Here is a 72089-nt window from a genome sequence, read left to right as displayed (position 1 = left end):
GAGATATAGGCTTCACCATCAGTCCTGTGGAGTCAAGTTTCTTCATTGTATTGATCAGAATGATGATAGCTTTCAATGCTATTTTCCTTTACATTGTTTTGGTCAGTGTATCATTTGCTCTCTTTGTTCTGCTTACTTGACTCTAGTTCATAGATCTTAAATGCATAGATTTAAAACTAGAAGGGACCTCAAAGGGACCTCAACTCCTTCATTTTACAGACAGTGAAGTGAATTACTCAGTCACAGAAGTAGTGAATGGCAGTGCCAGTATTCAAAACCAAACCATAACTCTACGTTCAGCGTATTCATTTAAACTATCCTTTCAATATATCAAACTAGCAGAGTCATATATGTCTTCCCAAGTTTCTGTGAATTTTTCATGTTTGTTGTTTCTTATTGTGACACAAGACTGGTCACTGAGACCACTCCTTAATGAGAATTCATGGAATTCCACATTTGGACATGAACTTGGTGGGATCAACACAATGTAGAAATTTCATTTAGTCTTAAGACCATTCTCCCACTAGACCAACATGGTAAATGGGGATGGTGTGTTCGATAAGTATTGAAGAAAAATAGTCATACTTTTATTCTTGTCATATCTTTAAAGTATGAATTTTTCACTGTAAAAACTAATTCATGTTAATTAGTTAAATGGAATTGGGGCTCTAATCACTGGTGGTTAAGAGCAGAGGAAAATATACTTGGAATGAGGACTCAAGATGATAAAATTAGAGAAACCGCAACCCCTCAGGTGCATCCCTAGGACCTAAAACTCTATAGGGAGGAAGCAAGGATAGTGAGCCCCAAATCACTCCTTTGTAATGCAGCAATATTCCATTGCATCTGCCATCTCTGTGTCTTTGCAATGACTGCCCCCAGGCTTTGTATGTTCTGCCTCCTAACCTCAGGCCCGTGTTGGCCCTGATTTTCTACAAGATTCTTCAACTCCTATATTTATATATGTATATACATATACACATATTCATGTATGTACATACGCACACACATCAATATATACACAAGTGCATATACACATACATGTGTGCGTGCATATGTACACAGATATATAAATATAGGATCTGAAGAATCTTGACTCCATAGGACTGATGGTGAAACATATCTCTCTCTTCTGAGCAGAGGTGGTAGACTACAGGAAGAATGAGTCATACATTGGCAGGTATGACCAATATTTTGGTTTATTTATCTGTGTGTAAGTTGATTTATTTATATATAAGTATGTTTATTTATACATATATATGTACACACACACCTATTTTATATAGCTATTTATATGTTATATCTGCAATTAAAATGCAATCTACTTGAGCTGGAATCTAGCACAAAGTCTGACACATACTTAGTGATTAATAAATACTTATGGACTGTTGCCTAACATTCACATATCAAAATTTGATCAAGAATTCTCCAATTAAGGAGCATCCATTTTGTTTCCCAAGCTGAGCCACCACCAAAAAAAAAAAACTGTAGTGACTTTTCTGCAGTAACCTGCAAAATGGCCAAAGGAAAAAAAAGGCACTGCCTCCATTTGTCTGGGAGCAGAAAGGAGACTACAGTCAAGTTACAGAGTCACGGCACCCAGCTCCAGCATAGACAAGACCAGGCGTATCAGGTCTTGGCACCAGGTGGAAGATGTAAAGACCACAGCACAAGTGCCACTTACAGAATACTCATTAGGCTTGGCAAGGGGCCTGCCCCTCTGCTCCTGCTTTCATTGTGTCTTAGAATGCAGGAACTGAGTCACACCTGCAAATCCTATGACAAATGATATTTCATTAACTTTGAAGATTGCTGGATCATTTTCACAGGTTACAAGCCAGTCTGGCATAATAGAGTCATTTCAACAACCCATCAGGAGAAGTTGGTATAATGTCCAAAACATTTCAAGGAATAAGCACTTCTCAATTTGTTAATAAGTCCTATGTCAATTAGACATAATAGGATAAAAGCCTATCATTAGAGACCCGAGGCCATACAAAACTTCAAATGGCATTTCCCATGGCCTGCTGCTGTCTCCTGGCTTTTGCTTCTTGCTTCTAGGAAGATTTCCCCTTGTGAGCAAAGTATTCTACTGCATGTCTTACAGTCTGATTCTGTGTTGGCCAACCTTGAGGTGTTTTTATTTCATTCTTTTGGTGATTTCTCTGAATCAACACATCAAGTTGGAAGTGAGCTTTTGCAAACAGGAAAATGTCAACAGAAGCAGACATGTTCTAAGAGTGGCTGCTTTCCCCTCAGCCAATAGAAAGTGCTATTCCCCTCTCACCTTTGCCCATCCTACGCTACTTTTCCTTAGTCACAAGAATTACAAGAATTAGTCTTGTAGTAAACAAAGAGTTACCACCATGTACTGAGTACTATTTAAATATTGTTGGGAGGTGTAAAGGAAGTAGCAGACAAGCCTCGTCTGTCCTATAGCAGTGTACAAACCAAAGGGAGAGAATGCAGAAGCGGATCCTAACTCTTAGCAAAGTTGCTTGATGATCTCTGTAGGAATTAAGTGTGACCAGGTATTGTAGAGGAAGATTGCACAGAGCTGGTGAATTTTGAGGACAAAAATAGGAGGAAGTCAAGATAGAAAGAGAAAAAATGTAGGGGGCCAACAATATTGAGAATCCTCTGAATTAACTAAGGCACCTGGGAATTTGGGATTTAAGCTAAGTCAGGAAGAGATAGTTGTCTGAGGGTCTAGAGTTCTGGGGCTATAGGTAAGGCTTCTCCATAAGGCAGTAGCAAATCCAGAATGTGAAGATTCTACCTGGAGATCAAAAGCTGAAGGAATCTTCCTCACAAGATAGAGAAATCCTTATCAATCACATTCAGAACAAAACAGTAAATCTGATGGGGAACAGAAACATCCAAGAACCTCTAAGGGAGGTCACAGTTGCATTTGGAAGAAGGGGGAGCCAGCAGCATGGAGAGTGGCCATTCTCTGGCTGCCTGTAGGGATGCATGTTAGGATGGCCTCGGCTGAATGACTGCCTTCTTGCCTCCTCACAGTCAACTCCTCTGCTTTTATTAAGGGACCTAACCTGTATCTGATCAACAGCCATCACTCTGAGTCAGAGGGCACTCTCTGAATGGACTAAAGAATCATCAAATTCTTGAGTTATTAGGGAACCGAGGCAATCTAGGCTAACCCATCCTTACACAAGATGCCCTTCTACACTGTCCCTGACAAACACTCACCCAGCCTGAGAAAGCTCATTCCATTTTTTTATCACTCCAATCACAGGAACATATTTTTCTTACATCAAACTGAGATCTACCTTTGCAATTTTCACCTAGTTTTGCCTTCCACAGCTGAGCAAAATTAATTTAAACCTTCTTTCAATTATTGAAAGACTCAATGAGTGATTTTTTTTTTAAATTTATTAAGCACCTCCTATTTGCCAGGCAGTGGCTAGGTACTAGAAAGAAACCTATACAAAAGTGCATCAGTCTTTGCCCTCAAAAAACTTATAGTCTAATTAGATGCATGGTGTTCATTAGTGCTTAACATGGGGAAGAAGGGAAGGGTGAGGAGAATGCACGTGGTAGCAAGGCAAATGATAAGATACCTAGTAGGTCTGGTATCCTGGCGTATAACTAGGTGAGATGAGAACCATGATCTGGATCCACCTAGGTATAGTGGGCTAGGTAAATGTTTAGATAGATGATAGACAGATAGATAAATAGGTAGATAGATAGAGAGATAATAGATAGATAGATAGATAGATGATAGAGATAGATAGATAGTAGATGAAAGAAAGAAAGAAAAACATACATACATACAGCATTTATTAAGCTTTTACTATGTCCCAGGGACTAAACACTGGAGGTATAAATCAAGTAAGTCAAACAGTTCCTTCTCTCAAGGAGCTTACATTGTAATAGGGAAGACGGAGTATAAAGAAAGATGCTGCAACACTGTAGAGATGGCCAGGAATTGACACTGAGGCCTCATATAACCCAGGAGGAGATTCCAAGATTCCAATGGGAATAGATCAGGATAATGGCCCAAATGTAGGGTCATGGTGCTAGGGCTAGGCAATGACATAGAGGCCTGTTTCTGAGCATGGCAAATGGATTAATTTCCCCAGGCAGGGCAGGGAAATTGGTCTCTGAAGGTCTTCTCATAGGTCTTCATGTGGCATGGTATCAAGTACCTTCAACCTCCTAGTAACTCTCCTCTAAGTACACGCCCGTTGGTCAATATCTAAGAGAGATCTGAGATAACAGGAAGTTCAGCTGGGTCTAAGGAAAGGAAAATTCAAGCTATGTGACTGGAGTCAAAGTATGCCTCATCTCCAATGTACAGTCAGGGAACACAAGTGTAAGATCTCTAATAAAGTACAAGGTTCAGAACTGAAAAAATTTAGTTTTCTTGGTTTGTTTGTTTGTTTTCCCATCCTAACCTACCCTAGTAAGAAAAGGACAGGTGCTCCACAGTTCTTATCCCTTTCATTGCCTTAAAATACTTAGGTACCACGCCTCCCAGAAGACTCAGAAATATGAACCAAATATACCACTGCTCTCCACAGTGGTGGAACAAGCTGTCATGAAAAGTGAAGAGATTTTGCTTTGTTTGTCCTAAGTATAGCTATACCCCCAGCTATGGAGGAATGAATCTTAAAACCTAGAGAATAGGAAGTCTCCTTCCAGAGTGAGTGATAAGAAATCTCTAGGCCTTTGGGCAACTAAACATAAGAGAGAAAGAGTTATCTGCTAAATGATAGAGTATCTCCCCCTCTTTTTCTCTCATTGGATAGTGTTATCTTATCTCTGACACCTGAATTGAAAGCAAAAACAAAAAGAAGCCACTGAATATTTTTCAGCTTCTACCACAGTAGCCCCAAGAGGCCCATTTAGATTGATTGGTGCTTCGACAAAAGATTCTTCCTCATTTTGTTTTAGACAGGCTTTGGGTCTCCTAATTTCCCCAAACCTTAGAATCTCATCAGGGAAAAATACCAAAATTCTTTGCACAGCTGAAAATTCTAACAGAACAAAGCAAAAACTTATTCAGGGCTATTATGTGGTTTGATGAAACTCAGATCAAATGCTTCAGTTCTCTCAAATGGCTTGTGTTTTCTCCACAGCTAACCCCTCTGCTCTAAAGTACTTCAAGGAACAATAGTTTTGTTGGGACTGGAGCACAGACACTCCCCCCACTATTGATTTTAACCTTTAACTTAGTGGGCAATTTTCTTCCCTAGTCACAAGAATTATAGGTACCAGTTTTCCAGTCAACAGTCAAAGGATGATTGTCATGTGCTGAGCACTATTTAAACACTGATGAGAAGTGCAAAGGAAGTAGGAGACAAGCCTTACCCTTCTATATGATCCAAAGGGAGAGCTGAGAGTGGTTGTAGATGAAAAATTCATCCCACTATGGCGAACGTGAAGACAAGGTTCTGATGATGGTTTGTCATTCAGCCTCTACTCAAAGCCTTTTTAGGTTTGTAGGGACTTCAAGAATGTATGGTCTATTGGCATAGCCTTCTGGAGATTAGAGGCCTGTCCATGGCTCAATGAGGCGCCCGTGGAAGTGTATGCTCAAAACACATTAAGATTTTGTGAATCTCACATTTACCTAAATATAAAAAGTAAAATTTTCCATCTCTAGGCAAAGGGATATATAACTAGAAATTGCTGTCGTTTATTTAGCAGACAGATTTACAAAAGCTAACTTACTGGAGAACAAGGAATTTAGAACATTTATATATTTGCCAATAAAGACAATATGGCACCATGACAATGGTTCTCAAAATATGGTTCCCTCAGAGGTCTCCAAGACCCTATGGAGAACTTGCAAGTTTAAATCTATTTTCTTAATAATACTAAGACATTATTTACCTATTAAAATACTCCTCTTTTTCCAAAGTCAAATTTCCTTCATATACTTCAACCAAAACAACATTGCTACAGGCTAAATGCAGAAGCAGATGTCCTCCATAATGCCAGACATAAAGAGATAAGCAAAAATATGTGAAACAATGCCATTCTTCTCACTATTTTTTGTCTGGGAAAATACAGTTATTTTTAATTTAAAAATATTATGTATGTTAACGTAATGGGTTCACCACTTAAATTATTTTTTTAAATTTATCAGTTTTTATTTCTAATACGACAAATATCAACAGATATAAACCCATAGACCCAAAAGTTATTTGGAGTCCTTAGCAATTTTTAAGACTATAAAGACTATAAGTTTGAGAATTACTAGCACAGTGGATAAGGGGCCCATTTCTGAGCTCAAGTGACTCCTCTGATGAAAACTGGCTGTGTGATGGGCTTAGTCACAAGCTCTCACTGCTCCCAGGTAACTCTCTACAACTATAAATTACAGAATGGGAGCTGATAACACACTAACTGAGGAAATCAAGTTTTCTCGTTAAAACCTTATATACCAAAGAAACCACAGGTATAGTCCCCATTTTTAGTATATGGCAAAAACAAATAAGCAAGCAAGCATCACTCATCTTCCTGAGTTCAAAACTGGCTTCAGATACCTACTAGATGTGTAACCCTGGGCAAGTCACTTAACCCTGTTTGCCTCAGTTTCCTCATCTGTAAAATGAGCTGGAGAAGGAAATGGCAAATTACTCCAGTATATTTGTCAACAAAACCCCAAATGGGGACACAAAGATTGAGACATAACTGAAAAACAACATACACAAAAATATTTTTCTTCATTTTTTTTACTATAGAATTCTGTATCCTATAATGGGAGATAAGAGTATGTGAGGAAAAAAATTGTTTCAGGAAGCTTTTCCTGATCCCGCTTAATTCTAGTGCCTTTTTTGCTTAATTATTTCCATTTTTTCCTATACATAATGTTTACATGTTGTATCCCCCATGGACTAATGAGTTCTTGGAAAGTAGGGACTATCTTTTATCTTTCTTTGCATCCTCATACTTGGCACAGTGCCTGGAACACAATAATTGTTTATTGACTGATTATTAAGCAGTCTTATTTGGAGAGAAATAAATAAATACTTTTCAAGTGAAGCCATAGAGTAGAAGTCAGAACTGGTTCTTCTCTACCACTAATTACCTGGATGACTTTCAGTAAACTCACTTAACAGCTGTGGGCCTGAGCTTCTTTGTCTATAAGTGAGAGGGTTGAGTTAGATGAGCTCTCTATCCTTCCAGCTCTGAAATTTTTTCAGAATCTATATGGGAGCGCCAGTTTGTGGCTGCCAGCCAGGAACATCCCTTGGCCTCTTTCTCACATTGGTGAGTTCCTCCTGGAGCCTCTATTTTGAGAAAGAGCCCAGGGTCTTGCTTCTCCATTCCTCTCCGGGCTCTGGACTTTACCGCCATACTTCCATCCCACTGCCACCACCTCTTTTCAGCTCCCTTTTATGTGGCATCTTTCCCCATAAGAAGATAAACTCCCCCAAAGCAGGGATTGTCTTTCTTTTTTTACTTGTACTTGTTGTATGCCAACACCAAGCACACAGTAATTGCTTAATAAATACTTGTTGGTTGATTAAGGAGGTTAATGATAGAAAGGAAAAAAAACCCTAAGAATCAAAATATTCATTGCAATATTATGTATAATTGTAAGAAGCAAGAAACAAATCATTCCAACCACTGGGGGATGAGTGAAGAAATTGTAGTATGGAACTATAAAGGAAGACAACCCTAAGAAATTCAGAGAGACATGGGAAAACTTATATTAACTGACACATCATGAAGAAAGCCAAGCCAAAAGAGTTTTACACTTAATGACAATGGGTAAATGAATACACTAAAAAGTAACAAAAAAAATAAAGAGAAATACAACGGATTACGCTGGTTCCAAATTACTCAAATTAACCATGCATCCTTCCTGTTAACAATTAGTAAACAACAAAAATGGGGGGGGGGGGTCAGGTGGGAGGGGATGGAGGCAATTACTCTATTAAGCAGTTTTGCTGAACTCTTTTGGTAGGGAAAAGATGTTTTGGTGAATCAAAACAAAAATGTATCAGTTAAAAAATAACAAAAGCAACTTCTACATCAGTATAGAGGATCACATGTCAAAAAGTTTTAGGTAAAAGAATCAGACTTAAACTGGTGATTTAGGCATACTACTCATGATGCCTAAAAAACAAACATGAGCCTTTCTCAATTTTTTTTCTATGTTTCACTTAATTATGCCTTGGAATTCAAGGTTATGCATCTAATTAAGTAATCTAGGAAATCTTGGCCATCAAATAAGGATCAGACTATGACATCACCTCATGTGACTTCAGCATTGGCAGGCGGGGCATTTCTAAAATGTATTTTTGCCCAATGACCTGAATTGACTTGGTTGCTATACCCAACAATCACAAGGTAATTGTCACTCAATCATTTACTTTGGCTCTGAAGACACAGTCTCGCTATTTCCGAAAGCAGAACTTTTAAATTATCTTAGCCTCAAAAGTCTCTGATGGATGGCTTAAATAACAACACCTCAAACCATTTATAGGACTAGTGCTGCCTCAGGTTGAACCAACTGAAACAGACACTTTTGATTCATACAACAGAGCTCTGGATTTGCACATAGCTAGATGTTGGAGGGATACAAAGAAGTATAATAACATGATCCCCAAAGACTTAAAGCATCTTCTTTTGTTCTCATGTATTTTCAAGGCATCAGATACAGGACTAATTTTTCCCACCCCTGATAGCTAGTTTAGAATTTTATTTTGGAATATGGCCAACAAAGGAATTTGTTTCCATTGACCATATATGTTTATGACAAGGATTTTAGTTTTTCCTTTCTTTTCCAGCGTGTGTGTGTGTTTGTCCTTCATTGCCAAAGAAGACCATGCCATCAGAGAAATGATGACATGACTTGCACTTGACTTTGTTGTGAGTAAAGAAGGGCTGTGCAGGTCACCAACCTCACTTCTCCTCCAGAGCCATCTGAATCCAGTGACCAGATATTCATCAAGATGACTGGAGATGACCCAGGATGAGGCAGCTGGGGTTAAGTGACTTGTCCAAGGTCACACAGCTAGTGAGTGTCAAGTGTCTGAGGTGATATTTGAACTCAGATCCTCCTGACTCCTGCACTGGTGCTCTATCCACTATACCACCTAACTGCCCTTCATGTAACGGTATATATGAAGAAACAGGATAAAGTCCCATGAATTCCAAATTTTTCAATTCATAGTCTAGAGCAGACGTGTCACTTTGGAGACACTCAAACCAGATTAAAATGTAAGTGGGAAATGTTTAACCAAATAAATAAAAATACAACATACCCTAAACTTGTAATTTTCTAAATCTGTTTGACACCCCTGGTTTGGAGAGCCTATCCTTTCCTTTGTTTTATAATCATACTATTTTTCACCTCTGAGCCCTGCTAATGCTAAAACTGAAACCTAATGGACGATCCCTAAATTGTCCTCTTGCTCAGTATATTATCAGGGCTTTCCTTAATTTGTTTAAAATGAACATTAATCTTAAAAAGACTTAATAACTATGATCAATGCAATGATCAATCAAGGCTAAAGAGGAAGGATGATGAAACATGTTACCTTTCTGATGGAGGAAAGATGAATTCAAGGAGCAAAAGGAAACATACATTGAAAGGGCATGACAAATGTGTGGATCTGTTTAGCTGGACCATTCTTTTCCAGTGAAGGTGTGGGGAAGGGGTGGGTAAGAACAAAATAAGGCCAATTTTTGTGGACTGAAAAACAAAAGAACCAAATGCCAAAAAATAAAAAATAATGATATAAAAATGCTATCACTCACTCAAAAAGTATTATTAAAAGGCTAATGTGCACTAGGCACTATGCTAGGCAGTGGGGACACAAAAATTAAAAGAAACCATCTCCGCACTCAAGGAGCATACATTTGCTGTTTGGGGAACAACATGTACAAATATAAGCAAATACAAAAATAAAACCATATAAAATAAATACAAGATACTTTTAATGGAAGAAGGGAACCGGCACTAGCCTCAGGGGGAATTAGGAAAGATGTCATGTACAAGATGACAATTGAGCTAAGACTTTGACAAGGTGGGTGGATTGCAAGAAGGAGAGCCTGAATTCAAGGAGATCAATTAGGAAATAAGCGCAATGGTACAGGTGAAAGGTGGAAAGGGGCTGATCTAGGGTGGTGGCTGTGTGAATGGAAGGAAGGCAACAGATGCAAGATGTGGAAGGGAAATGATGAAGATTTGTGAATTAATTTGCTATGAGCGTGGGGGACATTAAGGACTGGAGGATGACTGGGAGATTTCAAACCTGGAAAGAATATGATAACCTCTACAAAAAGAAGGAAGTTCAGAATGGGGATAAATTTAGGGGTAAAGATAAGGTCTGTTCTGGAAGTGTTGGGTTTTAGATGTTACTCAGAATGTCCATGTGAAAATGCCCAATAGGCAATTGGTGATACGGATTTGGATCTCATGAGACTGGAGCTGAATATGTAGATCTGGGAGCGTCAACATATAAATGATAAATGAATTCATGAGAGCTGAGGAGATTGCTAAGAAAGATAATACAGAGAGTTAAGAGAAGAGGGCCAATACAGATCCTTGGGCACATCCACAATTAAGGAGTGGATAATGGATTCTGATTCAGTAAAGGAGCCAAGGAGAGAGGTAGGAGGATGTCTTAATTCCTGTTTGCCTCTAATATGGAACAAGAGACCAGCTATTTATTAGTAAGTTGAATCCATAGAAAAATTTTAGACCCTTTTTTATCTAGCCACCTGGCAAAATAACTTCACTAAAGCTAAAGCTGGCATAGCCACTTTGATTTTAATCAATGTTCAGAGTTAACCTCTGATCTACTTGGTCCATAGAAAAAGAACATAGTCTTGTCAACTTTGACTTCACTGCCTTATATAATTTTGATATGTTGACCATATATAGAGACAGAAATAGAGATACTTCAATGTGAGTGTTCCCTCTAAGGAGAGTTTCCCAATCCATCCCTGAGTGTTCATCCTATGCAACTTTTGTCAATACCCTTCCTATAAATTCACCGTGAAGCATTCTGGAGACCTTCTTCTGGATCTTTTGAGTCAGATGAAAAGCATTTATTAAATGCTCTTTTGGGGATATACAGCAGTCCTTGCTCTCAAGTTGCTCACATTTTAATGGGTGAGACAACATGGCACTGTTTAAATACTAATGAAGCACTATGCATTAGTTACCCCTTATTCTTGCAACATGACCAGCCCCCTTGCTTTGCTTTGGTTTTTTTTTTTGTGAATAATGTATATTTTTCTATAAACAGAAGATTGACTAACTCATATACCAATCCCTCAGGTATTTGGACCAAATGAAATAGTGTTCTGGACATCATATTCTCAAAGTATCTGTCAGCTAGCATATTAATTCTGGGAAATTTGAAAGATTGGCAAGGATTCTGCCAAGCCATCATCTGAGCTGAAATCTGGAGGGATAAAATAGTTTCCTTGTGGACTCTCTCTCTACGGAAATAACTCTGACTATGAGGAGAAAATCTCTGGTCAAACTCATCTGTCACCACAATCCTATACTACACAGAAATATCTGGGATAAGACCACAGGAAATTACACATAAATCTAATCAAAAGGACAACATTAATGACTATTTAATTACCTTCATTCTAGAATATTGCAAACCATGTTTAAAGTGAATATACACTTCTCTGATATGCTTTTTGAATTTCAATAGCTCTGATGTTGCATATGACCTTGCACAAAATAGTGGTGGTGAAATTCTGGATATGTTTGGGTTCCATTGGGGTAAGGATCTCACTAATTCCTTGACTGATTGACCTGAGGTTTCAGAATAGGATGGCGCTTACTTCACACTGTCTTTTGTCAGAAGTGGTTACCAACAGGTTTGGGACATTAGGCAAATCACTTAACCTCTGATACTCAATTTCTTCATACATGCAGATAAAGAGATCTTAGAAACTGAGCTAGAAAGGAATTTAGAGATTATTTAGTCCAACTCTCTCAACTGACAGTTGAGGAAACTAATGCCTCGAGAGATAAAGTATTTTTCCTAAGCTTATATAACTAGTAAGTGGCAGAGAAAGAATTCAAAGTCTGATTTGAAAGTCAGTGTTCTTTCTATGTTATCACACAGGTTTAACAAGATGAATCCCACAATCCCCTTCAGGTAAAAACAGCTATGTCTGCTCCCCAAAACTGGATACCAATAGCTAGTAGAATCATAGTTTTTCAGATAAAAGGGACCTGGAAGTCTGTCAGGGGTGGGGAATTTGCAGCCTCAAGGCCACATGTAGCCCTCTATGTCCTCAAGATGGATTTCTGTCACATTCAAATGTTGAGTTGTTAAACTCAAATATTTCTAGAATTTATCTCCTAAAAAAATTATAATAGATACCAATGGGAGACTTTAAGGGTCCAAGATCCAGGAAACTGAGAACAGGGCTTTTTACAAGTGACTTCTGCAAGAGGGATTACAGGAGCACAGTTCTCCACCAATAAATGGACAAGGGACTTAGCCCAGTTAATAAGTCTAAGCATTTCGTAGAATCCAAGATTCCATCTTGGCTAAAAGCCCAATGATTCCACCAACAACAAAAGATCTGAATAGTGAGATATAATTGAAAAAGGTGCTCAGCAGTATGGAATTATTTAAAACCCATCCCAAGTTTCCAAGCTCTAAGCATAGCTTATTCAGGAAAAACTCAAAATGTGTCCTGGCTTATTTTTTTAACGGAATCCTAAATTATGATCTGGTGACCATAGCAACCATATTTTCAAAGTCTATTCCAATGCCCTGAAAGAGTTTTATATTTTAGGTCAAAGGACCTTAGTTCAAATTCCAGTTTTGCTACTCACTAACTCTGGGAAAAATCATTTCGCTTCTCTAGGCCTCAATTTTATCACCTGTACAATGAAGGGTTTGAGATATACACACATACACATATACACATATATGATATACACATGTGTATTCATGTATGTATGCATGTATATATGTATGCATGTATAAACAAGCATTATCAGGTGCCTACTATGTGCCAGTCACTGTGCTAAGTACTTTACAAATATTTTGTCTACATAACAACCTGAGAGACATGCCTTCTACAGCCTTTTCTAGCTCAGAATTTTATGATCCTATGAAGTTTCTTATTAAAAATAATACTGCAGGCCTGAGCTCCTCCAAAATAATATCTTACATGAGGAATAAGTTGATTTCAAATACAATTATTCTACTAATGACCACTTTTATATCTTGCTCCGTCTCCTTGAGAAAATAATTATAAGCAACATAAGGTTATTTTCGGCATTCATCAATCTATAATCAACCTCTGATTCAAAAGATAGGCGCTATCTATGGGTCAAACTATACAATCTTTAATATAGTCCCTAGGCAATTAACGATTTCTCAGAGCCTATATTAAAAGATACTGCTAAAATTAGAACTGGAAAGAGAGGCCTTGTGAGAGATGCAATCCCAGTTTCACATCTTGCCCAATGCAGCTACCGCTTTTTTAATTGATACCTGAATAGCTGATTACAGCTATTAGGTGAGTTGGACATATGTGTTCCTGCCATCACAGACAGGAAACCAAGCATCCTATCTTTTCCACTGATGGCACAGCCTTACTCTATTTGTGAATGAGTGGAAGAAGCAGTTGAGGAATTAATGCAAAATGGAGAAGCAAAGCCTCAATTAGGCTCACATAAAAGTTTTGTGTTTGGACATCACTGTCCATTGTTAAAATGTCAGTTTTGAATAATGCCCTTCAGTAGATCAGTTCTTTACCCTGCCTTTACCCATGCATTTGGAGGTGACTTAAAATGAGGCATTCCACAGTGGCCATGCCCTGAGCTGGATAATTTTGAGGTGGATTTCAGTTGATACCTTATACTTCAATAATTTCATGGATCTTTGATCTCATTGATGTGGGTACTCCCAACAACCCTAGAGTGTAGATTCCAACCCATCCGTGTTTTTTCTTGCCATGTCATTCTTGTCTGTGTATTCCCATAATGAAGTCTACCATATACTGGGGGAATTTGTTTAGTTCTCTTGCCATTTTTTGAGTACCAGTGGACCAAGAAGACTTCTGTTTGTCCTCTATCTCTTACTACATGATGATTTCACTTGCTTTTCCAGTCATATATCATTCTAATCAATTACTCAAGGATTTTTGGGATACTCTGTATACGACTATAGCATCAATGCTTCAATACTTTAAGGAATTAAAACTTCAAATATAGGTACTCCCTTCACTCACACAGATCACAAGCCCCCTATAATGCAATCAAGCTTTTGGTTAGTCCTAGATTAGGTAGTTTAGTGGCTAGAAGCTTGAACTTGGAATATGGATAAATCAGTCATGAACGATGTGATCCTAGGCAAATCATTTAACTTCTCTTTAGCTATTAAACTGAGAACTTTAGGGCATCCTACATTACTGGATGCATATACCAGAGGAAAGTTCCATCAGAAGGATGTCAGAAGGAAAAGAAGACTTAAAAGTCATCTAGTAAAACTGCCTCATTTTTCAGTTAAGGAAACTAAGGAAGGAAACAAGGAAATAAGGAAACAAGGAAGGAAGGAAGGAAGAGCATTTTTCATTTGCTTACTATGGCACTGTGCTAAACGACAAATATTCTAATGAAGCAACAAATATTCTAATACGGAAGACAACTCATGAGTAGGAGCTAGAGTTGGAAGGGGAGGGAAGTACTTATGCAACCCCAAGGCATGGTTTAGAAATAACTGGTTCATAATAAGTTGACATATCACTTATCAGAGCCCAAGTTTCCAGGAGTGAGAGCCGGAGAAGGATGACCAGAGAATATGATTTGACTCTTTATATTTTCCTGATACCAAAAAAAAAAAAGATTAGTAATAAGAAATGGTATTCCCGCATTCTATTTTGGATATTGTGGAAGATATAGGGGTTTGTCTTGTGGGTTAATAGAAAAACATAGATCCTTAATTTCTTATGGGTTAATTGTGATAATCCAAAAGATATAAAGTCTTCAAGATATTACTTTCTCCAAACTGAACTCCTCTATTTCCTAAGACTTTCAGTTGGTTTTGAGATGGCTCAGACTGATTTAATCTGCCTTTTGTTTTCTTTTATGGCACAATGGATAAGCAAGATGGAAGGAAGTCTGCTTTCCTTACAGTGATATAACAAGGTTAGGGTGCCCTCAGGGAAGGTTGTGGTTGACAAAGTTTGCTTTCAGAGTCTCATAGCTTTTTTTTTTAATTTATAGGTTCTATTCCAAAAAAAAAAAAATAATAAGACAAAGCAAATACCGTTCAATTGAGGTATTTCATTAACACACACACACACACACACACACACACACATACACACACACACACACACCCCTTTCCTTACCAACAAGTTTCACAAAGTCACAGTTCTCTCGTCTTCTGAAGGAACATTACCAAGGACAATGTACTCCAGCCCGTTCTATTTGCTACATTTTTATTCCTGGTAGGAGTTGTAAAGTAACTAAAATAGTCCAACTTGGATAGACTGACACCTACTCAATTGTCTGGGCTTTACATTGCCTCTTAGGAATTTTACTCCCTTCAGAGATTGGCACGAACATCATGAAAAAGCCACCAAAACCACAACTAGCCAAACAGGGCAGATAAAACTTTGCTTTGAGGTCTCATTCAAGCACACATGCCAGTTGACAAGTACTGAAAACTGTAGCTTTCTAGGACGTTCTCTTAAAATGTTAACCTGGAAACCTTCCTTAGAGTATAAAAGATACAGAGAAACTAAAAACAAGCAAACAAAAAACCCCAAGGCTACTTCCATTTTTTTTTCAATGAAAGCAGTAACAACCTGGTACTTTTTTTTTTTTTTGGCATCTACTGGAGAGTCAATCTAAGTGGTACAGTGGAGTCAGAAAGACTCTTCTTCCTTAATTCAAATCTGACTTCAGACACATAATTATAACTGACCCTGGACCAATCACTTAACCCTGTTGCCTCAGTTTCCTCATCTGCAAAATGAGCTGGAGAAGGAAATGGCAAACTGCTCAAGTATCTTTGCCAAAGAAAACTCCAATGGGATCTTGACAAGACAGACATGACAACAAATAAAAAAACACCAAAAACAAGAGAGTCAACCTGGCATTGTGAATCTAAAGCTGACCTCAAAGTCAGAAAAACTTAGATTTAAGTCCTGCCTGTTCTATATGCAGGTGTGACCCTAAGAAAGTCATTTACTGTCTCAGTGACTAAGGTAGTACTCTAAGAATATAAATTGCAGAGGAGTAGCTGATTTGCATAGGTAGGAGTTTCCACCCAAAGTTACTTGCGTTGATGGGGCAGTTAGGTGGTGTAGTGGATAGAGCAGCAGTGCAGGAGTCAGGAGGACCTGAGTTCAAATCTCACCTCAGACACTTGACACTCTCTAGCTTTGTGACCTTGGGCAAGTCACTTAACCCCAATTGCTTCATCCTGGGTCATCTCCAGTCATCCTGATGAATATGTGGTCACTGGATTCAGATGGCTCTGGAAGAGAAGTCAGGCTGGTGACTGGCACAGCCCTCCCTCACTCAAAACAAAGTCAAGTACAAGTCATGTCATCATTTCTCTGATGGCATGATCTTTTTTGGCAACAAAGGATGAACACACCTGCATTGATGAAATAATAGGTCTGGATCATTACCATCTAGCATGTATAGTCCCTTTCTTCCAAAGAGCTCAAATCTTTTTAATTTTGTTTTTCATTGTTGCTGAGTTGTTTCACTCATGCCCAACTCTCTGTGACCCCATTTGGGGCTGTCTTGGTAAAGATACTGGTGGAGTTTGCCATTTTCTTCTCCAGTTCATTTTACAGATAGCCAGTATTAATTTTTTCCAACCCAAATAAATAAATTCATAAATTTTATCTGATCTTTCCTCTACCTAAAAGTGGTGACAGATGTTTTTATACCCATTTTGCAGAGAAATTGATGCACAAAGTTCCTGTCATTTGCTCAAGATAAAAAAATAATTGACAAAACTGGAAAATGAAGCTAGTTTTCCCCAAAGCTGTTTTCAGTAGACTGCTATCATCTATGTATATGACACCATGACATTTTCAATCAGCAGAACATTTTACTGGAAAAGTTGGATGTTTCTAGTATTAATAGAGTTGTTTAAAAAAGAAAAACCTAAGACCTGTCAAATTAATTCTACAACCCCTAAAATAGACATAGAAATGATACATCTGGGACAAAAAAATGAAATACTGAAGCATGAAGGACTTCTCTACATAATCAGCAAAGACAGCTAGAAAATTATATTTAGCTTCAACCAACAAATGAACCTTGCATCATTAAGTTATATTTATAATTTCCCTTAAATGCATTCATCATCCATATAGCACAAATCCTAAATGAAAATTGTGTGACCAAATGATTACTGCCATGCAGTTAACAGAATTACTAGATGTAAGAAAGAACATTGTCAGTGGGATAGCAAGTTGGACAAGATGGTGTCTAAGGGCCTTTTCAGACAGCTGCAGTACAGTGGAAGGATTTGGAGTCAGAAGACCTAAGTTCACGGCCCTACTCCGCCCTCAGATCTCTCAGGCTATGTCTCAGTTTTTCTCACCTATAATGTGGGGACCCGATTTGGATTACCTGAGAGAGTCTTTATAAAACATTGTGGAAATTTCCATTTTCATTATCATTCCAGCTTTGAGAGTCTGTGATTGTAAGTTAGGATTTATGAGGAAAACCTTAACATTTTCTTCCCTGAAAATTTGCAAGAGTGGGAAATATACCCATTTCTCTAGGATGTCCACAGGTCTGGTCTGCTTAGAAACAGAATTTAGTCTGAGTTGTAGTGGCTTAAAAAAGAAAAAATACATTTAAAACAAATATGCCTCAAACAAATTCATCTTGCGTTAAGTCAACACAAATAGTGAAAGAAAAGAAACAAAATTGTTCTAAGAGGAAAACGGTGCAAATAGGAGTTAAATTTTTCCTCTCTCAGTGTTTTCTTTGTAGCAGATGCCAGTTGCTGGAATCCAAGTCCAGGAGATTTGTTTATATTTTTTCAGTAAATTTTTGGGGGGCTAGGGGAACAAAAGGAGGAAATTTCAGGTCTCAGTTCCTATAGATAATATTGGTATGCCTTGCTTTTTAATACTCAAAGGAAAATGAAATGCTATGCCCTAGTGACCTTTATGGGGGAAAAAAACAATTTCCCTAAATATTATTTCTGCAAATGTCCTAAAAGCTTTAGTGTCCCAAATATAGCAAAAGTAGAAGAAAAATGGCCAACCAGAAACATAAATTCAAATTTTAGAGCTTAGATTCTGAATCTAATGAGAAGGCACCAACCTCAGCAAGGAGAAATCTTTTCTGAAGGGATCTCAGAATAATAAAGGTTGTGGACAAACACAGCCCTGCCCAGTCTGCAGCCGATTTCTTTTCGTAATTTATTTTTAGACTCTCAGGTGGACAAGAGACTCCTTACACTCCTCCACCCTCTTCCCATAATGACTGAAATACAGTTGATTAAAATGGAGGAAGATTCTGCTTTCTATATTACAAAATAGAAAGGTTGAGAAAACATGTTAGGATAAAGCAGGCTTTTGTTTCTAAATACTTTTAAAATTCTTATAAGAAACAATGAAAGCAAGTATTTGTTTCCCTACTAAGTTGCCTTGAGAATTGGACATTTCTTATTTTTAGTCCAGAGTAAGAAATATAAATAAGGTACTTAGCTTGGAACTATGCCATTGTAACTTTATATGAATAAGTTGCCTCTAGATTGAAGTTTTCCAAGAGAGTCCCATTATTGAACATTTGCAAAGAAATTTTTTTTATGTTAAATTTGACCAATTAATTTTGTTTGGAATTAAGTTCTCCAAAATTTAAAAGAACAGTTTTTGTTTTGTTTTGTTAAAAAAAAAAAAAAAAAAAGACAGGGAGGGAGGAACTTAAAAGTAGGCTGTCACAGAAAAAGAATGGGTCTTATCATTGTCTCTCAAACATTTAAAATGTGTGTTCACAGTACACAAAAGCAATGACAAAATACTTCACTTAATCTATTTTTTCATCCAGAAGCATATATGAAGAAAATAGTTGCTCAAAAATGTTGTCAGATAAATTTGTTTATGAACTAAAAGCAGCTGAAATAAGTGATATTTATAAGAGCAAGTGTTGGCAACCCAACAAGTGTTTTTTGTGACTTTGGCTCTGACTAGAAGTTTAATGCTTCAAATAAGTTGGTATCTCATGTACCACAGCCGTATGCCAAGTTTTTTTGTTTAAAATACCAGATTTCTTTCTTCCCCCATTTATAAAACTACCTTACGGGTAACTTTTACTTTAAGAAATTTTAAAATAAGTGAAGAATTTTCCATGTTCTTTTACTGCCACCCAGTGGTTATGATCTATAAATGTAGTGCGTCCAAACAAAATAAACATGTGAAGAAACTGGCTAAATTGGAGTAGCAGGATGTGTTCAGCTAGAAGAGATGAATTTATAATACAAGACTTAGGAGCGGAAAATTCTGTATTGTAATTTGTTTTCATTCTTTAAAAGGATTACTATAGGGTTCTTTAAATGAGAATTTAAAGAATCTGTTCTACTTACAAAATTAATATGTGATTTGTTAAAAAATATATAATTGCTGTACAATAGAGGCAGTTTGGTAAAGTGAATCAAGAGAACTGGCCTTCAAGGCCAGAAGACCTTGGTCAAAATCCTATATCTGACACGTACTGATCATGTAACTGTGTCACAAAGTCATTTAACCTCTCTAGGACTCTAAGACAACTCTCTAAAATTATAGGTCACAGAGAGCACCAAACTGCATTGTTAGAGGGAGTTTCCATATCTCGGAATTCCCTATATTAATGAAATCACAGGTCCTATCCCTCCTTTCATTGTACAAAGTAAAATGAGCCATATTATGCTTCTTAAATAATACTAATCCCTGACCAAACTGAAAGACACTTTTAGTCATAACCATGCTTGACAATTGAGTTTCTACCATAAATAGTAGTAGCCAAATGTGGTGGCAGTGTTAATTAGGTATAGTTTCTGATCATTCTTGAAATCTGGTATGCAAATTAAATATTGATACCAGCTGGATCATCACTGCTTCCAGGTACAGGGAGTGAAAAATCAGTATAAGCATGGCCAATTTAAACAGAACAGCAGACCCTGGACCCAGTCATTCTGTCTTCTCCTGTAAAGGATTATCTGAATAACCCGATTTGCCTAGAAACCAACCTCAAAGCAAAGATACAGTTTGTTTTCTTCTTCTTTATTACAACGGTGATAAAATCTAATCGTCATATACAACATATTGAAAGTTTCTGCCAGAACCAGCACATCTGAATATGTGTGATGAGCAAAAATTGATGAAACTTAGGAAAGTTGGGTGAAGGGCTCATAGTCACTTCTCTCACTAACACAGGCTAAATTATTAGGACAAGGAATTTTCATCAGTTATATTAATCAACTTTGTGAGCATTATTGAACAGGCTCTTCTTTTTTAAAGTGATAAGTATAGTTTTAGCAGAACAAGAAGGGTAAAGAACACTCTCAAAGGTTGTAAGATGCTTGAAGAAGAGACTCCTAAAATATCATGGGATAAAATCTTTTGAGGTTTTTGAAGGTGCTTTTCAGAATTTTTTTGAGTTTGTTTTTTTTTCATGACATGGTCCTCTTCAGAAGCTGTAACCTCTGACTGAAGCTAGATCATGCCCAATAGCTTCTTTGAGGGTCAATGAAGGCATCATTTAGTATGAAATGTGTATCATTGCTCCACAGTCTTTCACAGATGCTCCTGCTGAGTGAAGGACTGAGGTAGAAATAATATAACTGGCAGGGTAGTTTTCTATTTTATATTTGTGTATATAGACCATAAACATATAATATTAGGTATTGTTGTTTAGTTGTGTCCAACTCTTCATGACCCCATGTGTTCATGGGGTTTTCTTCTCAAAGATGCTGGAATGGTTTGCCATTTTCTTTGCCAGTGGATTAAGGTAAACAGAGGTTAGGTGACTTGCCCAGGGTCACACAGCTAGTAAGTGTCTGAGACTGCATTTGACCTCAGGTCTTCCTAAATCCAGGGCCAGTACTCTATGTACTGAGCCATTGAGCTGCCAATATAAGAAGGACTTTATGTCAAAGTAGATAGTTGACCTTGGAGCCAGGAAAATATGAATTCAAGATGACTCTGACATATATACAAGCTCTGTGACCCTGGGTAAGTTATTTACCACTCAGTGCTCTACACAATTCTCTAAGTAGATAAGTAAAGATACAGGCCTGCCTCAATTAATAACATTTCTACACTTAGGAGCTTCCTATACTAAGGAAGTCAAAGGTAATTCCCTATCCCTGTCCCTTAAAAGCAAGGCATTATGTTAAGTACTTGGGATACAAAAACAAAATAGAACATCCTTGCTCTCCATTTTATGTTCCCCTGGGGAATACTCCACTGCAGACTACAACATGCACTTAGATAAGTAAATATAAATTAACCTCGAGGGAGAGTGCACAAATTAGGAGAACCAGGAGAGATTTCTTCTAGAAAGTTACACCAGAGCTAAGAGCTGAAGTAAGCTAAGGATTCTGAGAGGTGGAAAGGAGGAAAAAGTACATTTCAGATATGGGGGAAGATCAAGGACAAAGGCCTAGAGATAGATTTGGAAAGTGATGACGGGGAACTAGGAAGCCATTTTGGTAGTAATAAAGAATAAATGTGAATTAAATGTAAATAATGTGGATTAAATGAATGAACGTGTATTTAAAAAATAACATCTAGAGAGGGACAATGGAATCAGACTGTAGAGAGTCTTAAGTGCCCTCCAAATATGTCAGCCTAGAAATTTGTATTCTATTCCAGAAGCAACAATGAACCACTGGAGCTGTTTGAGTCAAAGAATGCTATGGTCAGATTTGTGTCCAGGGAAGACGATTTTGGCAACTAGGTAGATTAGTGAGAAATAAGAGACTGGAAACAGGCTAAATAGGATCTCTTGTCAGAGTAGAGGGAAAAAGAAAAGCCAGGAATGATTTCAAAGTTTTGAACCAGGTAACTGGAAGAATGAGGCTTTCTTTAACACAAAGCGGGCAGTTTAGAGTAGGGTATACTGGGAGTCAAGGGGTCAGGAGTAGAGAAGATATAGATAGGTGATAGATACATAGATACACATACATGTTGGTGTTTATATGGATATATATATACTATATATGAAATTGTATTTGTGTATAGATACCTATTTATTTCTATAGATATGACTATATATGTCTGTCTATATGATTATATCTATATGTCTATAGAAATAAAAAAAGACACATATAAAGATATTCTTCCCTACTGCGGACAGTTAGTTAAATTAAGGAATGATTCACAAGAGAAGTATAAACAGAACACTAATTCATAAATTTTCTAAGAGCCTATGCCTTAATTGCTGATGTCAGCACACATACAAAAAGATTGATTGAGCTGTGGTGGTGCTAAGAAATGCTACACAGGGTAGGACTCAAATACCCTTTGTAGAAATTCAAACATCATTTACTCATGGGCAATAATGACTTTAACCAACAACTCCTCATTTAAAATAAATAAGTGATTAACTTTAACATCAGAATTGTATACTAGTTGCCAACTACCTAACTGTTCTTGCCTTCATGTGGTCTTGATCCACAACATGTATAAAATTTGTCTTTTATCAATGGCATAACACATTTCTTAGGGTTTTCTTGGGAAAATAACTATGGTCCAAGGCTTCACAAAGAAAAACATCCCTTCCAACTTCTGTGTAATCAATTTGCATTTCAAAATGAAAACTTACTGTGATTTTATTGTAACAATACTTCACATTTGTATGGTGTTTCATAAAGGATTATATTCTATATTATATCCTTTCCTCACAATAATTCCCATTTCACAGATGAAACTGAAAGTCAGAGAGGTTTTTGGTTGTGGTCTGATTCCAAACTCTAGTGCATTTTCCATTCCCACAATATTCTGTTTCTTAGTTTTCCTTGAAATATTTGAAAAAATATTTTATCATAAAGAAGGATAAGAAAGTTCTTTTCATTTAAGACCAAGTAAAAGTGACTCAGTAAAATTTTCTAGCTCTGACAGCTCTGTATTTTACAGAAACTAACTCAATTCCTAACTTGATCTTTGAGAAAAATCAAAGATTTCCTTCTTGAATAATATCTCCCTTAAACATATTCTTGTTTCTAAACTTTAAGAGAATTGTGGAAGGCTCTCCCTTTACTCTGCCAAAAAATGTGGAAGGCCAAAAATATTCTGAGTTTGAAGGGAGGAGGCAGTCAAGACATACCTCTTCTATCATTTGTGGTGTTAAATGATTACAAATTAAATGTTTGAGTTTCATAGGCAGTATAAAAAAAAATCTAAGTACGATATTTATATAAGAATTATATGGATAAATTATCAAAGCACATATTATAAGATATGCATTGTTAAGCCTATGTGTATTCAGAAAATATTCCTTAAAAGCAAAACCCTCATTGACATTTTTCATAAAGACTGCTACTGAAATTTATAGTCCTCAAGACATATAAATTAAATTACTGCAAACTACAACATCTTAAATAGGTTAAGAAATATTACATTTATTTAAATTATGTAAGAGAACATATAAGGGATCATTTCAAATTTTAGGGATAGTTCCAATTTTACCTATTAGGTAAAAGTTATGTTGCCACATAACATCAATGAACAATTAACATTACAATGAAATATGGTTCCACATTTCTTAGTGTACTACCAGCAACTAAGGAAATAAGAGTGTCATAAAGATCCCTTATTACTACTGTCTACAATCCTGAAAAACAACAGATAAAAATCTAACAGTTAAAATTCTTTAAGCCTTAATTCACAGATACTTCTATTTGGCATAAGAAGCATTCTTTTTATTGCCCCCCAAACAATGCCCAAACATCCAAAAAGTTTTATTTCTTCATATATCTCACAAATATATCTCCCATCAGAGGACTTCATCAACATTCCATCATTATTAAATTAGATTTTTTTAAAAAGGCCTTTGGGAATAATGTGACCAGAGCTCACACACTTCAGGTAAAAAAAATCCCTATGCTAGTATAAAAGTCAAGACTTTGAATGCCAGAGTATGTTTTCATACATACATACTAAATGTGTATTTATGTACTTTTGAGTACCCCTAACATTTGTATCAATCATGTCCAGTAGACATTGTAAACTCGGCACGTCCATAACCAAGCTCATTTTCTTTTCGCCTTCTAAACCCTCCCCCAGTTCCTACCTTCTCTAGTATAATAGATGGCATCACCATTCTTCCAGTTCCTCAGAATCTAAACCTAGAAATCATCCTTAAATTCTCACTCCTCACCTCCATAGCCAATCTGCTGTAAAAGCCTGTCAATTTCACCTTTGCAACACCTCTCGAATACTCACTTTTTTTTCCTTTGACACTGCCAGCAATCTAGTACAGACTCATCACCTCACACCTGACTATTTGTGATATCCTGCTAGTGAGTCTGCGTGCCTCAAGTCTCATCTTCCAGTCAGCCCCAAAAGTGATTTCCCCACAGTGTAATAAGTGTTAATGGCTCCCTATTGCATCCAGGAACAAAAACAAAATCCTGTTTTTCTTTTAAGATCCTTTATAATCTCTCTTATATAGTCTTCTTATACCTTACTCCCCAGCTCCTACTCTTTGATCCAGTGACACTGACCTTCTGGCTGTTCCACTAAGAAGACATTCTTTCTGCTCTGGGAATTTTTTCCAGCTTTCCCCCATGTTCCTCCCAAAAATGTTCATCCTCCTCACCTCTGCCCTCTGGCTTCCTTCAAGACCCAACTAAAATCCTATCTTCTACAGGAAGATTTTACCAACCCTTTTTAATTCCAGTGACTTCCGTGTTTTTACATAGTCACTTCTTGTCTCCCTCATTAGATACTTAGCTCCTTGAGAGAAGGGACCCTTCAGTGTTTTGTATTCCAGGACTTATTTCAGTGTGGGGTACATAGCAGGCTCTCAATGTTTAGTGATGGATTGTACTAAGCAAATTAGTTTAAACCATTTAGAGGAGTCAGCAGTAACATCATACAATGAAAGTCAACTTTGGAATGTTCTTACTTTAAAATGTATGTATGAACACAACTTGGTGAAAAATCCTTTCTGGTTTTCCTTTTAGGGAAATAGGTCTCATCAGCCTATTTCAGGAGCAAATTTAAAATATGGTATACATTGTTGACAGTGTCCATGTAAAGGTGTTTAATAATAGATTCAAGAAATGACTAGTTCATTTATAAAATTCAATTTGGCAGGTTTTCCAATTACCAAAAAAATGTTTTAAATCTCTCTCACCCGTTGGAAACAAAAAAAGAAAAAAAAAACCTTTTTAACAAATTTGCACAATGAAGCAAAATAAATTCCTGCATTGGCCATGGTCAAAAGTATGTCTTATTCTGCACCTTGTGTCTATCACCTTTTTCTGGAAGGAGATAGCATGCTTTATCATCATCATGCCTCCAACACAGCAGCTGCTCATTGCACCAAGAGTTCTTAGGTCTTAGGTTTTCTTAGTTCTGTTCATTTTTACATTGTTATTTAATAAATTGTTCTCCTGGCTCTGCTCATTTTAATATGCATCAGTTCATTTATCTTCTCGGGTTTCTCTGAAACTCTTCCTTTCATTCTTCCTTACAACATAATTATATTCCATTACATTCATGGATCATAATTTGTTCAGTCATTCTTCAATAGAAAGACACTTCCTTAGTTTCCAGTTTTTTATTACTACAAAAAGAAATCCTATAAATAACTTACTATAGAAACTTGGCAAGTTACAACCTCCAAATGTGCTAGGCAATGCTTCAGGCATTTGAGTTTTATTCTTAAAGTAAAATCAGAGTTGTGATTTTTAGAATAAAATTATAGTAAAAGTTGCTAAATACATGCAATTGAAAATATACAAGTTGCATCTTAATATGACCTACGAGATCCATAAAAACATGGTATCAAGGTCTTTCTGGTATTGCTATAATTAAATCTCCAAAACTATAAAATCCAATGGATCACATACACAAAAAACTCATATACATCTTTTTACATCATTTTTACACAATTTTCTCTTCTATTATACACATGCAACTCCTTAGGAAATGAACATATTACTCCCTATTCATTTTAATAACATAATTCAAGTCACATCACCATGATTTTTATGAGGTCTATGGCTCCAAAATACTGTGAATACCGTTTAGTGTAAGCTTTAAATTCAAACTCTGGATGGGACGACATTAGTTTTAGCAGAAGCATCTTGAAATGTTGAATTATCATCTTCAATTTCCTTCAGCCATTTATTGTTGCTGCCAAACTGAAATGGTGCACGTAAAGGCAGCCCTAAACTGAAAAGCAACCATAAAAAGGTAGTCTCTTAAATGTTCCATTTATAAAGCTTATTTTTTCCACCATCAAATTTAGTATCTCCTCCAAAATATATCACTTTACAGAACTGATATCTTTCTACTATCATGTGCAACTACTTCTCCATTACATAGATAACTCAACTGCATTATTAAAAAAAGAAACGTAATTTTTTTTGTCATCAGACACTCTTAGGCAAGCTGATCTAAAAAGCAGCTATTTCTACCTTTTTTTCAATGAAAATTTAACTGTACTCATTAGGAACTGTCACAGCTAACCCTTTAGGACAGACTATAACAGTGTAAGTTTCCCAGTTACCTCTAAAGTTATGCTATCCCATTAAGTCTCAAAAGGAGTAAAGCATCAAAGAGACTGTTCCATGCAAGACTGGATAATAATTAGCTTACTCTGTCTTGAAAAAAAAAGGCTTGAAAGAAAGGGGTTTAAATAGTTTTACTAAAATTCTTGTAGCTAACACTGTAAGTAAAGCCATGAAAACAAACTAAACAAAAAATTCAATCAGTGGAATCCCATTCCAGCCATCTGTCTTTTTAATCTAATGTAGCCATTACTAATAAATGTAGCTATTACTAATAACTTTTTTAATAATCTCTTGTGAAGATATTTCCCCTCTCCTTTATTTTTAATTTATAGAATAAAACAAGCATTTCCATAAGAAATTATATAATAAATATGCTATAAGTATAATAAAAAAGATTGAGCATGAAACTGCAAGGCTAATATATATAACTTGTTATTCCTTTTAAATATACAAGGTTACGTAAATTTCTTTTTCTTAATAACTTTTCAAATGATAAAACAAAGTAAGATGGCATGAGTTTCCAAAACTGTCAAAGATCAGACAAGAACAGGGGTCTAGACCTGTGATTTCATCAATTTACATAACTCCTAGTTGGAAATTCTTCCAACACAGAAAAGGATAGGGGAAAACCCCAGAGAGAAAGACTTCTTTTGGGAAAGCGGTAAAGATAATTTTATCACCTGTATTTCTCTTGTTAATGACTAAATACATAAAAAATTTTAGTATAAAAGTTTAAAAACATAACTTTACCAACTGCATTCATTTTGCAATGAGAGTATTTCTACTAAAAATATTACACATAATTAGGGCTTTACCATAGCACAAACTGCAGTGACTTACATTGAAGACAAGTTTCTAAATGTTCTTTAAAAAAAAAAATCCATGTCTGATATTTTTATTCGGAGTAAGTTTGATCAGGTTTGCATTATCACTTTAAGTATGTAAATGTAAAAAAAAAAAATCTTGATCTGACCTTCAAATCTCCAAAATCCTCAAGTAATTTCCAATTCTGCCCCTAATATTCTATTATAGTAAAATGAATCTCCTTGCGGGCAGGAACAAGAATAAAGGGGAATTTAAGATAGCATTAAAGACTAAAAACTCATTATGTCACAGATAATGTATCTGCAATCTTCCTAATTTCCAGAGAGACTAATGCAATAATGAATTAACATCTAAACTTATTAAAGTAGATCTCCGTTTGAGACAAATTATGTTAAAAGCAACTGCCCTATAGTCAAAATAGATGAAGCGTTACCCTTAACTGATCTAACTAAAGTTGATGAACATAATTTGTTATCAAGTTTCCAAGGAAAAATAAAGTGAATTATACAAAAATAAAAGTCTCATGAAAAAATATTTCATAAAATCTCCATTTTTAAAAATATTATATTCTCCCCATTATCAAGCAACAAACATTAAACAGTTACTAACTACTAAACACTGCTTAGGTAGTGAAAATACAAGGAAAAATGAAAGTCTCTACCCTCAAAGAGTTCTAAAGTAGACAACATAAAACATATGTGTAGGTGTATGTGTTTATGTGCGTATAAAATGTACAAAACAGATATTAAGTAACATTGGAGCTTTTTATCTAAAGGTAATAACAGGAAGGTACTGTAGTTTGGTAGCAAGAAGCATGGTGAGAAGTCAGACCTTTGGTGGTTTTGTGGAGGATGATGCAGTGTAGTATGGAGAAATATGAAGCAGGAAGAAAAAACAGGCTATGGTAAAAGTTTAGGTAAGAAGTGACAAGTACATGAAATTAAAAATAGTAAAAGCACTTCGGTAACACTTTAAGGTTTGCCAAGTTTTTATAGTTAATTTCATTTAATCCTCACAACAACCTAGCTGGATAAGTGCTATTACTATTCTCATTTTAAAGATGAGGAAACTAAAGCTGTGAGAGACTGAGCCTTACCTGGGGTCATAAAGTTAAATAAGTGTCTGAGGCTAGATAGAAACTTGAATTCAGCTAGGTGGTACAGTGGTTAGAGCACTGAACTTGGAATCAGAAAGACTTCTTTATGAGTCTCAATCTGGCCTCAGACCCTTACTAGCTATGTGACTCTGGACAAATCACTTTACACTATTTGCCTCAGTTTCTCATCTGTAAAATGAGATGGAGAAGGAAATGGCAAACCACTCCAGTATCACTGTATCATTGTCAAGATAACCCCAAAAAGGGATTTTGAAGAGTCAGATACAACTGAAAACCAAACAACTTCCCTACTCCAAGTCTATCAGTGTACCACCTACCTGCCTTGGGAAGTGGTTGTGTGAGTGTAGAGCAGGGGATGTACATGAGACATCTTACAAAATAAAAATGACAAGATTTGGTACCCGACTAGACGTAAGCTGAGAGCACTCAACAATAACAGGAAAATTCAGAAGGGGTGTACATTTAGGGGAAATATAAAAGACTCCACTTTGCACAAGCAGATTTGAGACGTCTTTGGGAGGTCCAGTTGGAAATGTCCAAGAGGCAGTTATATGATGGTAAATGCAGAAAACTTTTTTAGTTTATATAGCAAACATCTGTATTAAAGCATGACATGTGTAGTAAATATCATTTTAATGTGTGTATATATATATATATATTTTATTTGCCTATACATATAAATAAATACATGAGGAGGTATGACATACTGTAAATATTGAACTTGGTTTCAGAAAGACAGACTCAAATCCTATATCTAAAACTATTTGACCATGGTCAAGTAAGTCACTTAAATTCTCTGAATTTCAGCCACCTCTCTAAAACTTACCTACTAAATTATATATATCCTGGTTGATGAACAGAGTTCTCTCATCAACTGAATCAGACTGTTGGTGCATTGAGAGGTAAGTATACATATACTGTGTGTGTGTATACATGTCTATATATACACGTATATATTATATATACACATACATACATAAACATACAAACATCCAGTTAGCCATGAAAACAAATGGAAAATATGCAGAACACTTTTTTATTAAAAATACTGATAATTCATCTAATAACTACTTAATATTTTTCACTACCAGTGCTTCCATTTTTAAATAACAACAGTTTTTCCAACAGGTAAGTGGTCAAAGGAGAAGAACAAATCATTTTCAAAGGAAATGAAAATGATCCAACAATAAGAAAAATGTTCTAAATCACTAGAAGAAATTAAAATTAAAACTCAGGTTTCACTTCACAACAACCTAAATGTCAAAGATGATAAAGACATAATGTAGGAGGGGCCATGAAATTACCAGAATACTAATACGCTGTTAATGGAATTGTAAATTGGCCCGTTTTCCAGAAAAATCTGAAAAAAAGTGTCCCTCTGAACCAGCAATTCCTATAGTAGGCATATATCCCAAGAAGGTCAACTATTGGTGACTAAAGGCCCCATATATTACAAACTATTAATAGCAGCCCTTGTTATGGTAGCAAAAACTAGAACTAGTGAGTGACTGGGGAATGGCTGAACTGTGTAATATATGAATACAATAGGAGAGTGTTACATTAGAAAAGATAACATATTAAATGAAAATGACACTACAAGGTAGCTGAACTCAGATTAACTGCAAGGAATAACCTTGGTAGACAGCAAAGAGAATGGAATGCTCACACACCATCAGATGTGGTTGCTATATCAGTTTTGCTAACGTGTGTTTCTTTGTAACAAATGTAGTTAGGGGCAGATCAGGAAATAATTCTAATGTAAAAACTATAAGCAAGAGTTTGTAAAAATATCTGATTTAACTTCGTGTATGAAAAACAATTCCCTTTATTTTTCCAGACTTTATAAAAGTAGGAAATATTCAGAAATAACCATTACATACTAGCTAAAGACAACACAAAAACCTGCACACTGCATTTAATCTTATAATAATAATTATCACAAAAAAATCTTTTAAAGAAAATAATTTATTTGAGAGGCTGCAGAGAGTATGCAGAAGTTATAAATGTTCTCCCACTCTTCAGATCATCTGACATTATAGCCAGAACAGAATTTGTGTCTCCATCAATGCTTTCCTCATCACGTGTCACAGAAAGAGCCCAAAATGCTTTACAAAATCCATTACATTTTAAGACCATTTCCAATATCTGTTTCTATAAATCAAGAAATCCATTTATTCAAGGTTACATATGGAGAATTAATCACACAGAAATCATACCATCTTCTCAAAAATTAAAGTATTTTACTGTTCTTGGCATTCCTGTATGTGATGGCATGGGTTTTTTACATTTGCATTAATTGGAAATATACAGTCAAAGTTCATGGGTTTAAAGTTCATGAGATATTGAAAAGTTCAAGACAGAATTATCACTAATAAACATTGCATCAAAATGGGATTCTGTTCGGATTCTGCCTGATACAGACACTTGCAATTATTACCATAATGTAACCTAAGAAAACATAACTGGAAGAATAGACAAAGCACTGAGAAAAAGAAAGAAAAAAAGAGAGAGCTTCAACACTCGACAAGTACTTTGAAACAAGAGCAAGTCATTGTGGTTAACTATTCATAGGTACCTCTACAACACAATTCCCATGAACAGCATGACTATCTTAAGTGAATCATCTGAAAAAAACTTATTCAAAAGAGTCACTAAAACAACAAAGATACAACCCTAGCTTCTAGAGTAAAGGAACGGTAACAGGTCACTTCTGGACTGAAGTTTCTTCACTGGTAAAATAAGGGTGTTGAAAGTATGACATCTGGGATTCTTTCCAGGTCAAAGAATTTGTGATTCTTTACTCAAAATCTAGTCATCAGTGTGAAATCTCAACTCTTATTCAAATAACATTTCCATTTATTTTTGAGTGTTCATTGGGACAAACAGATGAAGCTATAGATGACTCTTTACATTTTAACATATTTCAAGTACTTATTTTTAAAAGATCAATGATATCTAGAAACAAAAGAGAGATAACCATAATAGCTGTACTATAAAGAAATATTTAGTCTCTTCATTCTTTTTTTAACACAATATACTGAAAACAGATACACTGATAACACTGAATTTCACTTGCAGAATTCATGCAGTTCATAAGAGCAGTATAATAGCAAATGTTTACAAAAAACACAGAGATGAAATGTAATAATTTACAGGTTAGGACTTAGCAAAATATGAATATGAAATTTTAAACTTTTAAGAACTAGAAAAATCAATTAAAATATTGGAGAGGGGGCACATCGTGTAACAAATTTCAAGGGAAAATGTCATACCAGTATATATTTAAACCTAGTTTCTCCAGTTGAAATTCAATACAATCTTCTTTCATTTTCCACCAATTTTTAAAGGGACAGGGCCAAAACTTAATATGAAATACTTCTAAATATTCACCAAACAAAACCAAAGATTCACTTTTTTCTTTTTCCTTTATTTGAGGACTTTGATCCTTTTTCTGGTTTGGCTTCCCAAAGCGCATTTCTTACAAATCTTGAAGCAGCTCCTTTATCCAGTTTGGCAGCCATTTTCTTGTCTGAAATTTCTTTGACTCTGTTCATATAAATTCTTATTCTATCCTATAAAACAATAACAATTGATAGCAATAAAATATTTATCATCACTAGTTTTATTACAATATTCTCTATCAGAACACACTCCAAATTATATTAAGTGAAGGTCCAAGTATAGAATGACTTTGAAAATTACCTCAATACCATCAAATCAGAGTTCTGGTACTATGAAATTATTCTTGTCTGGACTTTTCCCAAATAATAACTAACATTTTATAAAGCACTTTAAGGTGTATAAGATGCTTTCCTCAAAATAATTCTGTGAAGGAGCTAGTACAAATATCATCATCTCCATTTTTCAGACTTAGGTAACACAGAATGAAAATTAATTTACTTAGCTTCTCATATCTATGAACCCAGTTGTCCTTACTCCAAATACAGATTCTTTCCCACTAAACATCAATGTCTCTCTCCAAATAAAGTACAAGAATCACAGAATCTTACAGGTAGAAAAAAATCTTAAAGATCATCTAGACTACCACCTGACATTTCCCTGTGTTATAGATAGAAATCTAAAGCCCAGATAAAAAGAAGTAACCTCTTGGGGTCGGGGTCATATAACAAGTCAGCAGCCAAGCCAAGACCAGAAGGCCTCCTATCCTTTCCATTATAATACACTGCTCCTTCCAGAACCCTCAATTATCTCTGTATATATTTCCTTCTATAATCACAACTAAAGTGGATATTATGCAAATAAAAAATTTGGGGTATAATGGTAGACTACTTACATAAAATGAACACATGTTCCTTCCCACTCCCCAATTCCCAAACGTATGCAAATGTTTGACTTTCAATGTTGTTTTATAAATGATTAACATATGAAATGTGATTAACAAATCCTCACAGCACTTGTCTTATATTTCATATTTTTAGCATACTATACTCTGTACTACATCTGTCTGCACATTTATCTGTCCTATTGTACTATAAGCATCTTGGGGTCTGAGACCATTTCATTCAACTTTTATCTCCTCAGTGCCTAGCAAAGTGCTTTGTTAGATTTGTTAAAATAAATGAAGAATAAAATTCTCCAATGAAATATACACTCCAAGCAGGCAGATTTTGCAAGGTGAGAAACACACAATGTTGCTATAAGACATTTATACCAGTATGACTGCTAATCAGGATAAATGGTTACTTTATATATCACTTTGAAAAAAATGGCACTGATGAGCAGAAACCCCAAGATGACAGCAAATGAATGATGAGGCCTAAATGTACATTTCATCAAACATCAAACTTATCAAAGTAACCACAACATGCCTAGGAAATACAGGGCTGTAAAACTGAAAAATTGACTTTTTTGACTGCCTTTCTTCATGAAAGGTACAGAACATTAAACGATCCAAAAAACAAAGAAGGAAAAGGGAGATTCAGGCATTTACTTGGATACTTGTAAAGTACAGAGCACAAAGAAATATGATCCTTTCCTTAGAGAACTAGACAGGATAAACTCCTGTTTTTCAGTCTGAAAGTCACACTTCTCCATACTCTTGAGTTTCATGATTTCTCACAATTGCTAAATTTAAAATAAAAAAAATTCTGCACCAAGAACCTTGAGACTGGAAAAATGTTCTGCTTCATCCATTAAGACAGAGAAAAAGCAATCTGGTTTACTCAATTTTTAAAAACTGAAGACAAAAATGGGCTATTCAGCTGAAATTAATACAGGTGACCACATACTTCTTGAAGTTAAAGTTGGTTTGTCTCATATACTTTTGTTTTATATGTGTGTGTATGTGTTTGTGTACATACACACATACACACACACATATATCCATAAAGAAATAACAGATTAATATATATTGATTATACTGACATTCTTATTTATAAAGGGAAGTCAAAAAGGCAAACAAAGTTTGATTTCTAATTTTTTCTTCAAACTGAATGATTTGATTTGATTTTTGAAGTCAGCAGAAATTCTAAGATACTAGACCTTATATACTGTACTTATGTATCTAAATGGAATACAAAGACAAACCTAAAAGATTTATTATAGGTTGTAAATATGTCACTAATGCAGAATTACTGGACAGTACACATACAACTGGTGCCAAAAAAGCTTTTAGCTTTGTTGCTGAACTGGATTCTTTACTGCTGAGAAAATGAATTAATGGAGGAATTGAAAAGGTGGGTGGGGGAGGAACTTTCCCGGCTTGGCTAGTAAATCAACTGGAATATACTTTTTAGAATTGTGTAAGAGTTTGGGGCTTTTTAAAAAACTTCTTTGAAGATAGCAAAGATTTCAAAATTCTGTGGGAAAAGACTATGTACATTACGAATAGAATTATTTAATATAAGGTAACTGAAACATTTTCCCAGTCCATTTAAATCTAGAAATCATAATTGCACTCAATCTAATTTTTTAGGTAAGAGGTTAAAATAAGGAAAACTAAAGGCAAAATTACAATTATCTTATTTGTTTATATAATTTCAGAAAACTTAGACAATTCTGCTTTTCATAAATGATACTGTGACACAAAGGTACTGTGACTTTTTAAAATTTAAAAGAATCAAATAATACCCAGACAGATAATCATTCTATGCACAAATCTACAATGGAGTAAATAAAGCAAAAAACATGTAAAGCAAAAGCTTACTATTTCTTGCTTTACTGGATGTTCCTTGGGATTAACTCCTTGAGTGGCCAAGTAAACTGTCAGACAAAATGAGAGAGGTTTAATAATAATTTTTAAAAGTATAATTTAAAAACTAGATAATCAATGACTAGATATTTTATAGTGGTGATTCCCTTCTAACTCTCAAATTATGTGCTCTGTGAAAATTACATATATATAGAAAGTACTACAATCAAGTAAATTAAACAAAATAAAAATCACAGAAATTTCTATCTTAAATTATTTAGCACACAAGCAAAATAAATTAATTTTTGGCTTATCCTGACTTTAAAAAAGACAAAAGAAGTTATTAAAAAACCTTAAAGCTTGGCTGAACTTGTCAAAATTAACCTGGAAGTTTCCCCTCTGACTAACTCAAATATATTAGTCTACTTACCCCAAAACATTGAATTCAATGTATAAGCAGAAACTAAATCCAACTTGGCCTGTTCAAGCGGGTCCAACTATTAAAAAAAAAAACAAAGTTTTAGGTCAATCAGACAGCATTTTAAATATTAGCAAGTATCAATAAAATACATACTACAGTCCAATAACTAAATGACCTGGAAACTATGCAAGAAAAGGAGATATCATGTTCATCTATTTTGACAATAAATTTTTACTTCTAAGTACCATTTTTTTCTTTACACAAAGAAAATATGTACAATGCAAGAAAAAATATTTTAAATTATTTTAATTTTTGAAGTTATGATCTGGGCTTTGTTATGTCAAAAGCAATTCATCAATATAAACACAGTACATGATGTATTTATGTATGAGGAGCAGGCTGAAATACTTAGGCTGTACCAAAGACAGAGAAACATAATGAAATTTGTTTGGGGCTGTCAAAATCAATTTATTGTTTTTGTCCAATAGGATTTCCAGAAACTCTGATAACATCATTCCACTACTTAAAAGCTCAAAGATGGATTCTGTCAAAAAGAATGCTGTGAGCACTCCTTCTCATAATCCAACCACAACAAAAAATGTTTACAGCTTAGATAGGTATTTATTAAACTTTAGGAATTTTCTATCCTATAAACTATACAGAATTCAGATATGAGAGTATGTCACTGAGCTATTTTTTCTCATACAGTAACTTGCTTAGAAGATGAAGCATTATCTACTAAATAAATACATCAATTAGGGAGAGGCATTTATTTTACTTTTTACCTTTTGTAATAACTCATTTCTAGAAACTGACATCATAGTCTTTAGCATTTCATCCACGGAATGAAGGGAATTCTCAAATGTTGACAGATAGTCATGAATTTCTGTTGGATAGTCTTCTCCACTAGTATCTTCTTCTGCCATGCTAACTAGAAAGATATATAAAAGTTACTTGTATATACTCAATGAAATCTTAGATATTTGCTCCCTTGTCTAAAAGGTATTTTATCAATCCTTCTTCAAATATTCTAGACATGTTAATAGAATTAAAACCAATTGAAAAACAATGAATCAAACCACCAGGGATGTCTTCTTACAACACAATCCTAGAGAAAAGCAGATAGTGCTTTAAAAACAAAGGTTAAAGTTCAATTTTCCAATGTATATTCCACAAATATAATGCTTAAAGCACTAAAGATGTGACTAGCAAGAGCAGAAAAACAATGGTAAAAACTCTGGAACTCTTAAAACTCTACAGAAATAAAAGACTAAGTCAATCAGTCTCAAAACAGGAGACTACACTAGAATGAGTAATTGGATCACATGTCATTCAAATGCAGACATAACAAAAATATAAGCTTTAATGTCTTTAGGTGAAAATCCATAAAAATCTTGGATTAAACTGATAAGAGAAATAGGAAATCTGATATTTGAAATGCTTCAAATAAATAGCATGAATTGCTGCTCAAGTCCAATTACACAGGCACTTTAAATCTATTTAAAAGTTTCAAATCACATTGTAGTTGTTCAGTCGTGTCTGATTCTTCATGACCCCACCTGGGGTTTTCTTGGCAAAGATACTGGACTAGCTTGCCATTTCCTTCTCCAGCTCATTTTATAGATGAGAAAACTGAGGCAGACAGGGTTGAAGTAACTTGCCCTGGGTCACACAGCTAGGAAGTAATCTGAGGCCAGATATGAACTCTGGAAGATGAGTGAGCTTGACTCAGGCCCAGCACTCTATGCACTGGGCCACCTAACTGCCATATACAGCACTTTAAAAGGGGAATTTAGCCGAAATGAAGTACAGAGCTGTCTTTCAAGCTAAGGCACAATTCTGTCTACCTATTTGTTCTTCTCCTTTACATATTAATATTCCAATACTCCTTCCAATGTGTTTGTGAACTCACTGAGATGAGTATTTTCTTCAACAGTCCTCTTATGTCAGCCCAATCCAAAGCAAATCTTAGTCTACATCCTCCCCTCAGTTTTCTATGTGCTAGACTTCCTTAAGTTCTCCTGACTTCTCTGTTGAGTTCTCCCTTATTCTCAAAACAAGGATAGCCCATCTTTTTTCAGTCATACTTTTCTCTAATGACACTTTTACACCACTTCTCCTTCATAATTCTTTATGAAGCCTGTCCACATCCACTAAGCACCTGTCTATTACACTTTGGGTGATCTTCAACTTAAGATCTTGGGAGGCTGTCCTATGACTTGGAATCCCATATCCCTGAAATGTTAGTATTAAAAAGACAAGCTTTTGTTTCAGGGGATTGTTTGAGGGCATTAAAAGAAAACAGCAATTTCCCAAAGGCAATCCAGTCCCTTCTTTCTCCTGATCAATTGGATGTCTACTGCACTATTCAAACTTATAATTATGCAAAATATGGTAAATAGTTCCAACCTAATGGAAATATGCAGTGCAAATTAAAATAATTCAATCACTTCTGAGGAATTCATTATTCACACTAATCAAGACCCAGGTATAGGTATGTACACATAAACACACAAACCAACTCTATGTAGCGTCATCCATCCTGCTGCAAGTCAGAGCATTTACTATGAGCACCTAAAATAAGCCAGGCACTGTGCTGTGGACACAAAGAATGCATCCTCTTCCCTCCCCACAAATACCCCTACTCTCAAAAAAGTTCACAGACAACATGCAAACAACTACATACAAACAAGATATACTATACAAGATAAAATGGAAATAATCAACAGAGGGAAGGCATTACAAGGAACCAGAAAGTCTTCTTGTAGGTAGAATCTTAGCTAAGCCTTGAAAGAACCCAGGAAGGCCAGAAAATAGATGAAAAAGAGAATTCTTGACATAGGGGACAGTCAGTGAAAATATAAAGTTCAGAAATGGAGTAGGTAAGAAACAGAAAGGAGACTAGTATCACTGAATCACAGAGTTCAATGCAGGAATATGGTGCAACAAGATTGGAAAGAAAGGGGCTAAGTTATAAAAGTCTTTAAGTGAAAAAGGGATTTTATATTTGAATAAACCAGTGGTTCTCAAACTTTTGGCCTCAGGACCTCTTTGTGCTCTTAAAAAATATGGAGGCCCCTCCCAAGAGATTTTGTTCATGTGGATTACACTGCTATTTACTGTGTTCAAAATTAAAACACCTTTGTACTATCATGAAAATGGTTTTGTCCTTGTAGGTACCCTGAAAGTATCTCAGGGACCACAGAAGTCACCATATCACAGTTGGAGAACAGCTAAAATGGAGTGTATCATAGTGCAGACAATATGCATTCTACTTAGTTTTTCTTCTGTAGACAGGTGGGCTGAACTCTTTGTGGCAATTATGTATCTCGTTTAGGAGGTTCAGCAGTGTTATGTTGTTTGATGCAATTAGCAGAATGTTCATCCACAAACAGGACTACCTACCTAGAAGACCTATCTATAGTGAATGCCTCTTAACTTGGACTCTGGACAGAATCACCTCCAAGACTCTGGCAAACAAGTATAGCAAACATTTATTCCCTCTTTTTATGTCTTGCCTGGTATTAGTGTGTAGAGGGTCAAATAAGATTACCTCTGTTGTTACAACTTTCCAGGAATCTTATATAATTTTGGCTTGTGCATGGGAGATATCTTTAAAGCATCATTTGTTTGTTCATTTTACTCCATCTAGTCAATTTTTTTAATAATAAAAAAATAGAATTCTGTCTTTACTACACCTTTCACTCAACGAAAAAGAGTAGAATACTAATTTGTGAAAGTGTTCCTGTTCCATTCTCTTGCCCATATCATGAAGCCTTCAGTATAGTTCAGATTAAAACATACTTTTCTCAGTTTCTTTATGGGTCTTCCTTTTGGTTTGGTTTTGTTTTTTTGCAACACGGGTAATATAGAAATGTTTTACATTACTTGATACGTAAAACTGATATCATATTGTCTGCTTTCTTAATGAGTAGGGGGCAGGTAGGAGAAAATTTGTAACTCAAAAGTTTTCAAAAATGAATGCTAAAGATGGTGGCATAGAAGCAGGGACTTGCTAGAGCCTTCTCCCCAAAACCCCTCAAAAAACCTGTAAAAAATTACTCTAAACAAATTCTAGAGCAGCAGAAGCCACAAAAGGACAGACTAAAGCCAATTTCCAGCCCAAGACAATATGGAAGATCGACAGTAAGGGTCTATCGCACTGGACCAGGAGCTGAGCACAGTTTGGTGTAGAGCAGGCAGAGCTGGAGCAGGCCTTAGGGACTGAATCGCTGGCAGCTGTGGCGGTTTCCAGACTTCTCAACCCACAAATGTCAAAGACAGCTTCAAAGATGAGTGGGAAGGGTCTCTCACTTGGCTGAGAGGGGAGTGTTTTCTGGCCCCCACCCCAGTACCCAGGGCGGTGGCAGCCACTGCTAAGGCAGAGGCTGCTTCTGGAGTCCTACACTTAACAATGAGCTCAAAAGTCAAGTAACTGGCTGTGAAAAAGAGTAAACGGGGAAAAAGAATCAGACCATAGATTCCTACTTTCTTAGTGAAGAGGTATTTTCTTATGTCACTGGTGACAAGAAAGATAAAAAAATACAACCAGAAGACAACAAAGTCAAAGCTCCTGCATCCAAATCCTCCAAGAAAAATATGAATTGATCTCAGGCCATAGAAGAACTCAAAAGAGTACAGGAAAAGTAAGAGAAGTACAGGAAAAATTGGCAAATGAAATGAGAGCAACGCAAGAAAATCATGAAAAATGAGTCAACAACTTGCTAAAAGAGAACCAAAAAAATATGCTGAAGAAAATAACACCTTTAAAATTAGACTACTCCAAATGGCAAAAGAGGTCCAAAAAGTCAATGAAGAGTAGAATGCCTTAAAAAGCAGAAAAGGTCAAATGGAAAAAGAGGTCCAAATCCTCACTGAAGAAAATAATTCCTTCAAAATCAAAATGGGGCAAATGGAAGCTAATGACTTCAAGAGAAATCAAGAAATTATAAAACAAAACCAAAAGAATGAAAAAAATAGAAGACAATGTGAAATATCTCACTGGAAAAACAACTGCCCTGGAAACAAATCCAGGAGAGATTATTTAAAAATTATTGGACTACCTGAAAGCCATGATAAAAAAAAAAAGAGCCTAGACATCATCTTTCAAGAAATTATCAAGGAAAATTGTCCAGATATTCTAGAACCAGAGGGTAATACAGAAATGAAGAGAATCCACTGATCACCTCCTGAAAGAAATCCCAAAAGGAAAACTCCCAGGAATATTGTAACCAAATTCCAGATTTCCCAGGGCAAGAAGGAAATATTACAAGCAGCCAGAAAGAAATAATTCAAGTATTGTGGAAACACAATCAAGATAACACAAGATTTAGCAGCTTCTACACTATGAGATCAGAGGGCTTGGAATATGATATTCCAGAGGTCAAAGGAGATAGGATTAAAACTAAGAATCACCTACCCAGCAAAACTGAGTATCATACTTCAGGGGAAAAAAATAGAATTTCAATGAAATAGAGGACTTCTAAGAATTCTTGTTGAAAAGACCACAGCTGAATAGAAAATCTGACTTTCAAATATAAGAATCAAGAGAAGCATGAAAAGGTAGACAGGAAAGAGAAACTCCAAGGAACTTATTAAAGTTGAACTGTTTATATTCCTACATGGAAAGATGATATTTGTAACTCATGAGACCTTTCTCATTATTATGAGAGTTGGAGGGAATATATGTGTGTGTGGGGGAATACATATATATATACATATATATATAGAGAGAGAGAGAGAGAGAGAGAGACAGACAGAGAGACAGACAGACAGACAGAGACAGAGAGAGAGAGAAAGGTGGGGGGAGGGAGAGAGAGCACACAAGGTGAGCTGAATATGAAGGGATGATATCTATAAAAGAAACTTAAGTGTTGAGATGTATGTACTAGGACAAAGAGAAAGGAGAGGTAGAATGTAGTAAATCACCTCACATAAAAAAGGCAAGAAAGAGCTTTTACATGGAGAGGAAGAAGGGGAAGATAAGAGGGAATAAATGAGCCTTACTTTTATAGGATTCAGCTTCAGGAGAGAATAACACACACACTCAATTGGGTATGGAAGTTTATCTTACCCTACAGGAAAGCAGAGGGGAAGGAGATAAGAGAGTGGGGATAACAGAAGGAACAGCAGATTGGGAGAAGGGGTAATCAGAAGCAATCCCTTTGATAGAGGGACAGGTCAAAGGAGAGAATAGAATAAATTAAGGGCGAGACAGGATAGAGGGAATCATAGTCTTTCATGACATGACTGTTTTGGAAGTGTTTTGCATGACTATACATGTATAATCTATATTAAATTGCTTGCCTTCTCAATGAAGGTGGATGTGGAAGGAGGAAGGGAGAGAGTGTGGAACTCAAAGCTTTAAAAATGAATGTTAAAAATTGCTTTTACATGCAACTAGGAAATAAGATATATAGGCAATGGGATACAGAAATCTATCTTGCCCTACAGGAAAATAGAAGGGAAGGAGATAAGGGTGGAGGGAGTGATAGAAGGGAGGGCAGACTGGAGGAAAGGGTAATCAGAATACATAATGCCCTGGGGTGGAGGTAGGAAAGATATGGGGAGAAAATTTGAAATACAAAATTTTGGGGAAGTGAATGTTGAAAAATTGAAAATAAAGTTTTTAAAAGAACACAATAGAAAAGGATCCTGAATAAATTTCAAAGACCTGGTAAACTGTGTTATTGTAACACCATGAGAGGAGAAATAGTAACTGAGCCATAAGTTATGAGTGAATTTGCTATTTAAGGTGAAATCACATGGGATCATAGTTAGATATTATTCTGAATTATGATTTGAGGTATGATTGTCTGCATTGTCATGAAGCCAATAGTCCAGCACTCAAAGAGGATGCCATGTGCTGGCCACAGGGAGAGTGGTCTGGGAACTATTATAGGTAACGTGTCTATACCTAGGTGGTTCTTGTTTGTCCTTCATTCTCAAAAAAGACCACCTTCATGATGCCATGACTTGCTAAGTGACTTGGATTCAAGTGAGGGAGGATATGTAAAGTCACCAGTCTTGGTTTCTCCTCTAGAGCCTTCTGGGTCCAGAGGCAAGATATAAATCTGGATGGCTGGAGATGGCCCCTCTACATCTGGGAAAGGCTGAAAGGACAACCTGGGCACAGTTGAAGACAGGATCCTTTCAACTTGGTTTTCGAAATGTTGCCTTTGAACAGGAATATGATGGCTTTGGCATCTTGTAAATGGAAGCAGGACTTTGTCTGACTGGCTGTTCTAGGAACTTGCTTATGATTCCTGCCTCAACTCAAACAGAGCTGAGGATGCCATATCCTGTATACCTATTGTTATAGTAAGTCATTTTGTGCCCTTAGGCTTGGACCTCCAGGACCAGTTCTGATGCTATTTCAACCATGTCTCTGCTTCTTCCTCTCATAGCAAAGTACAGATAGAATACATATAAAATGAATACAAGGTAGTCTTGGGAGGGGTCACACCAGTAATACTAAGCATATATAGAAAGCTTTATAAAAATTATCTAATTTTATCCTCATAACAATGCTGGGAAGTAGGTGTTATTATTACCCTAATTTTATAGATGAAGAAACTGAGACAGATAGAGGTTAAGTGAATTGCCTAGAATTCCTCCAGCTAAGAATTGTTTGGGCCCAGATTTTAAGTCAAAAATGATTTTGTGAAAGTGGCAACTGAGCTGAATCTTAAAGGAAATAAGAGATTTCCAAGGCACAAGGGGGGAGGGAATACATTTCAAACTTGGACCCTGGAGATAGAGCATCACATGAGCAAAGTAACAAATCAGTGTAACCAAATCAAAGAGTTCAAGGGGCAGAGTAAAGTAGAAGAGGTCTGGAAAGGTAGGAAGAGGACAATAGGCTGTGAAAAGCATTAAATATCAAACAGAAGAGGCAATGGAAGAACTAATGAAGTTTGTTGAGTGGATGGGGCAACATGATCAGACCTACTCTTTAGGAAAATCACTGTGTAAAGGATGTATTGCACTGGAGAAAGGTTTGAAGCAGAGAGGCTAAGCAGAGGATTATTCCAATTGTCCAATGTAGATGAGGACCTAAAGTACAATGGTGACTGTGTGAATGGAGAGGAGGAGACACATGGAGAGATGTGATGGAGATAGAAATAACAAGATTTGGCAATCAACTGTATACATGAAGTCATTGAGAGTAAAGAGTCATGGTTATGAACAGGAGTGACTGGCAGGAGGATGGTGCCCTTGACAGTAACAAGGAAATTTGGAAAAGCAGTGCCCTTGGAAAAATATTAAGTTCAATTTTGCACATGCTGAGTTTGAGACACCTCTTAGACAAAGTAAATGCTCATCCATTGCCAAATAGTTTTTAAAAAATGGTACATGCCTGTAATATCACTGTACCTTAAGAAATGATAAATATTTTAAAATATATAAGGATGAAAAGGCATGAATTAATGCAAAGTAAAGAGAATCAAAATATCAGCATAACACAACAACTACAACAATGAATGATAAGTGGAAAGAACAAAAAACAAAACTGGATCAGAACACTGTATAGTAATAATGAATAAGGTTATCTTCAAGAAGAGACAGGTCCTTCAATCATTCTCATCCTTGGTTAGAAGTTCCCTACATCAGTGGTGGCAAATTGCTGGAGGCTAATGAGCTGGAAAGTCACAAAATAACATTATCTATGTTGTATTGTACTTTTGTTTATTTGCCAAACACTTCTCAATTATATTTTAATACAGTTTCAGGAGTGACACTTCTGTTCAATATCAGTGAAAACACAGATCCATTAAAAAAAATTTTGTGTGCGTGGCTCTACTATGTTAAATACTAAGGAATTTATGTAAAGTTTTATTCTCTAATGCACACTGAGTAGATTATTTATCTTTGTTGAGAGTAACTAAGTTATTACTACTATTAACAATAATTTTTTAAAATCTAAGTTGATTGATGAATTTCCTATGTAACCAAGTTAATCTCTTTAGATCAGGGGTTCTTAAGTCCTATGAACTTGTTTGTTTTAATATCATATCAATATAACTAATTATTTTGTAATCCTATGTATTTTATTTTATGGATTTAAAAACACTATTCCGAGGAGTCAACAGGCTTCACCAGATTGCAAAAAGGGTCCATGACATGAAAAAAATTAAGAACCCCTCGTCTAGATGAGCTCTGAACACTTCACCCTGCCCTAAAATTCTTTACCTATAAGTTAATTCTCAATTACCTACACTAATAGAAGGGCAGGGTGGTATACAACAGTAAACTACACTCCAACTCACCACCTGTATTTCTAAGGCCTAAGAGATAAGGATGGATTTGGCCCTCAACTATAGTCTGCCCATCCCTGGTATACGCAATCCAAGAATAATTTTCATTTGGTTTTGGTTGGCCTAAATAGATCTTTCCCCCAATAAATTTATCTTCCTATTTTTTAGTTTTTAATAAAATGTTAAAAATTAGTTTGTATGCAAAGGAAAGTAAACTAAATGCATATAAGATGACAGAAAGAAACTCAGCTAGGATTAAAAATCTGCTGTGGACAAACCAAGAAATAGATAATTCATATATAAATTACTTTAGTTCTCAAATTCCTGCAGAGTTAGAAAGCAAATCTAGTTAAAAATTAAGTATCATTAAACAAAACCTCTTAAAATACATTTCTAATACAGAGGAAGAACGTTGTCTAAACCTGCTTAGCAGGAGGTATGTGGGGGGCGGGGGCGCGAGATGAAAGGGGAAAAGCCCAAAAACCCTATTCACGTCCCACTTATCAGCTATGTAATCTTAAAGCAAACTTCTTAACCCCCTAACCCTTTACTCTTCTAATCTGAAAAATGGGGATACTCATTTGACTTGTACCAGCTACCATGGGGTTAATTATATAGTGTTTTGTACCATTAAATGCTATATAACATGTCAATTATCCTGACATGTATCACTTGATTACCAAAGAAATTATCATATAAAGTACTTCATCACAAATTACTAAGTATTATTGCTATTGAAATACCTTATTTTAAAAGCTTAAAGAAAGTTCTTGGCAAGGCGTTCTGCCTTTAAATCGTTAAAATCACAAAGGATTCTTAGGCAATTGTGGAGTTGGATGTCAAAGAAATATCCATTAAAATTCAAGAAACAAGAGATGTGAATAGACCGAGAGTATTTAGTTACAAGTCCTCACCCCAAATATCCCCTATCTGGTGATTTTCAATTCTTTTTTTCAGTACTTCTCCCACATGAGGAAACCACAGCACCTTAATGGGCAAACCCAGTGACCTCTGCATTCAGTAACACCAGAACAACAGTAACAGAGCGCATGCAAGGTGCTGGTGGCAGGAAGGCAGCAACCTCCCAAGCCTGCTGGCCAGCATGAACACAGTGACAAGTCACCGCCTATGTACAGCTACTGTCAAAATCACATTAAAGGTAAAGCAGCTGACAGATAACACCCAACTCCCATCTTCTGGCAATCTTCCTTTCAATTCATTCATAAAGCAGCTATCAACCCCCCAAAACATAACTGCCTCATTTAACTGTTTTTAAAACTTGCTGTAGGAGCACCAGGATTTTATTGTGCCATAACTGGAATGTACTTTAGTCACTTCTGATTTGGTTATTTCTCAATCAGAACTTTTTTTCTCAATTTTATTAAGAAATGTATTTAAACAGTCTCAAGATGCAACTGGAACTACACGTCTGATGCAACTACTGAACTGCTAAAATTGTTTCAACAAACGTAAAAATGAGGAGGAATCTTTTGAGCCTGAAAGTTCGAGCAGTCAAATGAAAGACAGTTGTGATATAGCAGAAAGAACTCTGGCAAAAAGGTCAGGAGAACCAAGCTCAACGTCCATCTCATGACCTGACCAGAGCTTCTTAACCTTTCCCTGTCATGGAACCCTTTGCAACTTTCATGAAGCCCACAGATCTCTTCTCAGAATTTTTTTAAATGCATAAAGCATATAATGGATTACAAAGAAAACCAATTACACTGAAATATAGTTATCAAAATATTTTTTAAAACAACTTCATGTTAGCTTAACATATACATAAATGCCAACTATCATTTAGGGTCACACCGATATGAATCACCTGAGAAAAAAAGGTAATCTCCAGAAAGGTAAAAGGAAGTGAGGATGTCATGAAAAAAAGCATACAGCAAGGGATAAGGATGGAGAAAAGACCTAGGATTTCACTGATATACAGAACTGCCACTTGAGAAAACTCCCTCTCCCAGTTTGGTGGCAAAGTAGATGGCATGATGGACCAACCAGGAGTCAAGATGAACTAAATTCAAATCCTGCCTTATACACTAGGTAGCTGTGGGAATCTAGGCAAGTCACTTAACCACTGTCAGCCTCAGTTTTTGCATCTGAAAAATGGGGGTAAAAAAAAATCTACCTTCCAGGGGTTGTTGTGAGGATAAAATGCTATCTGCACAGCAAAATGCAAACCTTAAGATGTTATATAAATGCTAGCTGATCAACATTAGCATTATTATTATTACCACCACCAATACAGGTCTGCACTTCCCCTACAACTGCTAGTCTGAATTGCCTAGAACACTGAGAGATTAAGTGATACCCAACTGTGTCAGAGGTCTACATGAACCCAAAGTTTCTTGGCTCTCTACCTGCTCTGGGAAGTTATGGAAAGAATGCTAGGTAACAAAACAGAGGTGACCATGGATGAGTTGCTAAACTTCTTGAAGTTTCTTCATTTGTAAATAAGGCGGTTGGATGAAAAGGCTTCTGAGCTCCCTTCTGGCTCTGGATCCAGCAACATGTATTACATGGCCTCTCTGCTGGTCAGTTTGGAACATTTAAAAATCTTCCAAAAGTCTTCTAGTTCTCAATTTCCTAATCCTACATTAAAACAAGATTTTTTTACCATTCCTTTTTAAAAGATGTTAGGTTCAGAAAGATAGCTCCTTAAAAGAAAGCTGAGGAAGAGGAAATAAAATCAACACGCAGTTAGTTTTTCCTTATAAATTGCTGCTAACCACTCCAGGCTTCTAAGGTAGTTGCCCAGGAAAAGATACTCAAGAACTGGCCAGCTGGCTTAAAGTTACATCACTGGGACATTTTCAGGAGTGGGAAATTAATTGTGTTAACTCCCAATGTCAATGAAATCTAAGAATGTTATAGATCTCCTACTCTTCTACAAAGTTACACCAAAATAATAGGGATTATATTCAAAATTCTTGTACATATTTTTCAGCAGATTAAAAAGCACCCAGAAAGTTACTTCCCTATATAGTGCCTTCAACACAGAAGGTTAATACTGCTTGACTTGACTTTATCATAGCAATGTCATTCTGGTCCTCTTCGAGAATGGACAACAATCACCACCACCACTAAAAGCAGTATTATATGCTTAACCCTCAAGGAAAGTTCTGCTTCCAATGATCTCAGAATACAGGGCACCTACAACACAATTACATCGCTATCATATTTAACCTTACCCAGTATTTCTCTTTCAATACCTAGAACTGAACATGGCGTGGGTATGTATTAACAAATGTGGGATTCATATGCCCTTACCACTTTTCTCCACTAGCTCAAAAGTTCAGTTTACATTCAAAAGTCATTCTTTATAAACATGGTTTAGTAGAGATACCCTCTGTATAACAGCATTGGCTTCTTTCTGTCCTAGATGGGGAATATGAAGTGCCTTTTAAAAAATATTTGAAAATAGTTACACACTGCTGATGAGTACTTAGATCTTTTCTATTTTCAAGATGTTTAGTCCATGCTAAATACATGGCAGTTGCCTAAATTCAGCCTATTTAAACCTCCCTTTCAATATTAGATAAAAGCAATTTCCATATATATCGTCAGGGAAACAGGGCATTTCAGTGGAAAGACCACTGGACCTATAGTCAGAAAAGATCTGGATGAGGATCTCTCACCTCAGTTACTAACAAGATCAATATGTCCCTAGGCAAGTCACTTAACGATTCTGAGCCTCAGTTTCTTCAAAGTAAAATGGAAAGAATATCTATAGTACCTATCCCCACAGCGTTGCAGTGAGGATCATGAGATAATGTTTAAAAAAACAAAGCATTATTATAAAAATGGCAATAACTAACATTTATATAGTTCACAAAGTGAAGAATCATAGGTAGGTTTGTCTCCCTTTTCCTCCAAAACAACAAAGACTTTAGATGCTTTGCTAAGGAAGAATGATTCATTCTAAGTGTTCATCAATCACAAAACCACTTCTTATAAAAATGAAATGGAGAATTACTGTGCCTAAACAAATGATGTATATGAAGACTCCAGATAAGCATGAGATGACTTTTATGAACCAATGCAGAATGAAACAAGCAGAAACAGAGAAACAACAGAGGCAATGAGACTACAACACTAAATGTAATATCACAATGACCAAAAAAGAAATGGAACACTTTAATTGTAATGACCAAGTTATGCCCAGGCAAAGAGGGGAGAGAATACCCTTTCCTTCCATCTTTTCACTGCAAAGGAAGGGAGACTGACTTTGCACAAAGAAAGATAGACACTGCATTTCTCTTCTTTCTACTGGAAGGGGGAAGTTCAGGACTGCATGAGATAGGTGGAAAGGGGTGGACATTCCATGTAGAAAGTGATAAGCAAAAGTATAGAAGTGGCAATCCTCAAGACTTGTGGAAGATGGCAAACAAATTAACTTTACTTGGTCAGGGGGAAAGAAAAGGGGAAAAGACACCTCCCAAGCATAGGCCCTCTTAGAATAGTAATGGTAATGTTTTATGAGGGATGAAAGTTAGCTAATGCAAAACCACTCGATGTTGCAAAACTGGGGGATATAAAATTAAGGAAATATCTATTTATCTCCTAAAGCTCTCAATGTTCAAGGTACAAGAAAGACAGGAGACAAGACTAAAAAGAACTGTGGGTCATTTATAGAGCTTTACATTAGGTACCTAAGAAATCTAAAGACACTGTATTCTCTTTTACACTATCAAACTCATCCCCCATAGAGGTCTTGGGGTGACCCTTTCCCTCTTCTCTACCAATTTCAATGCTTCTTCAAGGCCCATGTTCTAGTACCACCTTCTCTGAATGTTCCATTTCAGAGAGCTTAACTTCTGTAGCATTAGTATCACTGTCATCATCCAACACTTATGCTTTGCCTTCTACTGTAATTACACATTTTTAATGTGTAAAAACATATTTAAATATGTAAATATTTTGTCTTCTAACCGGACTTTAGGTTCCCTGAGGACAAAGATTCAGCACTTAGCACAATACCTTTAACACTGTAAAAACTACAAAAATAAAAATAAAGACTATTAACCATGATTTTATTAGTACAGTTATTTCTACCTAACCCAGCAAAGACTGCAGATATTCTACCCCTTAGGTGATAGTTTCAAGAGCTGCCAAAAAGCATTCATCAATCACTCATCAACCTTCCGGTCATAACTGTCTCCAAAACTAATAGATGAAGGCACAAGAACACTAGTGAAAAATGACAATTTACAGTCTGAGAGAAGGTAAAGATTTCAAGAAGACTATCAAAATGGTAAATGAATCCAAAAAACAGAGTAATCTGGTGCTATTTATTTTATAAGCAAACAGTTGTTCCTGAATGCATCCCATTAACCATGCTACACGATAAGTACAGGAACTAATGCTAGTAATGATGAGCCTAAATCATCAAATAAAAGGTTAAATTATATTTTGTACACTCTGTTTTAAGGTACTTTGTGGTAAACAGTGGTGATGGTAGTTGTGGAAGGCTTAAGGATGTCAATTTTGTTTTTAAAATTTTATTTTTAAATTATGAATTTTAAAGAGCATTTCAATACATACAGCATAAAGCAAAAGAAGATTCTAAATGCAAAAGAATCTTCATTTCACATCACTTGCTTTTTCCTTAAAGGTATATAATAAATAATAAGCAAATTCTACACATGACTTTCAACATTGTCTTGCTTTCTCTATTTCTTTCTGAACTTCCTTCAGTCCTCTTAACATTTTAAAGAATCTATTCCATTGTCCTCTTATTATTCTTTTGCTTCTAACAGAGGAGGGGAAGCATGGCTGGGGTTTTCCTGAAGAAAATTTTTTTTTGGTAGGTGATAAACCTCTATGGCATTAACTCAAACAAGTATTTATCTGAACATCTACAGTGGCCATTAGACTCAGGGAAATTAAAATAACTAAAATGAGTATTAATGCAATAGTACCAAAAAGTGAAAATATAGAGAATGAGTACAACTAGGCCAGTACAGTTAAGACATGCAAGATGTCATCATGAAATAAGCATGGGGCTTGAAGGCAGGAGACAAGCACTAATATCTAGACGGTGCTTGAAATTTGCAAAACACATTCCTCACAACAACTGTCAGATGGACAGTCCAAATATTATTATTATTCCAGCTAAAAGAACTGAGACTCTGAAAGAATGATTTACCCATGAGATAGGATTCAAACCCAAGTCCACAATAACATACTGCCTCTAAAAACCTGGGTCCAAGTCCAGATTGCCCTATTTAATCACTATGTAATGTTGGAGAAGTCACTTAACCTCAACAACACTCAGTTTTTCCACCTGCAAAATATGAATAATACCACCTGTAACAGCTACCTAACAGGAAAGTGCTTTGTAAATTGTAAAGCACTACAGAAACGTGAGCTATTATTACTTCTCTAGGATTTTTGTGAAACACAAAAGGATGATTAAGATTTGGGAAGAAGAGAAGGCACTTCAGTCAAAGCATAGCATAACCAAGGTAGAGACAAAAAGGAAGTATCTGAGAGACAGTGAGAAATGCGTCTAAATGGAAGGTTCCTATGTAGGTAATAAAATCGGAAAGCTAAAGAGTTTGAACCTTATCCTGGAAGCAGTAAGAAGCCCTGTGGGCTCTTGAACAAGGGAGTAAGAGAAGGAAATATCTTTGAAAGTCTTCTCCCTTGCAGCTGCCACAAAGTTCCGCACAATTGGTGAGAAAACAGATTTTTTTAGATGAATCTTTTCTGGAATTACAGTTACCAGCAGATCATAAGATTTAAAGCTGAAAGGGTCCTTAATTATGTTCAATAACCCCATGTTACATAAGAAAACTGAGGCCCAAAGAGGGTAAATGTCTTACACAAGGTCATAAAAATAGTGTCTGAGCTCTAAAATCAGGGTTGCTTTTACTTCTCCAAGAGTAGAAAGTGAATGCTTTGTACTATCTATGGAAAATTGTGAAATGACATGCTCAGAGTAGGACCCTAGCTCTAGAGTTGACAAGGACTTCAGAGGCCATCTAATCCAACTCTTTTTGTTTTACAATGAAGAAACTAGAAGTGAATTGGTAAACGTTCAAGAAAAGGGGTGGGGAGGGGAGGAAGTAAATATTTAAGTGCCTACTATGCGCCAGGAACTGTGCTAAGCACTGTACAAATATTATCTTGATTCTCACAACAACCCTGAGAGGCAGGAGCTATTACTTGCAATTAACAGTTAAGGAAACTGAGGCAAACAGAGGTTAAGTGATGGCCATGGTCTTGTTATCATATGCTTGAGGCAAAATTAGAACTCTAGTCTTCCTGACTAGACACTGAAGCCACCACCAGCTACCCGTGTGCACAGGACACATTTTCTCTCCCTACCCCCACCCCTCCGCCACTTAATAGCATTTTATTTTTTCCAATTACATGTAAAGACAGTTTTCAACATTCACTTTTATAAGATTTTGAGTTTCAAATTTTTTTCTCCTTCCTTCTCCTCCTTCCTCCACAAGATGGCATGCAATCTGATACAGGCTATATATTTACAATTCTATTAGACATATTTCCACATTGGTCATGTTGTAAAGGAAGAATCAGAACAAAAGGGAAAAACCACAAGAAAGGAAAAAGAAGAGAAAACAGTATGTTACAATCTGCATTCAGACTCTATAGCTCTTTGTATGGATATGGATAGCATTTTCTACCATGAGTCTTTTGGAGCTGTTTTAGATCACTGTATGGCTGACAAGAGCCAAGTCTATCAATGTTAGCCATCACATAGTCCAGCTGTTATTGTGTACAATGTTCTCCTGGTTCTGCTCACTTCATTCAACATCAGTCCATGTAAGTCCTTCCAGGTTTTTCTGACATCCATCTGCTCACTGTTTCTTATGGAACAATAGTACAACTTGTTCAGCAATTTCCCAATTAATGGACATCCTCTCAATTTCCAATTCCTTGCCACCACAAGAAGAGCTGCTATAAATATTTTTGTACATGTGGGTCACAGGACACTCTTAAGTTTAATCTTCATTACTACTTTCTCCATCACTTTGTTGCTGACCTCATTGCTGTATACCTGTGAAACATGGACAGTCTACCAGCATCATGCCAGGAAACTGAATTGCTTCCATTTGAACTGTCTTAGGAAGATTCTGAGGATCACCTGGCAGGATAAGGTACAAGACACTGAAGTCCTTGCTCGAGCTGAACTGCCAAGCATTCAAACGAGGCTTCAGAAAGTGCAACTTCAATGGGCTAGTTGCATTGTTAGAATGAAAAACGTACGCTTGCCAAAAAAGACCACTTCATGGAGAACTCGCATGGGGCAGGCAATCATAAGGTGGTCAGAAGAAGTGACACAAGGACACTCCCTCAATAACTTCGGATTTGATTGTGCGACATAGAAGACACTGGCACAGGACCACTCAGTATGGCATACTCACATCAGAAACGGTCCTGTGCTCTATGAGCAAAGCAGAATTGAAACAGCACAAAGGAAATGAAGGATGCACAAATTTGGAGTAATCACCCCAAATGTCCACACAGACTCTCTGTGCTCAATCTGTGGTAGAGCTTGTATTGGTCTGATCAGCAGGTCGGACACACTGAAACTTAATTTTATCATGGTGATGTCATTTTGGTCCTCTTTGAGAATGAAGGACAACCACCACCATCACCAAGTTTAAACAATCAACAAAACAATCAGGCTGCTGATTTGTGTACCCTTTACTGATATGTGAGGTACAAATGCCTATACTAAAAATTTAACAACTGGTTCAAGAGGCTGGTGCCAACTCCAGCATACCCTCTGAAGAAACTAGGTTTCATGGAATGGTGACTCATCCAATCTCCCACAAGTAGCGTCAGAAGTGGGATTTTAACCCAGGTCCTCTGACTCCCAATCAGTCAGCGGTCTTTCCATTTTGCCAATACTCTTAATAAATACCATCACTCTCAAATGCATAAACATAGTCTGTTATTCAACAATACTTGCTGTTTGAGATTGATGGTTCTGTTTGTTTCTCAGGACCTGTAATCTCATCAGGGTAGGAGATCCCCAAGAGGAAATTCATTCTACAAAAGAATACCTACAACTCTTCTGTGACAGAGAGCCTTAGAGTTGCATGGGGTACTGAGCTTCCCAAGGTCACAAGTCAGATTGCTCCAGAAGCTGACCTTGAACCAGACCGTACTATTCAAAGGGCCATGCTTCTGTCATTATTAAAAAAACAACAAACTTCCATTCCATTTTTAATTCGAAATGTTTCTAAAATCACCAGGTGGACAAAATCCTCCCAACTTTCATTTTTATGCATTCCTGGGAAGTCACAGATAGAGAACTATTCTAGAACTAGAAGGGTTCGGATTCAAGTTCCCCTTCTGACAACTTTTCAGTGATCCGAGCCAGAAGTGTCAAACACTAGTGCTTGACTAGTGTTGCCCAACCAGATTAAAATGTGATTGGGAAATATGCAACAAAATAAATAAAAAATATAATAAAATATAATGTTACATTGTAACACTCAATTTGTACAGATTAGTTTCCCATCCCCACCAATCTACTTACTTGAGTATGACACCACTGGTTTTCAGACTCTAAATTGCACAAAATGTACTATCCTGCAAGGGAGGATAGGCAGTGCAGAGCACCAGGCTTTGAGTAAGGAAAACTCATCTTCGTGTTTTTAAATCTGTCTCAGACACTTCCTGTGTGACCCTGGGTAAGTCATTTCACCTTGTTTGCCTCCGTTTCATCATCTGTAAAATGAGGTGGAGGGGGAAAGAGCAAACTGCTCCAGTAGATTTGCCAAGAAACCCTCAAATGGGGTCATGAAAAATTGGACATGACTGAATAATGTCCCTACAGTGGTAAAGGGAGTGTCCTCACCCGGAAATTTCCTATACCAATGGAATCACAGGCCTCTTTCATTTTTAGAAATCTCTCTGTTGCAAGTATGTTGCCATTCAAAGGCAGCGAGGAGGAAAATGCTTGTTAATTGGAAAAATAACAAAATTAAATTTGAGAGAAAATTTGTGAAAATACTTTGAAAAGATGTATCTACAAATACAAATTTAAGGGATAATGATCAAGTTCTGAATTATGATAGAGTAAACCAAAAAATTAAATGAAACACTGATCTGGGAGGAATCTAAGGAGATGATATAGTGGAAATCTCTCATTTTATAAAAAAGTATTTTGTAAACCTCAAAAGTGCCACATAAACAAGAGTTTTTAATTATAAGAGAGAATGGCTCAGAAAAATTAAATGTGACTCACCCACTATCAAATTAATTATCAGCACTAGAAACAGAGACATCCCCCATGTTTCAGTATAGTATTAAGAGTGTAATCAAGTATATAAAGTCCTAACTATATAAAAGAGAGAGCTGCTCCAATAATATCCCATTCTTCCTTAATTTTGGAGAGAGACTGATATGGTCGCTGGGAGAATAATACCTGCACTTTAAAAATACTGAATTGGAAAAATTAATCAGATTTTTGCATATCATACCTCAAAATAAGCACAAGTCTCATCCAGAGGAAATCGTTAGGTCAGTAAAAATTACAAAGGGAACTGAAGTCAACAAATAGGAAGGATTTAAAAGGCAAACTTGCTTTCTAATTTTTTTTTTAAAGATATCCAGACTACCCAAACACTGCTCCCATTAGGATATCATTATCCAGGGGAGGGCAGAAATGAAGGCATTCTCAAATCTGACTGAGGATGGACCTATGACAACTACAAAGGAAAAGGAAATTCCCTTTACTAAAACAGATGAGGCATTGTTCTGTCATAATAAGCAGTAGCTAGGTGGTCCAATTGTTAGGGCCATGGATTTCATTGAGGAAGACCTGAGTTCAAATGCTTCGAGACACTCAGCTGTGGAACCCTGAGAGAAAGTCACTTAACCTCTCTCTGCCTCAGCACTCTCATTTGCAAACTAGAGATTATCAAATATAGCACAATAGCATGCAAGCACGTGGTGAGGAAAAAAGACAATACACGTAAAGGACTTAGCGCTCCATAATTATTACAATCATTTTATGATCTTAATCTCCTTGTGGGTCATGGACCCCTTTGGGAGGCTGGTGAAGCTTATGCACCCCTTCTCAAATCAAATGAGAAGCTGTTTAGCACAGAGGTAGGCACTTAATATATGCTTATTCCCTTCCCTCTCCCAAACACTACTTAATTCATGACTTAATTTCATCCTAATGTAATGAATCCCAACTTAATTCATAAATGATAATTTTCAGAAAAAAGCTACTTCCCCCCCCCCCCCAAATTCATGGACTCCAGGTTAAACCTCCCTGCCAGGGTACTGAGTTGGGATCCCAGAACTTGGTCAGGTTCCCACAGGAAGGAGGTGCCAGGGGTAGGACTCGAACTCAGATCTCGCTCCCGGGCCCCTCAAGCTTCCGGATCGCGCGGCACAGACCCGCGGGGTCATGTGACGATGACAACCCCAATACTGGCTGCCGCCTCGATACACAAGCTCCCCACAGAGGGGAGACGAAAAGGGGGAGGGGGAGGGGAAGGGGAAGGAAAAGGAAGTTCCCGGGGAGCAGCGGGGTTTCCCTCCCGCTCGGAAGGCGGCGCTGCCAGGCAACCGGAAGCGACAACGGGCCGAGGGCCCGGAGCGCCCACAAGCAGGGCCAGCTCCAGTTTCCCCAAAGAGCGGGAACCCGGAAAAACGGTCCTGGCCAATGGGCCACGACCTAGGCCCAGGTCTGGGGAGGCGGGGAAAGGTTGGAAGAACGTGCCCGTCGGGGCTGCGCGCATCCGGGACGAAGACAGACTAGCACTCCGCCTAAAGCTCACCTCGTCTGGCACTCGCTCCTCCGGGGGAAACCGGTCACGGCACCCACGCGATGACGTCACTCCACCTCGCGCAGGCCCAGTGACAGCAACGGACGGGAGCGCAGGCGCGATCAGCCGAGCGCCGAGCTCTCGATTGCGGGTCCTCCGCTTCGCGCCTGGAGCCTAGGAAGAGATCCAGGTCCTGGGACTCGAGACCTCGCCCCGCCCTGGGGGCTTCCAGACCAGCTCAGCCCAGGCCGTCCCCTCCTCCCGCGAGGCTCGCAGAACCGGCCCCTCCAAGATCTCCCCTCAACACTCAGGATTTAAAGCTGTGAGAGACCTTGGAATCTAAACTGGAAGCTCAAGAAACTGAGGCCCAGGGAGGGGCAAGCAGCTTGGGTCTCTGCCCGCCTCCCCCTTGCATGGAGGAGAACCTTAGGAGCTGTGCAAGGTGCGGAGGGCTCAGCTTTCCGTCTTCCCGGTGGCCTCCCGCAGGACCGCGGATGACGGCAGCTGTCCGCATCAGCACCCCCGGCAGCCTGCGATGCCGGCAGGCAGGCCCGGCGCTGCGCACGTGGCCTGGACAAGAGGCCGCAAGCTGCCTGAGGACGATCTCTGGGACACCCCGCGAGGGAGGAAAAATGACCTCCAGCACCCAGGGGCGGAGGGGGCAAAGTGCGGGGGACGTGGCCTGCCCATTCTGAGGAATGACATTTGCAGTCAGCTTCTATTCAGCACCTACTGCATACAGAGAAGTGGCAGCGCGAATTTTCTCACCCAGACTTGCCAACACGTACCCACGAAATCAAAAGTCTGTACCCTCCACTCCCTCCGCTCAGCCCCCTCCCAGTGCCAAGGGTACACGCTGTGCTAGGCACTGGGGAAGCAAAGACACAATAATGAAGTATTACCTCTCCTCAAGAAGATGATGTTCTGGGGGGAGGGGAGGGAGGCTGAAGTTATCACAAAATATGTACAAAGCATGTAAATGTGAAGTAGTTTTAGTGTAGGACGGGACTGTAAACACAAAGTGATTGTGGTATGAGGGAATAATAGGGGAGACCTGTTGTAAGAAGGTGCCAGGTCATTCATCTGATGGTGGTTAACTGCAAATATTTGAAAGGCTGTTATAGAAGCGAGGTTAGAAGAGTTTACCTAGGCCCCAAAGGGCAGAGCTAGGAGCAAAGGTGCTGATTTTAGTCTGATAGAAGGAAAAATTCCCTAAGAGTCAGTGCCACCTAAAGGACCCTTCTCTCTTCCTGGAGTGCTTGACCCAGCTAGCTTACCGATCTCCTCTGCTACACAGGGTCTCTGCTGGGCAGGGACTCCAAGATGCTCCCAGAATGTGCTCCTCACCCGCAGCTAGGCTGCCCAGTCTGTGTCCTCTGTATTTCCGAGCCCATGCCTCTTAACTGTAAGGGTCATGCTCTTCGAAGCTGCTTCTTCCTGTGGATGAGTGTCTCTCTATCTGTCTGGAGTGTGTCCCTTGTGGGGGATGCGGTGTCCAGTAGCTTCATTTCAAAGTTATATGGCTCAAGTGGGACTGGGGGCAAGGAGTGAATGGTAGAGAAAATCCTCTCTTGTTGCCTTTTGGTAATGGCACAGGGGTCCACTTCCAACACTGCCTCCAACTTGGCAAATCCTAACTTTTCCAATCCTGTGCATGACTTTCTCTATGACTCTTCACCCAAGGTGGTGAGCCTGATAACTTTGCACAGCCCTCCCTCACTTAAATCTAATTCCCTTGCATGTCAGGGCATCATCTTCCTGATGTCATGGTCCTGTTCAAGAAGGAAGGATAGACAACAACATGTAATAAAGATAGGTCTAAGCAGATAGAGGCCTGGACTTGGAGTCAGGAAGACCTGAGTTCAAATCCTACCCTTGACACATAACAACTGGGTGATCCTGAGCAAATCACTTTAACCTCTCAGGCTCACTTTCTTCATCTGTAGATAGAGGATAATAGTGAGGATCAAATGAGCTAATATATGTAACATGTTTTGCAAACTGTGATGCACTATATAAATATTAGCTATCATCATTATTTGCACAGGATGAGGTGTAGTTTAGTTGTGATTTATAGAAGAGTTATCCACACTCATGAAATAGCATTTCCATTGAATAACTAAAGTTATTTGCTTGGGGTAAAAATTTGTAAGTGGCACAGTGGATAGAGTGCTAGCCCTGGAGTCAAGTGGACCTGAGTTCAAATTTGACCTAAGATACTAGCTGCCTGACCCTGGGCAAGTCACTTAACCCTATTTTCCTCACTTTCCTCATCTATGAAAATAAGCAGCAGAAAGAAATGACAAACCACTCCAGTATCTTTGCCAAGAAAACCCCAAAAGGGGCCACAAAGTCAGACGTAACTAAAAACATTGAAATATACATGTATGTATACATATATATATTTACAATGAAGGAAGATGTTGAGGGTGCTGGACTGAGAATCACAAAGAAAGAAAATCATAAAGAAATAAACCCAAAGAAATGGGTTTATATTTTGCTGCATTTTTGCTGGGTATATATTTTACTAGCTCTATGACAAAGCAAGTCACATAACTTCTCTGAATCTTATCTGTAGTGTAACAGCACCAGAATATTATGAAGATCAAATGCAGTAATATATTCAATGTTATGCAAATATAAGCTTTGATTAATATTATTTGAAGCCAGCTAAGTACATTCTTATGTGTAACCTCAAACAAGTCACTTTATCTCTTTGGACCAGTTTCCCCTTCTGAAAAAGTATTGTTGTAAATTTGGTCATATCTAAGCTTACCTTCCCATCCTAACATTCTATGATTTTGCAAATGAGAACATTCCAATGGCTACCTAAAGCAGATGTTCTTAATCTTTGTTATGTCATGAACTCCTTTGGCAACTTAGTGTCAGAAAAATGTTTGTAAGTGTATGAAATAAAATACATGGAACCAAAAGGAAATCAATTATAGTGAAATACAATTATCAAAAAAAAAAGTTTGAGGAAGGGAGGAAGAGAGGAAGGAAGCAAAGAAGAAAGGAAGAAAAAGGGGGAAGAAGGAGAAATGGAAGAAAAGATTCATTAAGTACTTACTATGTACTAAACACTATGCTAAGTACTTTGCAGATATTATCTTATTTGATCCTTATAACAACCACGAATGATAGGTACTATTATTATCCCCATTTTACAGTGAAAGAAACTGAGGTAAAGGTTAAATGACTTGCCCAGGGTCCCATAGCTAACAAGTGTCGTGGGCAGAATTTTGTCTTCCTGACTCCAGGTTCATCACTCTATCCACTTCACTCTGGTTAAAAATCCTTATTCTTAAATAGTGGTTGATCAGTCAAAGGGGGTAGAGAAGATAAAAGGTATTCTGTTTTGGCATTTTTTGGAAGTAGCTTCCTTTGACAGAAAAACAAGGGATCATTTAGTTAACTATACTAAAAGACTTAAATGGATATAGTTAGAGCAAGAATTCCTTGAGAGATTAGGATTCATTCTGTCACATCCTAAGAATGGTATTGGGTCTAGGACTTTCCAATCCTCTTTTATGTATGAAATGAAAGGAATTTTCTAAAGAGTGAATTTGATTTTCTTTGTTGAGGTTTTGGGGAAATAAAAATTTGCATCAGTGTTAAACAGTTCTCTACAAATCCTACATGAAAGTGTTTTTTTTTTTTCCATTCAGCAAAGAACTCCATATTGAGAAGGAAAAGCCAAAATTATTAAAAAAAAAAAAAATAAGGTGGAGGGAGGGACTCTACTAAGGGAACTTAACAATTTTAGGCTTAGGTTTCCTTTATCAAAAAGACTGTAAGTCTGTGCTTTTATTAAAATATCAAAGTAGTCTTAAATTAGTGAAAATCCTACCACTGTCACAAACCTTAATAATAAACTTGTTTTTCAAGTTAAAAGCACTATTGTCTTTCATTTTTTAATATGGTAAAAGCAGCTACAATGGCTCTTTGTAAATGTACCTGCCAAATTTTACTAACATCAACTCTTGGATCATTTCATTTTGATAAAATTCATTGAGTTTTTTTTACTTAAGGAAATCAGAGCCATTCCTGATACCATTCACTAAACCAGTGAACAGACTCTTTTTGTTTTTCTTTTTATAAGGCTTCCTCCCTATTCACAGGTATGGTTCCTCCCATACCACAAGATGTGACTGTCATTAGACAATGGGCTACTGTCAAGGCTACTGGGGTTTTGAGAGGGTTTAAGAAGTACTTTGCCTGTATTAATTTATTTGATTTAGACCACAGAGCACATATGCAGATTAATTACACAGAGTTCCACTGATTATAGGGACTCCAGACAAGTACTTTTATCTTATTTAAATAAAAAGCCCCAAAACTTTTTTCTTTAAAAGGTGGTATTAGTCACCAAATCCACTGGCCACCCACCAAATACAGTTGGGGGAGAAGAGGAAATAGTGAGGCAGCCACAAATGCTAAGGAGGAAGAAAAATCAAGTAAGAGGTTGGATTAAACATAAATCATAGTTCAAACCTTCATCACTTCTCCCTTGATTTATTACAATAATATCCTAAATGATCTCCCTGCTTCCAGTTTCTCCCCATTCCAGTCCCATCTTTCACACAGATGCTAAATTGATATTCCTAAAACACAGATCTGATTATGTCACCTGCACCCTCAAAAATCTCCAATGGATCTCTATTGTCTCTAGGATAAAAAAATCTTCATATTGGCATTTAAAAGTCCTCTATAATCTGATTCTGACGGACCTTGCCATTTGTGTTTCATAGTACTCTCATTCACATTCTCTCAGTTCCATTCAGACTGAGCTGTTAGCCATTCCACACCATATTCCACTACTTTCTACCTCTCTTTTGTTCCTTCATACTTAGAATGCACTACCTCTCCACTTTAGCCTTAAAGAATCCCCAGCTTCCTTCAAAGCACAAACAAATCTGCTGCTGTCTCCTCCAAGAGGCCTTTCTTGATCCCATCCCCCAACTCCATTCATTAACACTTTCTCCCTCTTGAAATTGTTTTGTTTTGTTTTGTTTGATGGGGAAGGGAGTTGATCTGTACTTTTCTGATGAACTGATTTCCACTTGCATCACAGTTATGAAATCACAGAAGGATGAATGACAGGTAAGGAGACAAACAAATATTGAGATCTTAAAAGAAGTGCAAAGTAGTTCCATAGTCAAGCTTAATGGGATTTAACTACTATCTACATCCTTAAAGAGAATCCTTTGTATTTTTGATACTGGTAATTTGGGTTTTTTTCCTTTTTTTAAATCAAGTTAACCAATGTTTTATCTGTTTTATTGGGTTTTTTCAAAATAAAAACAGCTAGCTTTATTTATTATTTCTATGTTTTTTTAACTTTTAGTTTTTATTATTCTCTCCTTTGATTTTCAGGATTTCTATTTTGGTGTTTAATAGGGGATATTTTTTCTAGTTTTTTTTTTAATTGCATGCCCAGTTCATTGGTCTACTCTTTTTCTGTTCATTGATGTAAGAATTTAGGGATGTAAATTTTCCTTTAAGTACTACTTTGTCTGTATCTCACAAATTTTAAATTTTGTCTTCTTGTCATTTTTTAAGTGTTTGTTTCTGTGATTTTTTTCTTTGATCCACTTATTCTTCAGAATTAGATTATTCAGTTTCCAGTTAGCTTTTAATCTACGCTTCCATAGTCCTTTGTTAAATTTAATTTATCATCATGGTCTGAAAAGCATGCGTCTAATATTTCTGCTTTTCTGCATTTGTTTGTGAGGTGTTTTTTGCCCTGATATATAGGTCATTTTTTTATGTGAAGGTGCGATTATATCTAAGAAATATGGATGCTTCTTTCTATTCCCATTCAGTATTCTCCAGAGAGCTATAATATCTAACTCTTCCAAAATTCTGTTCATTGCCTTGCCTTCTTTCTTATTAATTTTATAGTTTAATTTATCTAGGTCTAAGAACAATATATATGGAGGGTCCCCCATTAGTATAGTTTTATCCTCTATTTTCTCCTGTAATTGATTTAACTTTTCCTTCAAGAATTTAGATTCTATGAAATTTGATGCATATATGTTCAGTATAGATATTACTTCATCATCTAAGGTACCTTTTGGCAAAATGTAGTTTCCTTAATTATCTCTTTTAATTAGTGCCAGGCCTAGAGGCCTGTATTGGGCTACCCGAGTCTTTCTTACCTCACCTCCGAGGTCTTCGGTTGGCCACGCCGGATGCACATATGAGAGAAAGGACGTTCCAGAGTCGAACAAGGGTTGAGCTTTATTACAGGGTCTAGTTACAAGTGCAGGGGGGTCTTCCTTAGGAGGAAGAGGGGGAGATTTCCTAAGGAGGCTAAGCTTAAGGGATTGGAAGTAGAAGTACAAGCGGGGAGAGAGGGGGAGGGGAGAGAGAAGAGAAGAGAAGCGGAGCCTACTGTCCTCTTGGCTCCACACGTGCTAAGAGCTTTCAGGCTTCCTCAATCCTACTTAACCTTCAGCCACACAGTTTGCATCTCAATACCGTGCTGTTAGGTAACTAGGTGTGCTCCAATCCGGGACAATCTCGAGGGCGGGGAGATCTCTCTCCCATCACGTTTCTCACGGGAAGAGGCGGAATTACTCGAGATAGCTCGGTTCACCTCGATCCCCTGCCGTTTCCTGGGAGGGTCTCGTGAGAGCTCTAAGATTTAGAAGTCCCACTTTTACCCGCCCGAGACCGTCCACACGGAATTGAGCTTCCAATCCTCACAAATTAGGTCTATTTTTGCTTTTGTTTTGTCTATTGCTAGCCCTTGCCTTTTTTACCTCAGTTGAAGCATGACAGATTCTCTTCCAGTCCCTTATTTTAACTCTGTGTATGTGTCTTTCGGTTCCAAGTGTATCTCTTGTGAACAACATATTGTTTGATTCTGGTTTCTGATCCATTCTGCTACCCACTTCTGTTTCATAGATAAGTTCATCCCATTCATATTTATGGTTATGATTCCTAATAGTGTATTTCTCTCCATCTTATTCTCTTTCATTTATCTTTTTTATTCCCTATCTTCTACTCAGAATCTGTTTAATTTTTTTTTATTGCTGCCTCCTTTAATGTAACCTTCTTTCTTAACACTATCTCTCTTTCTCCTAGTTCATTCTCTTCCTTGTGTAAGATTGTTATTGTTGTGTTCATCCTTCATTGCCATCTAAGAAGACCATGTCATCAGAGAAATGATGACATGGCTTGCACTTGACTTTGTTTTGAGTGAGGGAAGGCTGTGCAGGTCACCAGCCTCACTTCTCCTCTAGAGTCATCTAAATCAAGTGATCAGATATTCCTAAAGATGACTGGAGATGACCCAGGGTACACTGGGAGACCTTGGCCCCTTTAAGCCAAGGTCAATTTACATACTCACTTAGGGTGAGGTAATGTCCATTCATTGAATAGGCCTGCTTAAGTGGTAGCCAGGGAGTGGACCCTTTAATAAAGCAAAGAAAAAGAAAGACTTTAGGCTGGGAGGGAAACAACAGCAGTTACTACTGATAATCACTCTGAAGCCAGGAGGGTCCAGAAGAGAGCCCTTAGGCAGGGACCTAGTGTCCTCCAAAGTTTGAGCTTCAAAGGGGAGGGGAGGGGAGGGGAGGGAAGGAATCTAGCCAGTAAAACCCAAGTTAACTGGGCATCTTCTGGTTATATACCCAACTCTCTCTCTCTCTCTCTCTCTCTCTCTCTCTCTCTCTGTGTTTGTGTATATATTCTTCCCTTTTCAAAACAGTTCAGATGAGAATGAGGTTCAAGTATTGCCTGCTGTCCCCCATCCATTTTTCCCCTCCATTGTAAAAACTTTTATGTGAGATAATAATAAAAATAAATAATAAAAAATAATAAAAACTTTTATGTGAGATAATTTCCCCCATTCTTCCTCTCCTCCCCCTTTTCTCAGTGAATCCCTCTTTCTCACCCTTCCTTCCTCTTTTCTGAGATCATCCCAACATAATAGACTCACATAGTTGTTCTAATTGCCTAATGAGGACAAAGTTATTAGGAGTTACATGTATCATATTTCCATATAGAAATGTAAATAGTTTAGCCTTATTAAGTTTCTTATGATTTCTCATTCATGTTCACCTTTTTTTGGCTTCTCTTGAGTTTTATGCTGAAATGTCAGATTTTCTATTCAGCTCTGATCTCTCCATCAGGAATATTTCAAAGTCCTCTATTTCATTAAATCCCCATTTTCCCACTGTAGGATTATGCTCAGTTCTGTTTGGTAGGTTATTCTTTATTGTAATCCTAACTCCTTCACCTTCCAGAGTATCACATTCCCAGCTCTCCTCTTCTTTATAGGTAGCTGCTAAATCTTGTGTGAGCCTGAATGTGGCACTACAATATTTGAATTATTTCTTTCTGACTGCTCTCAGTATTTTCTCCTTTTCTAGGAAGCTCTGGAATTTGGCTGTAATATTCTTGGGAGTTTTCATTTTGGGATGACTTTGGGGAGGTTATTAGTGGATTCTTTCAATTTTTACTTTACCCTCTAAGTCTAAACTATCTGGGCAGTTTTCCATTATAATTTCTTGAAATATGATGCCAAGGAAGCCTGTCAGCCCCAACCAATATGCTCTTTACTGTAGCTGAGATGGCAGTGTTTTGATTGTGTCCAAAGAATCGGTGACCTCTCGTCTTAAAGAAGACAATCGAAAAGAAAAGGAGAAAGAAATGAGGAGAATTGTATACAATTTAGAGGGAAGGAAAATGTGGTCACATTAACAACTGAAATGGAATTGTGCTCTTTTTTCTTTTCTGGTCATGGCTTTCAGATAGTAGAATAATTCTTAAATTATCTCTCTTTGATCTATTTTCTAGGTCAGTTGTTTTTCCTGTGAAATATTTCACATTTTTTTCTATTTTTTCCAGTTTTTTTAACTTTTTTTTTGTTTATTGAATTGTCAGTTATTAGTTTCCACTTGACCAATTCTGATTTTTAAAAGCATTATTCAGTATTTTTTGTGCCTTTTTTACCAAGCATTAGTTTTCTTTCATAATTTTATTTTGCCTTTCATTTCTTTTTCAAGTTTTTCCTCTACCATTCATATTTGATTTTTAAATTTTTTTTTGCTCCTTTTTAAAAGATCTTAAAAATTCATGTAGAATTTATGCTGAATCTGCATTTTTCTTTGAGGCTTTTCTTGTAGATGTCTTCAAGTCATTATTTTCTTCTGAGTTTGTATATTAATCTTCCCCATCAACATAATAGCTTTTTATAGTTCAGGTTTTTTTTTTATGTTATTGTTCTTGTTTGGTTACTTTTCCACCATGTTTCTTAACTTTAGACTTGATGTTAGAGTCAGGGTCTGCTCACCTCTGGTGGGGGAGGGGGCGGGGCGAGTGGTGGCTAACCTGAGCTTCTGTAGCTCTTTCTGGCGGCCTGTAAGTTTTCAGTGTTTCCAAGGTGGTGTGATCCAGGGAAAGTTCTGGTCACCATCCTAAGATGAGCTTCAGTTCTTACCCAAGCAGGGCCTCTGCTCCTTTATACCTGTACTCCTCTTCACCCTGGAACTGTGACCTGAAACAGGGTAATGGTCAAAGGAACTCAGTGCTAGCACAGGAGTCCCCTGTAATCTTCTTCTGACCAGCTGTTGAGTCCTTTTATCCTCTTAGGGCACTAGGTGCTCTACCACAGCTGTTGCCAGTCCCATTGTTGCTGCCACCTACACTTCCAAACCTCACTGCTGGTTCCACTTCTATTGCACTGCTCTCCTATCCAGCCTCCACCCCAGTATCCATAGAATTTTTTTTCTGTCCTCTTAAGTTGTCCTGGCCTGGAAAAATGACTCATTGTGGCCTTTTGGGTGGGTGCGGAGGGGCTTGATGGGCTTATTAAAAGTTGTTTAGAGGCTTGGGTTGGGAGAGCTCAGCAGAAATGTTCACTTCATTCTGCAGTATTGGCTCCAACTCCTCATTTCTTCTTAAAAAATTGAAAGGGAAACTACCATTTCATTCTTTTTCATAAACCCAGCAGATATCTCTCCTCCTCCCTTACCTTAACTACACAGATACTTAGAGGATGGGTGAATATGTATATAAAAATTATGATAATTCATTTGTTTCTGGTTCAATTATCCTCCTATTGTGATAAGAGGTTAATTAAATAATAAGAGACAATTAGATATGTTTCATGGGACAGTTACGACAAGCTCAGGATACTGTATAAGCAATAAGGTTGAAAAGCAAGTGCTTTTACCTGCTTAACATGGGTATAAATGGTTCAATTAAACAGACCTTGAAAGGAAATTGCCTCTTTCTCCACTATAAATTTTTTGAGGGGTTTTAAAAATTCTTCATTTGTTGCTCCTCTAGAGTTCTTTTAGCCCTCAAGCACCTTAAAAGATTTTTTTCCAAATTTATTTTCCACTCCCTCTCATCCATCCATTTCATTCTCTTGATGAACAACCATTCTGGTTGAAGATAACTTTTGGCACTAATCCTGAATAAGAAGTAGCTGTGGCTGGAGAGGAAAGCCAGAAAGACCTTGTCTTTCACACATGCTGGCTGTGTGACCTCGGGCAAAATTTACTCTATCTCTTAGTCTTTCAGACTACACTCTGAGAGGACAGGGTGCATCGGAAACCAGATGTGAGTTCCAGTCCCAACCCTGCAATGTACAGGCTATGTTGCAACGGGCACATTGCTTCCCCACCTTCTGTCTCAGTTTCTTTATCTATAAAATGAGAATGTTGGATTAGATGAGTGATCTTTAGAGTCCTTTCCAGCACAAAAGTTCCATAAACCTGTGTTATTTTCTAGCAACATGACCCAATCTGATCAATATTTCAAATAAAGTGCCTGGTATTTTCTAGCTTTAGGTTCCACAGTCCTCAACTTTGCTTGTGAAAGGTAATACATAATTACTTGGACTTTCCCCTCACCATGTGAGCTAGAAAACAGTCCAGATAGAGGTCAAGTTTTAAAACAATGGCTGGATCACATAATCCCTTCAGCAGGGTAACCTGCCTGGCAGACTGCTCATTCCCTTTCAGAGGCAGCTGGAAACTTTCTTTTTAAAATGGCTATAAAGGGAGATTTAGCTTGAAAATAGGCCAGGAGATATTTGAATCACTGTGTAACAGAAGTTTCTTATACAGATAGAACATTCTATCCTTCTGTTGAAAAATAAAAGCTAAATTCCAGTTTAAAAAATTAAAAACAAAGCATAGAACTGTTCAGTTTTTTGAGTCCAATCACACCAAGCGAGGACATTCTGAAACTCTCTGTCCTTAGTTGACTTGGGTGATTATCGCAGAGATAAATGTGACTGAACATGACCTTGCCTAATTAATTAACTCATGGTTAGAAAGTACTCTCAGTTTCCTAAGTAAAATGAACAATGGGTATTCAGCTAATTATGATCCTGGCTCAATAACTGGGCTAATTAAGATGAGAGTTTTGGGCTTCTTGACAGTTTTCACAAAAGTGATGAATTCAAAAGAGAGCCTCAAGGGAAGCAAACTTGAGATACTTTATAACTCAATCCTGGGGATTAATCAGTTTGAGGACTGTAAATCAACACTAGTGTCCCCAGAATAATAGTAACTCCCATGGGCCAGTGCTGGGAACTTAAGCATGATATCCCTTATCAGGCAAATTGGTTTACAGTGTCATAAATCATGAATGGGTATTTGAATAGGTCACTTGGAATTTTTAGCACCCTCCCAAACTAAGGCTAGGTTCCTTCAGACAAAAGGAAACCAAGTCACTTTAGTCCCTGTTTTTTTGTTTTGTTTTGTTTTTTTGTTTGTAAAAACAAGGGAATGATAAGGTTTAGCATTGGAGTTTCCTTTGAGATCATCCAGTTCAAACTTTTCACTTTAAAGATAAAAAAACTGAGACCTAGTGAAATTAAATGTCTTGCTCGAAGTTAGAGTTCTGGAGCTAAAATGTAATGACCTCTCCTTTCCCCTGTCTGGACTCTTTATGTCCAGAAATAAGCAGAAAACCCCAGAACAGAAGTTTTTTACTTCAGGGCATGAGTCAGAAACCCTCTCTACCTCTGACTTGTGGCTGTTGTTTGACCTTCATTTTGAAAGAGGACCAATGACATCATGGCATGATATCTTGATTCATGCATTACTTGGATTTAAGTAAGGCAGAGTTGCACAAAGTCATCAGCCTCACTCTTCCAGAGTCATCTAAGTCAGGTGCCAAGACAAAAGTCAAGACGACTGGCAATGGCCTGGGATGCAGTGGATGACTGTGGCATCTTTGAGGTCTGACCAAGCTCTAAGTGGTCCACAGCACCTGCTTCAGCAACCTTCATGGCCATTGGAATGCCTGTCAGTTACCCTCAATCTGGTTTAGCCCATCTGCAGAGCTGTTACCTGGGTGTGGCCACTGTAGATGCTTCACCTTTTTGGAACCACAGGTGAGAGTTGAGTGTCAGGTGGACACCAAAGGTGTGGGAGAACCCCAGATAAGGGCTCAGCCAGCCTTTACACCACAGCTGCGAGTCCTTCAACATCCTATACACCATATTTGTGGTTAATGGAAAAATTAGCCATAAATTATCTCTCACTAGCAGTTAATTACAAAATAAATAGTTTGCCCAATTCACCAGAGAGTGACACTTGTTTTGGTTGCCTCTCTGAAAAATAAAACCTTCTTGAGATAGTATTCAAACCTGCATGTCTCATATATGCTTACAATTTTTTTTATTTAATTGAGTTGAATTGATTTGAACTGATTGAATGCTGAATGAATGAACAGAACTGAATATGGAGGATATGGGATATAAAAGCTTTAATTATCCAATTTGGCCTTCTGTATTCTGCTCCACCACAGTAACTACTCTCCAAGCACTGAGGGAGGTATTTACCACAAGGAAGAATTTTTTTCTGCCCATTGTCACTAGAAGAAGCAGTGAATATTTATTTAGATCCAACTGGGGGACACCTACATTTCTTGCTTGCAGTGTAGAATCCTCTATTCCCTTCCTATTAGCTAATAAATGCCTTTCTCACTAATATATATGTACATACATATACACAATATATATAATATAGACATATATGTACATATGTACATATACATGCATGCAAGTGTGTTATTTTCACAACACTCCCCCAAGCACCATTAGTCTTGGAAAAGTCTCAGAGGGATATGAGTGCCAGTCCCTTGTAACAGCTAATGTGTGCCAGGCCCCAAGGGAATTTCTCCTGGCTGACACAGTCTCTATTGCTTTCCTTCAGCTTCTCTTTCATCAGTTTTCTCAGCTCTAGCTGTAGTTGTTTAATTAGCAAATAAGAGGTAAGAGTATCAAAGTCAAACATGCTTTTAGTGGTTGGCAAAACTGGGATGAAGTCAGTGGAGAAATCTGATCTCTGCTCAGACCTGGCTCTTCTTCTGTAGGTTCCTCAGCTAGATTGTGTTGAGATCCTTAAGAGCTGTGACCTGTCTTGTAATTCCATAGAACTACCCTCAGTGACTTCAGTGTCAGGATTGAGTGTATGCCTACTGGTTGGATTTGATGATTGTTTTCAGTAACTATAAGGACAAAGGACTGGGAAAGTTGATCTTGTTGCTGTCTGGGGGAAAGAATCTTGACAGCTTTGTTGTGGTTGTTTTTTTTATTTACTATTCAACAAATTAACATTTCATTTTCTCTCACTCACCTCCCCCATTGGGAAAAAAAAGGAAAAATCAAAATAAAACCCTCCTAACATATGAATGTAATAGGGGTCTGGTCTGGCACATGCACAGACCCTCATCAGCTCCCTCTATGTGGAGGACACTGGGAAGATGGCTCCTTGAAGAATCATTATGACAGGTGGAGGTGGAGAGACTGAGGACTACATATGGACATTTTGTAACTGGTTCCAGTTGACTGATCACACATTTAGGAGGAGTCTTTTTCTATTGGCCACATTTCTAGAACGATCAATATATTCAAAAAGGATCAGAATCAGCTTTAGCAAGGGGTATGCTGGTAAATATTTAATAACAGGTTCCCCAAGGGAAGAAAAGTGCACATGTTAAATACCGTTAAGTTTAATTTTCATTATCAACATTTTCTCTATCATCATCCTAAGACACCACAATCAACAAAACAATACATCCAAGCCCTGATTTGTAGTTTGCCTATTTCCAAGGTATAAATGTTCATACTAAAAACTGAACGATAATTTTAGGAGGCAGACCCAGCACACCCCTGATTTCAGCCTTCTCTCTCTTTCTTCCACTTTCATCCTAGGGAGCATGATGACTCCTTCAAGTTAACAGATTTCTTAGGAGACTTGTCAGGGCTTCTTAGGCCATATTGGTCTGGTTCCTGGGCCTTTTCATTTGTTCTTTTCCATTCTAGAATCAAAGAAGGAAGAGCAAGCCAGAGGAATTCGAGACTAGGAATCTTGACAAGGTGTTGCACCTAGCCCAGCATCGATTCACCAAGGAGCACAAGGCAAGAAACAATCTTTGGGAGTGAACCTTGGAACTTCAATTCAGGAAAAGAAAATCCAGGTAGTCATGCCAAATTCGGACACGAACTGTTAAAAAAAATATTTTGTCGAAATGGAGCTAGGTTTTGAAACTACATCCCTCAGAAGCTGAGAAATTATAGGGAAGAATATGTCCCAAAGGGGTTATATTCTTGCTATATATTTGAAATAAAAATCCTTTTGTCAAAGACAGTTGATGTTTAGTGGTTAAATGAAACTGAGATGCTAATAACTCATCCCTTAAAAATGGGGGAGGCCTCACTGATTGAGATTCAAGATAATGGTAGAAGAGGTACCTCCAAAACCTTTCTGGGCCACAGCATACGTGTTATATCATACTCAAGCAAAATAAATTCCTGAATTGACCATGTCCAAAAATGCATGTCCCATTGTACATTCTGAATCCCTCTCTTTCTCGTCAAGAGGTGGGTAGTATACTCTATCATCAGTTCTCTAGAATAGTAAGTAGTTATTGCATTCATCAGAGTTCTTACTCACAAATTATTTGCCTTTACAACGCTGTTATATACTTTGTTCTCCTGGTTCATTTTATTCTGCATTAGCTCATATAGGTCTTCCCAAATTTTTCTGAAGCAGTCCCTTCATCATTTCATATGGCACATTATTCCACTTCATTCACATACCAAAAAAATTTATTCATCCATCTACAATTGATAGGCACCTGCTTAGTCTCCAATTCTTTGCCATAGCTTTGTTTACTTTTCCTTCAAAAAAAAATAAGCTGCAAATTAGATAGTTTTACAGAAATGCTACCAGGAAAACACGCCTGTTTAATTGGATTTTAAAAAGATAAAAAAGCTTTTTTATATAACTAATCAATCTTAATTGCTTTTAGAATCTAGAACTTCTAAAAGAGAAATATAAAGAAGCCAATGAAGACAGAAGTCAAAATGTTACAGTTAGCTTGTTGGTACAGGTCCTGGTTATTGCCATAACTGACTGGACAGGAAGTAAGGGGGTGGGGGAGGAGTGTTAAATAAAAACAGTAGTGACCACCTGTATTAAATGATTCAGCCTAAATAGGTATAGATTTCACTTTCAACTTTTAATGTAAATAAATCAGTGAACAAACTATACATGTGAACAATAAGAATATTTTCTTTTACTTTGTCTAGACATCTGTCCCAAACCCAAGGGAAGTCATTAAATTGTGCTCATTTTGTAGGATTTAGCCAAAAACCTTCAGGAAATTAAGGCATAAGGAATTACATTCTCTTTAGGGGTAAAGGGATTGAATTGGGTGTAGTCTCCTCTTCTTTGTCCCTTAAGGTCATCTAGCCCCATCCTAGCTATTGACTTCAGGTTTAAATTTCCTTGAGAAAGGAATCCGGGAGGAAGAGCCAACATGGTGGAGTAGAGAAGCACTCAACTGAGTTCTCCCAACATTTCCCTCCAAACTCTTTAAAATAA

At 37.1% G+C, this 72089-nt stretch overlaps 1 protein-coding gene across 2 annotated transcripts; it reads right to left on the bottom strand.

Moving 5' to 3' along the window:
* Positions 1-30573: 30573 nt before the first annotated feature.
* C1D (C1D nuclear receptor corepressor) lies at positions 30574-56344 on the bottom strand. 2 transcript variants are annotated; one of them, XM_072635378.1, is made up of 5 exons: positions 56239-56344; positions 35984-36129; positions 35208-35274; positions 34793-34848; positions 30574-32198 (listed from the first exon to the last, which is right to left on the bottom strand). In XM_072635378.1, exons 2-5 carry the CDS (start codon positions 36122-36124, stop codon positions 32034-32036), a joined length of 429 nt encoding a protein of 142 aa, XP_072491479.1. In that variant the 5' UTR covers positions 36125-36129; positions 56239-56344; the 3' UTR covers positions 30574-32033. The 2 variants fall into 2 exon arrangements, with proteins under 2 accessions (XP_072491479.1, XP_072491480.1); XM_072635379.1 differs by lacking the exon at positions 56239-56344 and adding an exon at positions 54928-55023.
* Between the last annotated feature and the right edge of the window lie 15745 nt (positions 56345-72089).

Source organism: Notamacropus eugenii, chromosome 1 (genome assembly GCF_028372415.1).
Source record: "Notamacropus eugenii isolate mMacEug1 chromosome 1, mMacEug1.pri_v2, whole genome shotgun sequence".
Lineage (NCBI taxonomy): Eukaryota > Metazoa > Chordata > Mammalia > Diprotodontia > Macropodidae > Notamacropus > Notamacropus eugenii.
Note: the sequence above shows the minus strand (reverse complement) of the source record. Positions and strands in the feature narration are given on the sequence as shown.

What these genes read in the sequence shown, in the direction of transcription:
- C1D (XM_072635378.1), bottom strand. Translation starts at nt 36,124, where the DNA reads ATGGCAGAAGAAGATACTAGTGGAGAAGACTATCCAACAGAAATTCAT. An exon ending in GAAATGAGTTATTACAAAAG is followed by an intron (nt 35,275 to 35,983) that starts GTAAAAAGTAAA and finishes TTTTTTTAATAG; the next exon opens with TTGGACCCGCTTGAACAGGC. An exon ending in ATCCAGTAAAGCAAGAAATA is followed by an intron (nt 32,199 to 34,792) that starts GTAAGCTTTTGC and finishes ATTGTTTTATAG; the next exon opens with GATAGAATAAGAATTTATAT.